We start from the raw sequence: 69,930 nt of genomic DNA on the forward strand, positions 1-69,930 counted from the left end.
AAAGTTCGTTACTGAACTTGGTGTGGTTCCCACGATTGTTGATCCTATAGACATCTATTGTGACAACAATGGAGCAATTGCTCAAGCCAGGGAACCACGGTCTCATCAGAAGTCCAGACACATACTAAGACGATTCCATCTCATCAAAGAGATAGTTGAGAGGAAAGACATGCAGATTAGTAAAGTGCATACTGACGACAATCTCGCAGATCCACTAACAAAGCCTCTATCGCAGCAGAAGCATGAAAGGCACTTGAGATAATTTGGTATTAAATACATGAATGATTGGTTATAGTGCAAGTGGGAGATTGTTAGAGTAGATGCCTTAGAGCCAATCAATTATTGTAGAATTGACTCTTTGTAATAATGTTCATTATTTTATTCTATATCGCGTAAATCATTATTATTGCAATATGTATTGATATATGTCCTTAGAATGGTAGAACAGTGACGAGGGTATCAAGTGTTTCAAATCTTTATAGTGAGAACCCTATGAGCACATATGGTGGCCATTCTAGAAACGTCCGTAGCCCAGTATTATTCTGAAGTAAGGGCACAGATAATACAGTAAGGCTATCATAGTGTTGAACGACCCTGTCGAAAGGCAGTGACTAATCTCACTTGTCGAGGTTGTTTGGTGACAACCTGGTGCAACACATGGGTGTTTGCTGTAGGCGAATACACCGCAGCAAGTTCACTGGATAGACCCACCAGAGGATTCCATATGGATGTTAACCCTAGTGTCTATGGAACAAATCCTCTAACGAATGGTGGTGCATGTGATCCTTAGACGTGAGATCACTGGAGCGCCTTGTGCACTGATTGGTGCAATTTGACACTAGCCTAACGCAGTTCTTTTCAGAGTTGTCAATACAGTGTTGATTGGCTGCATCGAGGAGTGTATCAAGACTATGGTGGATAGACAGAGGATTCAACACTCCCGGGTACGGGAGAAGTTATCTCACGGCGCAATTCAGTATATGGCAATGACACTAAAACTGTGGCCACAGTGGGATTGAGTTGTTGCTCTATCCAGTTTATAATACAGGTCATTGGTCCAGAAACTGAATATATAATATCGAGAGTAACCGAAGGTTGACACTATTTCTATGCCTTCGTCTCGTCGAGATAACGTATGATGAAAGGATCAAATTGTACGGTAACCATATCGTTGACAGGTAGCTACTTTGCTGAATCCGAATCTATCGGGTAGCTATGATGCCTTGCTACAGACCAATCTTGGTCTGTGTATTAGTGAGACGATTAATTGGTGTTAATCGCGATACTATATATTACCGGTATGATGAGGAGCCTATGGGTCACACACATAGAAGATAATTTAAGACTCAGGAAGTAAGAAGGGCATTTTCGTCTTTTTAGGTGAAAGGGTATTTTGGTAATTTTACACTGTAATTAAATTTGCTGAGGTCGTAGCCTTATTTTTATTTGTTAGAAAAATTAAATAAGTGAAATTACATTTAAATGTGTTAGCATATACCCGGAATGAACAAGCAACGGATGTGCGCCTACCAGGACTGATTGGCTGACAGTAATGCATGCATGTTGGATCTCATGCGCCGATTGTACATCGAGGCCTTTGCTGCTGATGGGTATTACTGCTTAATCGACAGAATATACGAATATAACAGAACGAGATACTTACTCTGCTCCTACGTATGGATATGGATCCGCGTATGGATCTCGAACACGAAGGTCTTAATCTGTATTGTTAAATGTTAATATATATATTAAATATATATTAATTGATTTTAATTGAAGATAATGATGAATTAAAATAAATATCTAGTTGGGAGTGTTTGGAAACATTTGGTGTTTGGGTTGGAGCCCAAGCCTGTTCCATATGGGAATAGGGCAATTAAAAACATCACTATAAAAGAAAAGTGTTAATTGAAAGTAAATAAGTCATTCATTATTTTCATTTCATTGAAAAGGAAAAAGTTATAGCCCCTAAACTCTCTCACGCCAGAATTGATTTTTGCCTAAAATCAAACACTCTTCATTTCTTCTTGATTCTTAAGGCTAAGGAGGATCTAGCAAATCTCTCCTTAGTTCTTTGTGATTGTCTTCGTGTGGACTACGTCGATTCGATCCTACACTTGGGTCGGTAGCAAAAACGTTCAAAGACAAATTTGGAGGAGCCTCCAAACATGTGTATATTTTTCTAAAGTCATGATTAATTTTTGCAGATTTCTACTTATACATAAACTGTAAAATTATACCTTTGATCTTGGCTCTTTGGAACGATCCTTGTATTATGATTTTTGTTTTTCGCTGCATATCTGGATCGTTTCCTAATAGGAACCACTGTGACAATATCCTTTGTATTGCATCAAAAAGGCAACTATTGGAAATTCTCTTTCTGTTAACAACTTCGAATTTATAGACTCGACTATGTTCGTGGTCATGACATCGAACCTTCTTCCAGGAAAGTAAGCTCTACTCTATCGCTCGAAACCAACATCATGCTCAAAATACTTAACAATTCTATCATCCTTGATTTGGATTTCCTAGAAGTGCTCCTCGAACTCATCAACTTGATAAGCTTTTGCTGTCATGTAGTATGTTTAAAAGAGGCCAGTACACTTAAACTTTTGTTTTATGTTCTCACCAAGGTGCCTCATACAGAATCTGTGATGTGTTTGAGGGTAAATAGTGGCAATCCCCTTTTTATAGAGTTGTGCCTATCGAATATTATGCACAACTTGTCACTATCAGGCATTATCATACGTAATTGCTGAAAAAACCAAGTCCACGACTTGTCGTTCTCAGAGTCAACCACACAGCATGCAACAGGATATGTGTGATTCTCGTTGTTCTATGCAGTAGCCACCAACAATGAACCTCCATACTTTCTCGTCAAAAAGCAACCATCAATAGCCAACACCTTCCTCATGTTTTTATAGTACCACCGTAAGTAACAAAAAAATATTTAAACCCCATATTCTTGTCCCACTTCAAAGTCGTCTTGCTATCTTGGTTTTTCAACTCAAGCATAACGGTACGCTTCTAATACTACGTACCCGTGCTCCGGTGTACCCCTCACAAAATCTTGTGCATCTTGTCTCCCTTTCCAGCATTTCCAGTAACTAACAACGCATCCCAACTCTGTGTGCACAAGTATCTGAATGTCCTTAGGAGATGGACATTTCCCTTTAACAAACTGACTTTTGACAAATTGTCCAATAACGTTAGCAGAGGCTTGTCGATGCTCACCTGAACTATGTCCCAAATAGGGCTGCAAACGAATCGAACAGTTCGCGAACGTTCGTTGTTCGTTCTATTACTGTTCGATAATGTTCACGAACAGTTCGATAATATGTTCGATTGAGTTCGAACAGGAGTTGTTCGTTCGATTATGCTTGCGAACACTATACGTTTGATTGATCCATCCGTTCGCGAACAATCGTTCGATTGTTCGTTCATTTATGTTCGAAAAACATGTTATGCATTATTATAATTAAAATTTTTTTTTTCATTTTTATATTATGTCTGATTTAGTTTGGACGAATTTTTTTTAATGGTAATCAATAATAAAATATTATGATACATTTGTTTTTCTTATATATATAATATGTTTGTATTAATGTCATTAATAATTAAGTATATAAGTATATGACATTTTAATTAAAAACTAATAAATTATTATGATACATAACATGACAAATTTAATAACATAATAGATTATATAATCAAGTGATATATAATATAGTAAATCCAATAACATAATAGTTTCATATTTTTCTAAATGTAATCAATAATTAAATATTATAAGATAGCATTTCAATTAATAAATAATAAATATAGTATGATAAATTGATAAACATAACATATTGTATAATCAAGTGATGTATAGCATAACAAATTTAATAATATAATAGCTTAATTAAACCTAAATTAATCACATATTTGTATTGATCATTTATTACAATAAACTCTCATACCACTATGAATTTATAGGTGTTGATACAAAATATACATGTAGACAATAATGATTATATATATATATATATAACAAATTAATCACACATATGTATTGATCATATATTACAATAGACTATCATTCCACTATAAATTTATGGGTGTTAATACAAAATATATATGTAAACATTTGCAATATTTATGATAATTTATGTAATGATAATAAATATATGATAACCTATAATTGGTTAATTCATAAATATTTAACATATTATATATATATATATATATATATATAAACAAATTAATCACACATATGTATGATCATATATTACAATAGACTATCATTCCACTATAAATTATGGGTGTTGATAAAATATATATGTAAACATTTACATATTTATGATAATTTATGTATGATAATAAATATATGAAACCCATATATATATATAACAAATTAATCACACATATGTATTGATCATATATTACAATGACTTTCATTCCACTATAAATTTATGGATGTTGATACAAAATATATATGTAAACATTTAAAATATTTATGATAATTTGTAATGATAATAATATATGATAACCTGTAATTTTGGTAATTTCATAACATATTAACCTGATTAATATTGTATGATAATAATTTTGTATATACACAATTACACATATATATAACAAATTAATCACACATATGTATTGATCATATATTTAATAGACCCTCATTTCACTATGAATTTATGGATGTTGATACAAAATATATATGTAAACATTTAAAATATTTATGATAATTTATGTAATGATAATAAATATATGATAACCTATAATTTTGGTAATTTCATAACATATTAAATATATTTAATTTATGATTAATATATGTATGATAATAATTTTGTACATACTATATAGTGGCATGTTCACTCCTTAGAATCCTTTTGGTTGTGCTATAATGTCTATGCAAAATGCAAATTCCTTTCGTTTGTGTCATGTTTGATATGGAACTAAATTTGTTTTGAACGATTTATTGTTCTGTTTAATTTATTTTGAAGTTTTATTATTTATGATGGTTATTTATTTTAATTTACTGAGTTTTTATTGATTTATTTAAAATATAAATATAGATAGAGAGTTGGTTTATTTTCAAATGTTGAATCAAATGGGTATGAATTATAAATTGTTGCATATTTGTTTTTTAGAGTATGAATTGGAAAGTTTGTGTATATTTTTTATTCGAACAGGTATTCGAACGAGTTATTCGAACAGGTATTTATGAGTTAGTCGAACGAACACGAACGAGCTTTTTGTTAATCGAACGAACATGAACACGAACACGAACACGAACACGAACAATCGAACACGAACAATCGAACATGCTTATCGAACGATTTTCGAACAGGCTTGTTCGTTCATGTTCGATTCGATTGCAGGCCTAGTCCCAAACCACATGTGTGCTCACGGGTATATGTGCTAATAATAAATTTTATAGACTCTGCCAACCTTCTACAATAAACCCTCCACTTTCACTTTTGGTCACGACATGCAATCGTCACCACCGATGAATTAGACTTTTTGGTGATGAACTCAAAATTACCTCACACGGCAACAAGTTTTAGCTTCCTCATCACTTCCTCTTTGTTGTCAAATAAATACCCTACGTGCAAGTCTGATCCATCAGTAAAAACATAAGCTGATTCACTACTACCTGTAATTGTCGCCTCTAAACCTACATAAAGGACCATATTGTTCTCTTTCTCACAAACTACACCTTCTACATAATTTGTATTTAAAGGAATCTTTACATCCGAGGGAACATGTACGGGGTCCTCCTCATCAACATTTTTATTCTGTCGCACATGATCAACCTCTTCTACAGTGTTCTCCTCACCACCCAAATCACCGCCTACTCTTGATTCTTCAACTAAGAAATCAATGCCCTCGTAGTTCAAATTAAAACCAGCATTCTCTCCACCAACTTCCTCGTTATCTCCTTACTTTGAACCAACATTCAATGGTTTATCTACAAAAGAAACCCTTAAAATTGGCCTCGAACCATTATCGCCCACATCAATCATATATAACTTCATACCTTCATCCGACTTTAATATAGCAGGAGGTACCTTATAATGTTCAGGAACTCTGCTAAAAACATACTTCACTACTATATCAGTACTTGAGCAACTCAAATCACCTCTTCTAATTATTTTATCAGTCAACTCATCAAAACTAACCTATATGCTTATAGCAATTAGTATAACTTCTTTGCTCTTCCCAATCCACTTCCAGCAACTTTCTTCTTCCACCCACTCACCAAAATATTCAACACCCAAAACAACTTGTCTCATGTCTAAAAATAGCCAAGTACCTATAATGCAAGAAAAAAAAATTATTAATTGATGTATTAAGAGTTGACAGATTTTTAAAAGCATATGCAGAGTCGCTTGAGCGATCTGGTATAAATAAGCCTGATCGCTTAAGTGATCTTCTGCCATTTACCTGATCGCTTAAGCAATTTGCTGCCATATACTAGACTTATAATAGACCGCTTAAGCAATCTCTTGCCATATACCTGATCGCTTAAGCAATCTATGATCTACTACGTTATACCAGACATATCAGAAAACTAGATCACTTAAGCGATCCATCATGTCTAGAACACATTTTCAGTCATCTCTACCTACAATCGGTGCTACCACCCCCAGCTACCCATAATGCAAGAAAATATTCAACAAAATTCACTCCTTTCAACTTGCATTACTTCAAACACAACCAAATAACCCAAACCCAATCCATCATTAAATCTTTGTAAATAGAAATATAAAATGCAAAGAGGAGACACACATACTTGGACAAAATGTCAAGAGGATGAGGAGGAGGCAGATCTATGGTGAAGAAGATGTTAATGGCGGAGGAAGAAGAAAGTGTTTATGGTAGAGGAAGAAAGAGATGTAGATGAAGAAGAAGAAGAAGATGTAGATGAAGCTTAGAAGAAACAACAACCAGGGGAGGGATGCATTAATGGCGAAAGGAAAAAGAATAAGGTGTTTGGGTTTGTTTGCAAGAATTTCAGCTCTTTGGGGACATATTATAATTTTTAAAAGATTACACAATACTTCATTAATCCTAATTAACCACTAATCATGTTTAATTAACCTTAATCAATAATAAGACTATTTATTTAACACTTTCAAACTACATGGCCTTTTAATTAAATTTGAACTTGATTTTACCTTTTCATAAAATGCTCCCAATGTAATGTTCTACTAAACATCATTTAACATTTTGTATAACATTATATAAATACAATGCGACATTATGCTATGCAATATCGCAAGCCAAACATACCGAGAATGATTGAAAAATCGATTTTAACAAGAATCTCAACAAAAGAAAATGATAAAATAATTCTTATTGATAGTTTTATAGAAAAAGTCCATGATATTGTAGTACTATCACATGGCAAGTGAATACATATATAACTTGTAGACTTGATGTTGCAAAATAGTGTTTAATTAGGATTTAATTTTGTTTCTCTTTCTTTATTTGATTAAGGTTTCATGCTAGGAGTTCAAGTAGTTTTCTATTTTAATTAGGAGTGTAGTTGATTTAGGAAGTTTTAATTTATGTAAATTTTACTTTCTTATTTTATAATTAGTCAATAATTAGAATTTTATTTCCTTATTTAATTGGGAGCCTTGTTAGGGTTGACAACCCTATATAAACTTATTATTCATTTCTTTTGAAGAGATAGAATATTAAATGAAATTTTCAGATTTAAAGCTTAAGTTTTTGTAATTGAGACTTGTTTATCAGTTGTAAAGGTATAGTTCGAGTACTAGCCTTGTTGTTACGCTAACTCGCTGTGTCAGTTGGTATCAGAGCAGGCAAAATTCGTCTGATCTAATGGTAGGTGATGAAGTTGTAGGCAGCGGCGGTTCTCATGGCGAAGATCAGGGAGCTGAGACCTTGCAAAGGCTAGCGTTGAGAGCTTCGGAGCAACAAATGGATCTCAGATTCCAACGTTTAGAACAACTCTTTGAAGAAATTGCAAATCAACTTGATGCTTTAAGCAAAGATGCCAACAAAAATCAGAATGATGAGAGGCAACATACTAGAGATGATATGGCTCATGGACAGCCTGTTGGAAGACTAGTTTTTGCAAACAGGCGTAGATAGCAAGTTTATGTGGAAGATTCGAACGAAAAAGATGATTATTTTGCAAATTTTGGGAGGGAAGTGATTATGGGGATAGAGATACCAACGAATTCAAATTAAAGGTAGATGTTCCTTGCTTTAATGGTAATTTAAATATTGAAGACTTTCTGGATTGGATTGCGGAAATAGATAGGTTTTTCGAATATACAGAGATTCCAGAAAGAAGAAGGGTGAGACTTGTTACGTGCAGATTGAAGGGTGGAGCTTTTGCATGGTGGGAAAGATTACAATCCATAAGATTTTGCGAGGGGAAAACACCAATTAAAACCTGGTACAGGATGAAACACTTGTTACAAAGGGATTTTCTTCCTCCTGATTATAAGCAAATCTTGTTCTAGTAGTATTAGAGATGCCATTAGGGTCAAAGATCTATCCGAAAATATATTGTTGAATATCGACGATTGTTACTCCACCTTGACTATAATGAACATCCATATATAGTAGCTTTAAGATTCTTTAATGGGTTGAATGTAAACATATGAGCTTAAATTGATTTACGACTTGACTATACATTGCTTGATGTTCTTCAGTTAGCCTTTGATGTAGAATCACAATTAAGAATTAAAAAAAAGAATTCTTCTTCAGACACTACATGCCTTACCAATTATGGAAGAAGACAAGAAGCATAAAGCACTTCTTAAAGAAATTCTTAAAGCCAACGAAAATTATGAGATGTTACAAATTGAGGATCACACAAAAAAGGAGATTGAGCATGAAATAGACGTTGAAGCTGAACGAGTTCTCCAAGAAGAGAAGATTGAACAAGAGCAAAAGCAAGTTGTCCTAAAGGAGAAGCTTGAGCAAAAGCAAGTTGTCCTAAAGGAGAAGCTAGAGCAAGAAGAAAACATTCAAGTTAAGGATCAAAAGGATGAAACATCGACGACGACATTCAATTTCGACCTAAAGACTATAGTGCATGACAACTCTCCTAGGAAGATGAATGACAAAGGATATTTATTTGCTCCAAAGGAGGACTTATTACTCTACTTCGAGTATCACCCAACAGATTGAAACTCGAGGACACGTTTATTTTTAAGAGAGGGAGTATGATGTTGCAAAATAGTGTTAAATTAGGCTTTAATTTTGTTTCTCTTTCTTTATTTGATTAGGGTTTCATATTAGCAATTCAAGTAGTTTTCTATTTTAATTAGGAGTTTAGTTGATTTAAGAAGTTTTAATTTAGTTAAATTTTAATTTCTTATTTTATAATTAGTCAATAATTAGAATTTTATTTCCTTATTTAATTGGGAGCCTTGTTAGGTTGGTCACCCTATATTAACTTATTATTCATTTCTTTTGAAAAGATATAATATCGAATGAATTTTTCAGATTTAAGGCTTAAGTTTCTGTGATTGAGACTTGTTTATCAGTTCTAAAGGTATAGTTGAGTGCTATTCTTGTTGTTACGCTAACTCGCTGCGTCAAGATTTTCAGTTAGGTAATCAACAATGATGTTGATTGTAAAGATAGAGAAGCAAACATTATAGATAGGGGTAAGCGGTTCCAGGTACCACTCATCAAAATTTCTAAAACCGAAACTGAAACTAGAACCGACTGGTTCCTAGCAAAAAGAACCGAAACGTGAAATGTAGGTTTTGGTTCCTTTCTTGGATATCCTATAAAATTATAATTACCCCCTATTAATTTTTAAATGACAAATGTACCCTAAAAAATTACAAATACACCTCTGGCAGTCACAAAATTCACACATATATGATAAGAGTTTGAAAATACACATTTACGTAGTGGTTTATGGGGATTATTTGTGAGAAATTAGGTTTAATTTTGTAAAGTTGCTTAATATTTTCATAATTGTCTTCTATGGGATCACAGGTGTGTTTGAGTGTTTTTTAGGTTATTAGTGCTAAATGTTATGCTCAGATGAAGAATCATATCGACAACAGAATGAGTGATGAGTAGAAACAAACAGATCAAGATTCGGTGTTGAATTGAAGAAGTTATGCTTTTAACAATATCTCAAGCTATAGACCTCGGATTAAGACAATTCTTCAACTGATGGAAAGCTTATTCAAAGGGCTACATTTCATATGTTTACCACTTCTTTAGATTTCATCGTTATCATGCTAAAAAATCACCATCTATGGAGTGTTGATGAATGATGCGAGATTTGAATTAAAGGAGAAGAAGTTATCACTATGCCGTAGCACACTTTGTCTAGAATCGACCGTGCCACAGCACAATGCTGGGGCACAGTCACGACAGTTAGGAATTTTTCTTCCGTTTTTTATTAGAAAAATAGGGTTAAGAGTCCTAAACTAAATAGAATTAAGGAAAATAAAACCCTAACCCTTGTGGGATATAAATAGAAGTCTTTTAGCATTATTTTAGGGATTCTTGGGAGAGAATAAGAGAAGAAAAATTTGTAGAGAAGAAAATGATAGAATTTATAGAGCTTTGATTCACGATATAGGGAAGTTCTTCTTGTTTTTTTTTCTTACAAACTCATGTTGATTATTTTAATAAAGATGATTGTTTCTTTCATGTTTATTATGAACTAATTTTATTTTCGAGGGCTAAGATTTAGCTTAATCTCTTGATTATGTGTTGATTTATGTATGTTGATTTTCATTAAGATTTCTTCCTAAGTTTTATTATTATGCCTAATGCTTTTGATTCTCAAGGGCCCAAGAATTGAATGAATTAATGGACTAAGTTGAGATTGAGAGATGATACTTAGTTGGTCTACGGCAGTAAAACCACAGGTTGAGCGAACACAGGAGATAGGTTACCGCAACTTATGAGGTTCTGGTAAACTCCATATAACGTAATGATCTCCAATTGCTTAAATCTGATTAGAGATAATTCGGGTTAGTAATTAGGAGTTAATTTGATAATTGTTCGAGAGAAATATATTGGAAATTTAGGTAGTTTGACCTTTAGGAAAAGCTTAATAAAATTAACATAAGTGATCAATACATATGAATAATAGTTGGTGTGAAATTTATGTCCTAGGTCTAGTCATCTTGCTTTAAACCCAAAGATTTATTTAGTTGTTTTCTTTTTAGTTTTCTTTTAATTTCAATTGTTAATTTAATTTAGATTTTCCTTGATAAAAAATGTGATTAATCAAATAGTAAATAGATAGTAAATTTTGGTAATTGATAGTAGTAATTCCCTTGGGTTCGACATCCGTATTCTTACACTTTATTACTTGCATGATTTTGTAAACTTGCGAAAATCTACATCAATATACCCCACAGTTCCTAAACCAGTTCCTAGCAGGGTACCTGAATGTAGGTTTCGGTTATAGTTCTCGGTTCCAACACTGCAGGAACTAGACCCGAGAATTCTCGGTTCTAATTTTCCAGAATCGGATCTGCTCGTTCCGGGCTACCCTTTACCTATGCTCACCCCTTCTTGTAGAGGTGGCATCTAGTGCTGGTGGATCTAGTAAATTATCGTTGAGGGGTCGAGTGTAATGTTGAACTAATAAGGGGATTAAACTAGAAGGAGTCTTTAGAAAATTGCAATTAAGAGGGTCAAACTGTAGTGTTCAACAAATAAAAGGGGTAAAGAAAACAATGAAGCTTAAGAGATGAAATTGATACATAAATTTTTTTTAAAAATAAAAAATTGTGGGAGGGGTAAGTCCATCACCAATAGCATAAATTCATTAGGATGTGATATGTAACACAATGATATTTTTTATTTTTTCACCTTTATAATATAAATCTTGTCTAGTTATAAGAAATCAAGTAAATAAGTTTACAAGGAATTATAGGGGATTAATGTCGACTTCCAAGCATGTGGTGATGAATAATTCTGTTAACCACATTAGCAGCGTGTTATTGTAGAATTAATTAATTGTTATCATAACATGTTAATAATACTGCCGATTTGATGAAAACCATTAAATAATTTTGTGTATTTATTGGTCTACGTCAATGGCATGAATCATGATCCTCATTAATCCCTGTGTGACCATTCATGTTCGATTTTTGTGCAAATTGCTTTGAACTTACCTGATTTCAAGCTCAGTCTACGCCATGCCCAAATCATTGCGGATTTCATGGCATCCACTATGGTTAACTGGGGACCCTCCACACACTGACTCAAAGAAAACAGCCCCTACCAAATTTCAATTTCCTTTCAAAAATGAACATAGTTCAATGATGTTGACCCTTTTATGTACCAAACTTGATTCAGGTAAGTACTGATTAATCATCTAATGCTCTAATTTGTCAAATTATATGTGATTATGATATATACCCCACAAATGGTCGAAGGAGTAAAGTGGAAGCCAACAGTCACCATGCCATGGTGGCTGAATTAGACTGTTTGGATTCATGTTTCTATTTTTTAATAGGGGTGTTCAAACGACTTGTATGTAACTTAACTAATCATCAGATTCATTGAACATCTCAAACATTGTGATAGTAGTCTCAAGGTTTGAACTAAAAAACTAAAAAAAGAGAACAAATCTCCTTAACCGTTAGATCAAAGTTTAAGGTTATTTGAATTCATGTTTCACACCACTGAAAATAAACATAACACTAATTTTGTTAAATGTCGAATAAAATGTTATTGTTTTGGGTCATTCAATTTGTGTTTGCCGAATCAGAGTAAGTGATATTGTTGGATCTGTACAATAAAAAATTTGTCGGGAATCTTTTCAACAAGTGCATTTGCTACTTGCTAGATTCATTCAAAGCCTCACCTCCACTTATATTGCTTTTCTCATCTCTTAAACGAGCCCAGCGTGAGTGAAGTAAATAAAACCCGCTTCTCTACCCACCTCTCTTTATTTTTCCTCTTATAAAAACCCCCATCAGACAACGCACCATTATCATTATCCTTCTCAAATGGCCAAAATGTGGCTTCTTCTTCATCTTTTTATCTCTACTCTCTTCTTCACTTCACCCTTTGTTCACTCCCGAACCACTCCACAGACCTACAAAACCTCCGTTCTTGATGTCTCAGCTTCCGTTCAAAACACTCTCAATGTTCTCTCCGTTCATCCCAAACCCACACAAGCCTTTTCAGCGCAAGAGCAGAGCTTAGGCTCGATAGACTCGGCTTCTTCCAAGCTTTCCATGCAGTTACAACCAAGAACTTCGGTTCAGGGAACTTCACACACTGACTACAAGTCACTCACTTTAGCCCGACTCAAGCGTGACTCGGCCCGAGTCAGATCTCTCTCAACTCGGTTAGATCTGGCCATTAAACGCATCTCCAGGTCGGATCTTAAACCATTAGACAATGGCTTGGAATTCCAAGCTGAGGATCTAGAAGGTCCCATTGTGTCGGGAACGAGTCAAGGAAGTGGGGAGTACTTTTCCCGAATTGGAATCGGTAACCCGCCGAGTCAGGTGTATATGGTGCTCGACACCGGAAGTGACGTCAACTGGTTACAGTGCGCACCCTGCTCCGACTGCTACCAGCAAGCCGACCCCGTTTTTGAGCCGGCTTCCTCGTCTTCCTACGCTCCTCTCACGTGTGACACCAAACAATGCAAGTCCCTCGACGAGTCCGAGTGTCGCAACGGCACGTGTCTTTATGAAGTATCTTACGGAGATGGTTCGTACACTGTCGGGGATTTAGTCACTGAAACTATCACGTTGGGCTCGGCTAAGGTTCATAATGTAGCCATTGGCTGCGGTCACAATAATGAGGGGCTATTTATCGGAGCCGCCGGCTTACTTGGACTGGGAGGCGGCTCGCTTTCTTTTCCTTCTCAGATTAACGCGACTTCTTTCTCTTATTGTCTCGTCGACCGCGATTCTGACTCAGCGTCAACTCTCGAGTTCGACGCGCCGTTACCTCATAACGCCGTTACTACACCTTTGCTCCGTAACCCCGAACTGGACACATTTTATTATCTCGGTGTAACGGGACTCAGTGTGGGCGGTGAGTTACTCTCGGTTCCCGAGTCTGCATTCAAAATAGACGAGACAGGTAACGGAGGGATAATTATCGACTCGGGAACGGCAATAACTCGGTTGCAAACGGACACGTATAACGCGTTACGGGATGCGTTTGTTAAAGGAACGCAGGATTTGGTGTCAACTAGTGGTGTGTCGTTATTCGACACGTGCTATGATATGTCGTCTAAGAGTAGCGTTGAGGTGCCTACGGTGTCGTTTCATTTTGCAGATGGGAAAGCGTTACCGTTACCACCGAAGAATTATTTAATACCGGTTGACTCAAGTGGAACGTTTTGTTTCGCGTTTGCTCCTACGACGTCGTCGTTATCAATCATTGGGAACGTGCAGCAGCAGGGGACACGTGTCAGTTTCGATCTTGTCAAGTCTCTAGCTGGGTTCTCACCAAATAAATGTTGAGAACAGTAGTTTACATTTTGTGACGGTTTTACCCTTGGTCAAGAGGGATATTAACCATTTTGGAGTAATGGTCAAATGTCAATGGATGGAGTGTAGGCCCACTTTGAATCAGTGTAAGGAGACGAGTGGGGACCACTCGAGTGCTTATGTTATTTTTGGAAGGTAGTGGCATGTAAAGTAAATTAATTATGTGTGTTGGGTTACTTATGACTGGAATGGATATAGCCGTTACGCCCTTAATATAATGTGAAAGGCAAAGATAATTGGAGTGAAGTAAATTACAATGCAAAAAAAGATGTATGTGAGTTTGCACTAATCCACGGCTTTATGTTTTTTTTTTTTTTTAATTTTTTTTATAAGAATGTTCAAGTTATGAGTTTGATAACATAGGTTCGGACTTCAGTGCTTTTGAGAAGGGTTGATTTGATTCAACCCATGTGATTTGATAACTTTATGTGTGGGGCAGATGTTTATGAGCAATTTAGTTTATAAGTTTTTATGGGTTGGTAGGAAGGAACAGTTCCACATGCACTTTTGATGCATTGTGCGTCCAAGGCATGTAATTTTGACCTTCTAATCGTATGATGAAGATTGATTTAGCGATTTTTTTAAGTAAGATTAAGAAAGCTATCGGTTCTTCTAGATAAAGTTGGGTGGATTAAAAGTGAGGCTTTGATTCTTTATCAACCCAAAAGATGTCTTTAATGGAGACATTGCCACCATTAAATAAACAAAAGATTACAAATAAAGCTATATGATGTCTATACTTTTTATCCAAAGATTGGCTTCCTTTGCGTTGGACGGACATTTCTTTTTTCTTTCCCAGTAATATAATATTGTCTTTGTTTAATATCATTTGGGCTCCCATTGTTGCAGCTGAAAGTGAAGACTGGGCTTTTGACTGCAAAACCCATCCCATTTATTTACTTCCTTTCAAGTTCAAAACCATGCTTTCCGTTATTGATTGTTGATGACCTCCCCTCCCCAACTTCATTGCATTTCCAAACACTTCTAAGTTCTAACTTTAGCTATGGCTGCCTCGCCAATTCTATCAGGGGGATTTCTTTAAACTTGAGATTAATTTGATAAAAGTTTTTGGGACGGAGAATGTCTACTGGTAGAGAATGTGAGATAAGTTTGAATCAACAAAGAGAAGATTTGGGATTGAAATAAACCTCACCAGACGCATCTTACAAGTTACAACACCATTCCCAATCGGTACTATGATAATAGAAAAGTGGGAAATACTTAAACATCAATTAATTGATTAATGTACAAATAAATGTACACGTAAAACTATCCATGAATTGGTGGTTTTAAGTGGGATTTTGAAAAGTTCAAATGGGTGTCACTTGAATAACTATTGGGTGCTTGTTTACTATTTTCTACCATATTTTCATAGTAAATGTTTGTTTTATTATTCACAAAACACAATCTTCAAAATTTGATTCTTAATCATGACAATTATTTGTCTTAATATGCTAACATTTTGTAATGCTTTCTCTTTTTCTTTCTTCACTTTTTTGTCTTTCTTCTTATTCTGTCTTCACTCTTCACCACGGTCACAAAGGATCTTCCTCTCAATTCCAAAATCTATTTCCAAACAATCTCACCTGAATTAGAAAACAAACCCAAGATCTTGTAGCTCTCCTTCCCAAGATCTCTCTCCAAAAGCGCCATATAAATTAAATATGTTTCATCCATGCACATTGTCTGTATTCCACCACCATCATCAGGAATCTCTCTTCCTCCTCCATGACTGTTGAACCTCTTGCAACGCCCACACACTTCGGCGTTGAACCACCACCATCGCACAATCTTCAAGATCCACCACCATCGTGGCCATCCTCCTCCAACCCCAGACCATCGGCTTCCACCACCACTCATCACTGTCATGCTATCTTCTAAACACACCACCGTTCAAGATCTGCCATTGCCCAGACGTTTCGGGCTTTAGGTCCACCATCGCACGATCTTGAACAGCCACCACCATCGTCGGCCACTACAATTTATTCAACTCTATATAATACTTAAATACTTATCAAACATCAAACATATTATCGTAGGCTGCGTTTGGTTGAAATTTGGGGGTTTTGGGAAAAGTTTTTTGAAAAAAGTTAAAAAAAGTGAATTTGGGCGGGTATTACGAGGAAAATTTATAAATTAATAATCTCCTTTATGTTTGTTTTTACAAATACCCCCTATAATAAAACATTAAAAGTTAACAAAATACCCCTAACCCACCCTCAAACACCCCCAGCCGGCGACCACCACCGGAGGTGGCCGGAGTCGCCGTATGGCGCATGACCGGTTGGATCTTGCGGTCATGCGTCGCTATGGCCTTTTCCGGCCAGATCCACGGTGGATCTGGCCGGAAAAGGCCAATCTACGGTCAGATCTGGCCGTCAACGGCCAGATTGGCCGTCAACGGCCAGATCTGGCGTATTTACTCTCAACGACGGCCAACAAACGGTCGCGTTGATGGTCAACGACGACCGTTGTGTGGCCGTCGTGACCGAGTGTTACGGCCAAGATCTGGGCCGTCAACGGCCAGATTTTGGCCTTAGATCTGGCTTTTCCGGCCAGATCCACGTGGATTGGCCGGAAAAGGCTAGATCGGCGCATCGCCGGCCAGATCAGCCGGTAGTGCGCCATTCACCACAATTCGGCCATTTTCCGGTGGTAGTGGCCAGAATCTGGTAATTTGGATTATTGGGGTGTTTTTGTAATTTTAAAAAAATATTTAGGGGTATTTAATTAAATTATCAAATTTAAAGGGTTTAAAAAAAGTTGAATAATTTTGGGAGGAATATTCTCAAAAATCTGAAATTTTGGGTAATTTACTGTTTAACTTTTTTGGGAATACTAAAAGTAGTATTCCCAAAAGTTTACCAACGCAGCCGTAATAATAACAAACTAAATACTCTACCAAACACATTTTTTTTTAAATCCTATTCTCAAATAATAACTCAATTTTACAATAATATTTAAAAACATTACTTAAAATAACTAAACAAAAGCACTCACATAATCTTAAACAAGTTATATTTAATTAAAATTTCTTAATAACTATTCGTCATGCCTAAATTTATTTATATCTAAAGTATGTTCTTTAATTCTACAAAGTGTTTGGGGCTGTTATGTTTTCAATAGTATATTTAATTTAGTTTAGATAGACTTTGCATAAATAATTTTTAATTAGAATGTAATTAATTTTATAGTGATAGAGTTATAATATAAATTTGTGAAAGTTTAATATATATTAGGATTATCTTAATATTTGTGGTTAATTTTAAAACCCCGCGCATTTCGTGGAGTGGGAAGAAGCCTCTGCTGCTTATAAAATACAACCTGACATTAAATAAGAAAAGAGCAAACTACATGTTCACACCCCAGTTTAAGCGAAATTCAAGGTTTTACCCTGGTTTCAAAATTATAGATTCCTACCTTAAATTATCACGATTGCGATTTTTTGGGTTCTGACAGTATAGATAGTGATATCAAATTGCCCTTAAAAATAAATTACAAAATAATTTTAACCCCTAGATTTTGGCCATCCGAAACTCTTTCTAGATTTTGGCCCCCACCGCCCTATTGGGTGCAAAGAAAGGCCGGTGGTAGGCAAATGGTGAGTGAGCGAAGCTGATGTGGGGGTGGGTTTTGAAGAGGAGAGAAGGGGGGTCGAATGGAGGTGTTTGGATGAATTTCCAATGAGTGAGGCGATCGGAAAATGGCTGCAAAAATGGAGGTTTGCGAAGTTGAAAATCACCGCTAAAAGTCTACAACAATCAAAAGGAGATGGAGGTTGGCTGGGCAATTCGTCGAGCACCTGGTGTGCACCAACGAAGATGAGTGAATGGTGGTGATAGGTGGATTTCCGACAAAAAACAAGCACCAAAGACTCCAATAGACAACCAAACAACAACCAAAACTTCAAGCATCAAAAACTGTTCAGTCAACATCCAATTCCGACAACACCACACAAACCCTAGGCGAAGTGGTGGATGGCAAACAGTGCGGTCGTGGTCGGGGGGAGTGAAACCGTGGTCGTGGTTGGGGTTTTCGCTGCTCAAAATGGTCGGAACCGCAAAAATGGTTGCACGACGTGGCTCTCGTGGCGCGATCGGTGAAAGAGAGGGGGTGGTGAGGGTGAGGATGAGAGGGGTTTTGTGAGGAAAGGTGGGAAGCTGGAAGTGGAGTGTGGTGATGAACGGCAACAGAATCAAGTCAAACTGGCGATTGTGAAGGTGGAGGTGAGTTGTGGAAGGTGATGAATTCGGCCAAAAACCGGGGTGGAAACATAATTTATTTGGAACATTTCATTTTGTATAGTAAAATGACTATTTTACCCATTAACAGTTATATTAAACAATTTTTGTTAATTTAAGGCATTCAAAGCCTTGTATCACTGCATTGGTCGGTGGCCTGGTAGAGAAACGATGAAAGAAGAGAAAACAGGGAAAATGAAAAAAAATTGTTTTTACAGTTTACATAAAAACGAAAAAGTTGAAGACGTCCGTGTTAAGGAAACGGAGATATCAATTAATATCTTAACATCATTAACTTCACCAAAAAGATAACGGATTTATTGCAGCGGGGGGTAAGGTGAATTTTCAGAACCAATAGGGCTTAATTAGTTCGTGAAATGTATGGGGAACCCATATCTTTTTTATATTTATAATTACATCACATTTATTTAAATAAAAGTTGAGGATCCTAAAAATATCCGATTATTAAAACAAAACTGGACCCACCACAAGCTTAGTCCTTGTGAATGTTGAGTGGTTCCACCAAACATAAAAATATCACATATCTCTTTATTTTATTTTTTAAAAACTTCATTTGTTATAGTCAAAGGAAATTAGGTAATAAAACAATTGTAATAAGGTAAAAGTCAGATTGTAGTATTTATAAATAAATAATATATTCACGTGTAACTTACCACATAGCATATAAATCTACGGTTCAAAATTATGTATTAATGTAATGTTACATTTGTGGATAAGTGATACCTCGTATGCAGTAATAGTGATAGGGAATTAGAAAATGTTAACATCGGACTAGATTTTAATGATTTTGGTAAGCATTAATGGGGCCAACGACACTAAAAATAGTCGGCAGGGAAAAGCAAAAGGCTCCGTCGCATAGCAAACTAATCAAAATTCTGACAGCAATCAAGAAAACATTTAATGTTGTTAATGTCGGTTGCGTCATGCGTGAAATGTAACCCAAGTTTGTAAAGTTATAACTTTATACTAACTGTCCCTATCCTGTAATAAAAATAACAAGAAACCGAATATCTCCCAGTCATATCTGGATTGGATAAAATAAACTCACTCACTTAATCAAATTGGATGCAGAATCATTTAATTAAATGCCTAATCCCCATCACTAGTCCAATTATCAAATTACTCTCACTCTTTCTGAGTTTTACACACGCGCCAAGCATCAAAACACAGAGTGTAAAGACACAACTACTTTAATTGAGATGATGGCAAAACATATATAATGATGGTGAACAAGAACAAATGAGGATTATGATTGTGCACCAGGTGAACATTACAGTTGTTGTTTATTTTGTGTATAACATGGAGATTAATATTTTAACATAAAAGATAAACTAAAGGCTTTTGCTATATAATTAATATAATTTACTCCTTTATTTTATATTAAAGAATATTATTTCTCTTACTATTTATCTTGATTGTATTGTAGGCCAACAACTCTAGTACAAGTGGTAGCTATATAATATTTCTTCTTCTTCTTTTTTTCATGAAATTTATGGTTTAAATTTTTTTAAAAGTTCCATCAATATTTAATTAGAAAGCGCCATTCACTATGCTTAATAGACGTAAAGCAGATTGCTTCTTCAAACTTTTCATTAGCTGAAGAAATAGTGGTTAACATTAATTCTAGAAAACATAAAAATTAGTTTAGTAGATAAGTGTAGTTAACAGATAAGACCGTAGAAAGCCAGTGATAATTTCAGAGTACTTAACCATCTCGGGGTGGCTTATGGTAAAAAAAACAAAAAAAGAGGTTTATGAATTACTGAATTCGAATTTCTTAAATACTAAAGATAACCAAAAAAAAAAAAATAATAATAATAATAAATCAGACCATAAAATAAAGTTACGAAATTTAGACATCAAAGACTGTTAAAAGGAGCGAGTGGCAGCACCACTCTAAAAACTTTCCCTTTAAAACAGTACCCACCGAAACACAGCTCTTACCCTTTCTCTCTTTTAGCCGTTGAGTTTCAGTTCTTTCCCCCCTCCAAATGTCATTTTTATAATAAAAAATATTTAACTTACAGCTTCATTTCATTGACCTTTCTCTCTCTCTCTCTCTCTCTCTCTCCTCTATTTACCCAACCTTATTCTTCACGTTTTCTTTCTTCGTTCTTATGTTTCTCTGTTCACCGTTGACGAAAATTTTCAATTTATACACACTTCGATCCTCTCCGAAACAATGCTCTGATCATTTTCGTCTTTACAATGAACGATTCTCAGTCCTTCTCCTCCACTTCTGATTCCGCTTCAATAGCCACCGTCGATCAGGTAATCAGTTCACTCTCACTCTTCTTTATTCATAACCTGAAGACGGAACCACTTGTTATGATTGCCAGAGCAATGACTTCATTTTACTGTTAATAGTTGTTTTTTTTTTTTTTTTTTTTTTTGATATACTTCAACTTATTGACGTAATATTATTTTTTTAGCTGTTAATGATACTGTGTTTACTTCAATTAACTGTGGAAAGGCCAAAGCTCTTATTGTAGGTTTCATAATTTTGGGTAAATTTTTTTGATCTAATCACTGTACTCCTTACAGGGGTTATGTTATGTCATCTAGTAAGATGCATTCCACATCCATTTTTTAAGTATACCCTCTGTTAATTTTAAAAATCAGAATTTTTTTCACATAATCTCGTAATTCCAAAACAAATTTAAGATTAATGCTTATTTAACTAGGAAAAATTGTTCTAAGTTTGGTGAGAATAGTTTAATTTCAAAATTTTAATAATACTTGTACTTAGAAAAGAAAAGCTATAGATATTATCCTTTGTTGATGCATGTAGCTTCACCTATGAAAATTTAATGTTTTTGAGGACTTTCAAGGGATGCCTATGACAATTTTCGAAGCTTCATTGCCTTATGACAATTTTCGAAACTTCATTGAGGATTCTGTTTATTTTTTAAACCAAATGGATTGAATAATTATACCAAACCTTAGAGGTTGCAACAATATTTTTCAGATAACTTTAACCATTTAGATTTAATTTATCTGTCAGAGACTGTTTTGATGAATTCGTGTTTTAGTTAGATGTTATTCAGTCAAGTTATGAAAAACCTTTGAATTTGAAATTGATTATTTTCTTTTTTGATTTGTTTATTTTAATTTTAGACTGTTGGGAGGAGTCGAAGAAGTACTGATGGTAGTCAAACGATTGCAATTGAATCACGGCATTGGCGGGATGTTTTTTGGTTAGGAATATTTATTATTCATTTGGTTGGTCTAGGGTTTGTTCTTGCAGTTCTTGGGATCAATAGATTTAAGAAATCAGATAGGCTTAATATTGATAGATACACCGAACGGTTGTGGGAGAATAAACCAGGATTGACAGAAACTTATTGGCCGATGTATGCGGTTGCTGGTGGTGTTGGGACTGTCCTTGGATGGACTTGGTTGTTGTTGCTTGGTTCTCATGCAAACCAAATGATGAAGGTTTCGGTGCATATTTTGACTACTTATCTTGCTGTCATCAGTGTCCTATGTTTTTGGTGCGATCAGGTTTTCTGGGGCGTTGCATTTGCAATTGCTGCTGCAATACAGTTCTTGTATGTTATATCGGTTATAGACAGGTATGTGTTTGAGAAATTTCATATTTTTCAGTTTCAATTCATCTTATGGTTGGGCTTTCGTAAAAGAAATTTTTTTTTTTTTTTTTTTTTTGGTGGGATGTATTGTCATGGGATATGTCTTATCTTAGGCATTACAGTTTCATTTGTTACATATTAAATTTGTTTGTCAGTTTATGATTCCATGATTCATATATTATAGGAATTTTTGGAGAGTATGGCAGTGCAGTAAATTTATCATCCAAATCCTGATCTTTGAATCATTGCAATATTTTAAGAAATTGAGAAGATGACTGAAAACTCTAGCAATTCATTATTTAATAAAGTGAAGCATAACGAATCTATTTTGTCTACATTAATAATAGATATTTTATTACCTATTAGTAAAATTATTTTGAGTTATCTCCAATTGCGATGAAAACTTGCTATGAAGACATGTTCCATTCTAGAGTTGTTATGCTGGTAAAATTAGTGTGCATGCATAATCGGTACAGTGATGCACACGGTCTAATATACATTCTTAATACAGTTAGAAGTGGGTATATCAGAATTGGAATTACCAGATCCTTTGAAGTCTTCTCTGATTACTATTATTCTTCCATAGACTTCCATTTACCATGTTGGTGCTGCAAAAAGCAGTGAAGATGGTGTGGGGTCTTCCTGAAGTTATGAGAGTAGCATATGCATTCATGGGAGTGATGCTTTTATGGATGGCAATATGGTCGTTTGGGGCAGCTGGCGTTGTGGCTTCAAGCATGGGTGACAGTGGACGCTGGTGGCTTCTTGTGGTGAGCTGGCAAGTTTTGCTATTTATTTTATCTGTTGTTACTGCAATGACAACTGCAGTAAAGTTGTGTTAGAACATAGCTTATACTGAGTACTTATCATGCTGTCACTTATATTGCAGGTTCTCTCTGTAAGCTTATTTTGGACAGGTGCAGTCCTCTGTAATACAGTGCATGTGATAGTGTCTGGGATGGTTTTTCTTGTTCTTATTCATGATGGTCGAGAATCAGGATCAATGCCTCACAACCCGTTGATGAAATCTCTACGATATGCTGTGACGACATCTTTGGGCAGCATTTGCTATGGTTCACTCTTCACGGCTGCAATTCGGACATTAAGGTGGGAGGTATGAGCTCCAACCTATGCTTTTCTCTGAATGGCTCATATCTTAATTTCTTATTGATTGTTTTCTTCAATATTTTTCATTGTATAATTTTAATTTCGAATGTACATCTTAGATCAGAGGAGTTCGCTCCAAGATTGGAAACAATGAGTGTTTGCTTTGCTGTGTTGACTTTCTGTTCCATTTAGTGGAGACTCTTGTCCGATTCTTCAACAAGTATGCTTATGTCCAGGTACTTTTCCTTTTATTTTTTTATAAAAAATTTATTATATTTTAATTCTCTGTCTGTCAGTAATCTGTCTAATATTTAATTATAGTACCACAAGTATAGCATGTTACTTTTGTATATGTATTAGAACATTCATTGTACGACAAAACANTCGAATGTACATCTTAGATCAGAGGAGTTCGCTCCAAGATTGGAAACAATGAGTGTTTGCTTTGCTGTGTTGACTTTCTGTTCCATTTAGTGGAGACTCTTGTCCGATTCTTCAACAAGTATGCTTATGTCCAGGTACTTTTCCTTTTATTTTTTTATAAAAAATTTATTATATTTTAATTCTCTGTCTGTCAGTAATCTGTCTAATATTTAATTATAGTACCACAAGTATAGCATGTTACTTTTGTATATGTATTAGAACATTCATTGTACGACAAAACAAAAAGTCATGTTAATTGCAAAGCATCACTTTAGATCAAAATCTTATCAGCTCATGAACAGTGGGCAAAATTTGATGTATTTGGCAGACATGAAAACAACTGTATCCTGATCTAAGGTTAGATTCTTTTAGCTTTAGGGAAAGGAGAAACAATCAGTTGTTAGGTTAAGCTAGCTCAAGCTTATGTGCTCTTTTCTGCAGCGGTAATTCAGTCCACAGACTTTTAGATTTAGACTAATATCTGTCATAGTTAGATGGGGTGAGCTTTTCGAAAAGAATTTTTTTTGAGGGTTTTCTGGCAATTACATCATATGCAGCCTAGAATATGATTTAATTGGGATTAGACAGAAATAAAATATTAATATATTCATTTGTTTTTTTGGGATGTAATCAAGTTTTGGTTTCTCTTTGGATATCTTTGTCACTGAAATTGTGAGATCGGCATTTTCTTCTTGTCCAATATAACTGGTAGGCGGCAGTGAATTGATATAAATCCTGTCTCCTTGAGTGTTGCTGCATCAAATTTTTATTAATTGTATTCGTTCTTCTCTTATGCTCTAGTATATCTTTGTTTGACACTTTCATCTCAACTTGAGTTCATCACTTTTAATATTTCTTTTTTTAGAACATGTGTTTTGTCAGATGTTTCCTTTTTATCCCGGTGTTTTATGAAAGACATTCTCCAGCTATTCTGCTAGGATGGAAGACCATACATCTTTCAACAAAGAAGAAAATGCTTTTTGAAGTTTATGATTGTTTATTTCATGCTTCTTAAGTTTGTTGAGAGTAGTTTATTTAGCAACTGCTGTTGTAAATTATCTGGCTGATTTTGGAACTAAATTATTAGTTTGCAAATACTAACCTCTATCCCTTTCAGATTGCTGTTTATGGTAAAGGTTTTAATCGGTCAGCAAGGGATGCCTGGGAGTTATTCCAATCAACTGGAGTTGAAGCACTTATCGCCTATGATTGTTCTGGTGCTGTACTACTGATGTGCACTCTTTTGGGTGGACTTATCACTGGAACTTGCTCAGGGGTTTGGGCGTATACTAAATCGAAAGACAGAGTGATTATGGTGGGGTCAACTGCAATGTTGATGGGAATGGTCTTAGTACGTTTTCTCGGTAGAACAATATTTTGTTGTTGTTTTACTAATTGCTTACTAAATAATCTAACTTTTTGGGTTGGTTTGGTTTAGGTGGGGCTGGCAATGGTTGTGGTTGAAAGTGCAGTTACATCCATATATATATGTTACGCAGAAGACCCCTTGTTGATTCACAGATGGGATGCTGAATTCTTTAACCAGATGTCTGAAACACTACACCAGCGTCTCCAATATAGGAGTGCAAGAGCCAGGGAAGTATTGACCCACAATAACCTCAATGGCCATGCCCATACCCAAGAAACACTTTCTGTCTAATTTCCTGCGAAAATAATTTCCATTGTGCTTTAATTATTCATCTAATTTCCAAATGTATGAGTTCTTTTTTGTTTTGTGAGGGTGTTTTCTTTTGTTTTCCCTTTTTTTACATAGAAGTGAAAAGTTATAGGAAACAATTTATGGCCTATTTCCGTATTATTACTTGAAGCTGCGTATCCAAAACAACACAGGATAACTGCCTATGTAAATGGTGTGTAGCGGTTTAAAATTTTTGCCCTTGATTATTGTGGATCTGGATTTATTGTTGGGCTCATGGGCTGTATGTATTACACTTGTTTAAATACCCAACTGTCTCATTATTGTATCTCGTATTATCGCTCATGTCCGTTTGATTATTGTTATTATTTTATTTAGTAGGAAAAGTTTCCAAGTCTATGGTCTATTATGTTGGATTGAAAAGTGTTTATGGATTATCCCAAATCTGAAATGGAAACTTTTAGTCGAATTAGAGTATGTTGGAGGCAGAAGTTCATAATAAAAAATTCCCAATGGGTTAGCCAATGATTAGGTTAGTGGTTGTCTTTCATGAGGTCTGGGTTTGAGTTTCTTCATGAATGATTTTCTAGAGCCTTGGCTTTTAATTAGAGACAGATTTTGTGTTTTCCATGGTTTTATGCATGTCTATATGTTGCTTGCAAAGTGATGCTATAAACTTAAAGTTCACTGAAATACAAGTGAAAGTGAAGTAAATTAGTATAACTTTCACTACCCTTATTTCATTCACCACTCACTAAATTATGCATCGTATTATTCTTTTTTAACTTTGATAGCCTGCAGAATTTTTCATTGAATCTAAGACAATCAATTATTTTATCTGTACAAACAGTGGCTATAATATTATTAATCTTCATGATTTCTTAAGTATAACATAAAAAAAAAAAAAGCTTTCGATTGGTTAAGTATTTAATAATAATTTTAAAACCAGAATTAATTATTTGTATTTATAACAGAGAGAGAGATAGGTAGGTGATAAAGGAAACAGAAGCAGGGAGTGGAAAACAAAAGTGGTGTAACTGAGAAGGAGAAGGAAGGTGAAATGGAAGAAACAAACAAAATAACGATCTAACATAAACACCAGAGAAAACCACAACCTGCCACCTCATCATCTTCTCCACCCTTTGCCGTATAAGATTAGTCATGTCATAATAATATTTCGCTACCCTAGTAAGTAGTACCCTTCTCTCTCTGCCATACATAAATATACCCCTTTACACATTACAATACACGTCTTTCTTTTTCCCTACTATCATCAGGGATAAAATGGGTATCTAGCTTTCATATTTAATTCAAAATGGTGGAATGGAAGAATGGGAGGTTAAATGAGATTTGCCCAATACATGAACTCTGCATTGCTTTGGCTTCTTTCTTTCTCTGATACTGGTACTGATACTGCTACACTCTGGTCTATGTACCTAAGGAAGCAAGTGGTTTCTTTGAAGCAATGCCTTATTTTAAGTAGGTCATTAATTAAGGTGGCTTTGAATTTTTATTTGTTTGTCGGGGTTGGGTTGGGTTTGGCTGAAGCTCTAGTTTTTATTACGACATCACGTCACCATCAGTTCATCTTTTGCCGCAGACACCCTTCCCCATGCACATTTGCAGAACACTCTTTCTTTGAGAGGGAAAGCCAGAAAGGTATCAATGCCTAAAATTGCTAGGTCTCATAATTCTACTCCATTTTTAAGTTTTAACTCTTCTCTCTTCACAAACAAACAAATTAACAATCAAACTGATCCAAGGCTGAAGCACACGGCGCCAAAGAATCGACACACATAAGATAAATAAAAAAATACGACACCTCATCCATGCATAACTGTTATCCTTTTCCATGCAGGCCAAAGTAATCCAATGGTCATTAATATTAAGTAACATAAAAAAAAAATCTCTAGTGGACCGTATTATTTTCTTTATATTTTGATTGGATTGGATTGGCACCAACTTTTTCTAGTACACACTGAACTGATAGAAACAAAATATTCTTTCCATTGGGTACACGTAAATTTATAATTATTGGTTGTATAAAATAAAAGTATCAAGTGAGTTGTTCCTTTTCTGTGTCAAAGGGTTAATGGATAACTTTAGTGTTTTAGAAGTTAAAAATAGTTGCAATTTGTTTTGTCTTTTGTATTTCAAAAATATATCTATCTTCTTGAAGTTGAAGATAGTGGATAACTGAAGATGATATGACACCAACTCATTAGTTAATGGAAGTTGATTGCTGTCAAAAGCTACATACTAAAATCCACATTTTATTAATTGCAATAACTCTATTAAATGGACTGTTTATTAACAATTTGTAATACCAAAAATCTTCAGAAAATACAAAAATATGAACAGTGATATTAACCATCTAAGGTTCATAATAATAATTAATAAAACTTAATTACATCATTTAAAAGCAAAATAATAATAAAGGAATAAAAGAGAAGAGGTGAAAAGAACGCTCTGTAGCAAGAGATTGAAAGAGGATATAGAAATGTGTGGGAGTATTGGGAAACTAAAATCCAAAGTCAGAAGGCAATAATAAAAAAGGCTGATGTTTTTATATCATCAAATAAACAAAAAGACCCGTACTGATATGCTATGTTCTTCAAGAAAGATACTTGAAGATTTTCTCTACTTCTGGCCGGTTTCCTTCTTCTCCAATATCATTTTCTTTCTTTCTTTTTGACTCTCTCGCGAATTCAACAAAACAATCCCTTAACCTTTTCCTTCCTTTTTAACTATGCAAAGCTTCAAACCAGCTCCTACTACTAACCCTGAAATATATTGCCACTCTTCCTTCTTTCTCAGGTATTTCTTTTCTTTTTCGTTTAAGTTAAGGTTTTGTTTGGTTTAGCTATGTTCTTTTTTTTTTTTTTTTTTGGGGGGGGGGGGGAGAGAAACAAGCTTTTGCATGGCTTTGAGTGTAAGGCAGAGATAAGTTGATCTGTTTAAGTCAAGCTTCTTTCTTGAGTTTGATTTTTTTTATCGAGTTAAAAAAAAAAAACAGGGGAGTAGATGAAAGCAGCCGAAACCAGACGCGTTTTGCGGATCTTGGAGAGCTTGAACAACCTTTTCAGAACGATGCTGTTGATTTAAGCCCAAGTATTCGCCCTCTCTCTTTAAATATTTACATATAATATGAGGGTTGCTCATATAATATATATAACTGTATTGTGTTATTTATCTCTCTTGAACGTTCAGTTTCCTTTACTAATCTATTTTCTTTTTTGGCTTTGACATCCCTTGTAGGCTCCATGTTCAGTTTAAAAGCCAACAATGTTGCTGTTGTTTCCAATAACTTCCACTACAACACCTTGACCACGGTACTCAACTTTGCCCAGCTAACTTTTGGTTATATGATTAAGTTTCACTGCCATGTTTATTCATTTATCATTTATGTTTTGCTTGATTGATTAATAATGATGTTTTTGTGTTGTGTGTTTTTTCGCAAAGAGCATTGGGTTTGCTACAGATATAGTAGCTTCAACTGGGACTGGAGGGTGTTTGGATACAGGTCAGTTTATATACCAGAAGGGGACAACGGTTGGTTCCTCGTTGGGAAACGGGCATATTGAGAATTGGGGCGAGTCAGGTTCAGGCATGGCTGATAACAGCCAACAGACTGACACTTCTACAGATGTTGACACTGATGAAAAAAACCAGGTTGCTTGTCTCTTTCTCGGTTTTTTTCTTTGTATGTGTTTTGTTTTCTACAAATTTTCTGTTTCTTTTATATGTATGTACTGTTAAATTGGAATCTTTCGGCATAGTGGTGGGTCATCCTGGTGATGAAGAATCTACTGTGAATTTGAGTTGCATTAGCATCATATTTTTGTTTTCAACCTTTTGTAGATGTTTTAGAATAATCTGGTTCTTGTTGGGTGATGCTGGTGGAACTTTTGTCAGTGATCAATATGGGGCCTATATTGGATATGGAGTATCAATACTTAAGAATACTTGCAGCTAACGTTTGCTAATAGTATCACCATAATCCATATCATTTGGTTTGCTAAAGGTGAATTTCAAACTTTTAGTTGATAGGACTGTTGAAAGTTGTTATTGCCTCCAAATAATGGGTACTTGGCACAAATGGAATGTGGCAAGGGATACTAGTCATCATTTGTATCTGTGCTATCACATTAATATCACTTTTCTATCAGCTACTTTTCATGTTATCTAGAGTAATTATGTTGGCTCTTGATGGTGCCATAGGTTCATGGAGTTCAGCGTGGAGCACTTGTGGTCGTAAATTCAATGGATCAATCCAAGGCTAAAACTGGTGACCAAAAGGTTGTTAAAATTATATTTCTTAGCTCGTTTGGTAAAAAAAATAAAAAAATAAAAAAATAAGACATTGTTATTTTTTATGGTTGATTCTAAGGGGATGCTTTCTATTTCCAGGTGCTGCGTAGGTTGGCTCAGAATCGGGAAGCTGCAAAAAAGAGTCGACTGAGGAAGAAGGTAATGTTGTCTATGCTTGTTAAATTCTCTGCTCATATGGATGAATGATACTATTTTACTTTGTTTTCTTGATTTTCCAATTTATACATTTTTCTGACATCTTATGTACAAGTTTGCCATAGTGTGTTCATACCATTGTAAGTTTGAATTCTGCATGCTTATCAAGGACTTCTGTTGCTCAGACTTTGTTTTGGGTTTTTGCTGGTAACTTCTAATTTTCTGGGCTATGGCAAGTTTACAAGTTTGAATTCACAAAAACAATTTAGAAATTTAGAAAGGTAGTATCAAAAAGAATGAAAAAGAATGAACTGCTACAATTATGATCGTTTAAAGCATTTTCAGTGTGTGTATCACTCATAAGAGAGAATGCTAATAATTGTGGCATCAGTATGTGGAGCTTGTAGAATATATATGCTTTTACCAGCTTTGTGATTGTCCTTGGGATGGATTGTGTTTGTCATGACCTTTTATCCTGCCATTGGGCAAGTCAGAAGCAAAATTTTAATTACTGAAGTAAACATTAAATTGATTTGTTCTTGAAAAACTATCTTTTTGCCACTTTACTATGGGGATTTTTCATGTATTTGAACCTACCTTTGGCCAATCCTTTAATAGTCTCTGATCACTGGCTAAACATGTTTGTGCGGCATCATTGTCAGAATTTTGGGTTTATTTGTAGCTGGTGGTTAATTGGTTTTCATCTGAATTAACATCATTATTACCTCGTCTGTTTGGGTTGTGATGTCTTAATTTTATGAGCGAAAGCATACTTGGGATCATTTATAGGTTTTGGTTTTCAATAGGCATATGTCCAGCAGCTAGAGAGTAGTCGTCTCAGGCTTACACAACTAGAGCAGGAGCTTCAAAGAGCTCGCCAGCAGGTTTGTGAATTTTATTCTTATCGTTGTTCCGCTGTTGTTGTCATACTAACTATTCTCAATTGAAAGGTGAGATTCGCGTGACAGCTTCTTTTAGTTTCTTTTTGTCCCTCCTTTTTTCTTTTAGTAAATGCAGTGGATTTAAAAGTGGGGACGTTTCTTTATGGGCAATTAAATTCTTCTTAGTACAGATTTCATATTTTGATGCAGGGTATTTTTATTGCAACCGGAGTTTCAGGAGAGCAAGGCCATTCCGGGACTGGAAGTGGTAAGGGGTGATTTGATGTAGTGTGCTCAGTTGCTTGTGTCAAATTGTTGAAAGGGTATTCATTCATACAATATTGTAGCTAACCCTGAAAATTTTGACTTGCAGTACCAGTGATTGGACAAAATTTTTTAATTGTCTTGCTGTATCTAATATAAGCGCACACTAGTTATTGCAATATTGATTTATCGAAGTCCAAAATACTATTGTATTTATTATCTTATGGTCCCAGAATTTTTGAAAAGTATTATACTGAGCTATGAAATCACACATGAAAGAATATACAAATACACAGCATAAGGTGGAAGTGAGATGACAGTGAGTAAAGAGAATGGCTAGTGAAGTAGATTGTGATTTGCAGTGTGCAATTTATTGGATCACCGTGCACAAAGAATAGCTTGCATCCTGCTGTATGCCAATGGATACCAATTTTAGGCTATATCAGTGATGTGATCTAGTATCATAATAGTCTTTGCTTATTGACTTGTCTATACAGCAGGATTAAGGCTTCTATTATTTGTGTCTAATCTCTGCTGTAGAATGATGCCTAGAGCATATATCGTAGATTATTGAATTTAAGAATTTTAGAGAATATTCTTTCTAAATGAAAATGTAATTGGTCATACTTCATCAGGGGCTTTGGCATTTGACCTGGACTATGCACGCTGGCTTGATGAACATCAGAGGCTGAACAATGACCTAAGATCAGCTGTAAACTCTCATATGGGTGATAATGAATTATGCCACCATGTCGATGGTGTTATGGCACATTATGATGAAGTATTCCAACTAAAGAGCATCGGTGCAAAGGCTGATGTATTTCACATTCTATCTGGCATGTGGAAAACACCTGCTGAGAGGTGTTTCATGTGGTTGGGTGGATTTCGTTCATCTGAACTTCTCAAGGTGATTTGCTGTTAGATATTTTGGCTTTGCCACAAGGGATATACATATTTTGGTTGATTCACTCCATTTCTTGTTTCATTTTTGGAATGCTAGATACTTGGCAACCATCTAGAACCCTTAACAGATCAACAGTTGATGGACATTTGCAATCTACAGCAGTCCTCCCAACAGGCTGAAGATGCCTTATCCCAAGGAATGGAAGCTTTGCAACAGTCTCTTGTAGACACACTTTCCACTGCATCTCTTGGCCCTGCTGCTACTGGAAATGTTGTTGATTACATGGGCCAAATGGCAATTGCAATGGGCAAGCTTGCCACACTAGAGAATTTCCTCCACCAGGTAAAAATCAATCGCAAATTTCATGTGTAATTATCACTATTATTTTGATTATAAACAGGTTTTCTATTTTAGGCTGATCTTCTAAGGCAGCAAACACTTCAACAAATGCATCGAATTTTGACAACTCGACAAGCGGCACGGGCCCTTCTAGTTATAAACGATTACACTTCACGCCTTCGGGCTCTTAGCTCTCTATGGTTAGCTCGTCCTAGGGACTGATGTTATCCGTGTCCTCACAACTCTTCCTCGGGACATTATTGAGCATTTAACAGAGTAGTTAAGCTATTTCACCTTATATTAGAACCCATTGAAAGTGTTGGGACCAATGAGTTGGTGATACCTCAAGTTAATTGCTCAAAGATAGCCCCAATTTTGTTGTTGTTACTGTATTTATCAATTGTCCTAGGGGTAAAATACTACCTCACGGTTCACAGGATGCCATTGTTCAGAAGAACCCTGTTGCTGGTGTAATCACAGGTTATGATGCCGTTGTCTAACCTTATAAGATAGTGCTGATGCATGATAGAATTTAACAATATCAAAACTGTACTTAATTATTGGTTGTATAAAAAAAAGTATCAAGTGAGTTGTTCCTTTTCTGTGTCAAAGGGTTAATGGATAACTTTAGTGTTTTAGAAGTTAAAAATAGTTGCAATTTGTTTTGCTTTTGTATTTCAAAAATATCTATCTTCTTGAAGTTGAAGATAGTGGATAACTGAAGATGATATGACACCAACTCATTAGTTAATGGAAGTTGATTGCTGTCAAAAGCTACATACTAAAATCCACATTTTATTAATTGCAATAACTCTATTAAAGGACTGTTTATAACAATTTGTAATACCAAAAATCTTCAGAAAATACAAAAATATGAACAGTGATATTAACCATCTAAGGTCATAATAATAATAAAAAACTTAAACATCATTTAAAAGCAAAATAATAATAAAGGAATAAAGAGAAGAGGTGAAAAGAACGCTCTGTAGCAAGAGATTGAAGAGGATATATAGTATAGAACTGTGTGGAGTATTGGGAAACAAAACCAAAGTCAGAAGGCAATAATAAAAAGGCTGATGTTTTTATATCATCAAATAAACAAAAAGACCCGTACTGATATGTTAGTTCTTCATAAAGATACTTGAAGATTTCTCTACTTCTGGCCGGTTTCTTCTTCTCCAATATCATTTCTTTCTTTCTTTTTGACTCTCTCGCGAATTCAACAAAAAAAATCCCTTAACCTTTCCTTCCTTTTAACTATGCAAAGCTCAAACAGCTCCTACTACTAACCCTGAAATATATTGCCTCTTCCTCTTTCTCAGGTATTCTTTTCTTTTTCGTTTAAGTTAAGGTTTTTGTTGGTTAGCTATGTTCTTTTTTTTTTTTTTGGGGGGGGGGGGGAGAGAAACAAGCTTTTGCATGGTTTGGTGTAAGGCAGAGATAAGTGATCTGTTTAAGTCAAGCTTCTTTCTTGAGTTTGATTTTTTTTATCGAGTTAAAAAAAAAAAACAGGGGAGTAGATGAAAGCAGCCGAAACACGACGCGTTTTGCGGATCTTGGAGAGCTTGAACAACCTTTTCAGAACGATGCTGTGATTTAAGCCCAAGTATTCGCCCTCTCTCTTAAATATTTACATATAATATGGGGTTGCTCATATAAATATATAACTGTATGTGTTATTTATCTCTCTTGAACGTTCAGTTTCCTTTACTAATCTATTTTCTTTTTGTTTGACATCCGTTGTAGGCTCCATGTTCAGTTTAAAAGCCAACAATGTTGCTGTTGTTTCCAATAACTTCCACTACAACACCTTGACCACGGTACTCAACTTGCCCAGCTAACTTTTGGTTATATGATTAAGTTTCACTGCATGTTTATTCATTTATCATTATGTTTTTGCTTGATTGTTAATAATGATGTTTTGTTGTTGTGTGTTTTTTCGCAAAGAGCATTGGGGTGCTACAGAATAGTAGTTCAATGGGACTGGAGGGTGTTTGGATACAGGTCAGTTTATATACCAGAAGGGGACAACGGTTGGTTCCTCGTTGGGAAACGGGCATATTGAGAATTGGGGCGAGTCAGGTTCAGGCAGGCTGATAACAGCAACAAGACTGACACTTTACAGATGTTGACACTGATGAAAAAAACCAGGTTGCTTGTCTCTTTCTCGGTTTTTTTCTTTGTATGTGTTTTGTTTTCTACAAATTTTCTGTTTTTTTATATGTATGTACTGTTAAATTGGAATCTTTCGGCATAGTGGTGGGTCATCTGGTGATGAAGAATCTACTGTGAATTTGAGTTGCATTAGCATCATATTTTTGTTTTCAACCTTTTGTAGATGTTTTAGAATAATCTGGTTCTTGTTGGGTGATGCTGGTGGAACTTGTCAGTGATCAATATGGGGCCTATATTGGATATGGAATATCAATCTAGATACTTGCAGCTAACGTTTGCTAATAGTATCACCAAATCCATCATTTGGTTTGCTAAAGGTGAATTCAAACTTTTAGTTGATAGGACTGTTGAAAGTTGTTATTGCCTCCAATAATGGGTACTTGGCACAAATGGAATGTGGCAAGGGTATATAGTCATCATTTGTATCTGTGCTATCACATTAATATCTTTTCTATCAGCTACTTTTCATGTTATCTAGAGAATTATGTTGGTCTTGATGGTGCCATAGGTTCATGGAGTTCAGCGTGGAGCACTTGTGGTCGTAAATTCAATGGATCAATCCAAGGCTAAAACTGGTGACCAAAAGGTTGTTAAAATTATATTTCTTAGCTGTTTGGTAAAAAAAATAAAAAAATAAGACATTGTATTTTTTATGGTTGATCTAAGGGGATGCTTTCTATTTCCAGGTGCTGCGTAGGTTGGCTCAGAATCGGGAAGCTGCAAAAAAGAGTCGACTGAGGAAGAAGGTAATGTTGTTCTGCTTGTTAAATTTGCTCATATGGTGAATGATACTATTTTACTTTGTTTTTTTTTGATTTTCCAATTTATACATTTTTCTGACATCTTATGTCCAAGTTTGCCATAGTGTGTTCATACCATTGTAAGTTTGAATTCTGCATGCTTATCAAGGACTTCTGTTGCTCAGACTTTGTTGGGTTTTTGCTGGTAACTTCTAATTTTCTGGGCTATGGCAAGTTTACAAGTTTGAATTCACAAAAACAATTTAGAAATTTAGAAAGGTAGTATCAAAAAGAATGAAAAAGAATGAACTGCTACAATTATGATCGTTTAAAGCATTTTCAGTGTGTGATCACTCATAAGAGAGAATGCTAATAATGTGGGCATCAGTATGTGGAGCTTGTAGAATATATAGCTTTTACCAGCTTTGTGATTGTCCAGTTGAAGCACTTATCGCCTATGATTGTTCAGGTGCTGTACTACTGATGTGCACTCTTTTGGGTGGACTTATCACTGGAACTTGCTCAGGGGTTTGGGCGTATACTAAATCGAAAGACAGAGTGATTATGGTGGGGTCAACTGCAATGTTGATGGGAATGGTCTTAGTACGTTTTCTCGGTAGAACAATATTTTGTTGTTGTTTTACTAATTGCTTACTAAATAATCTAACTTTTTGGGTTGGTTTGGTTTAGGTGGGGCTGGCAATGGTTGTGGTTGAAAGTGCAGTTACATCCATATATATATGTTACGCAGAAGACCCCTTGTTGATTCACAGATGGGATGCTGAATTCTTTAACCAGATGTCTGAAACACTACACCAGCGTCTCCAATATAGGAGTGCAAGAGCCAGGGAAGTATTGACCCACAATAACCTCAATGGCCATGCCCATACCCAAGAAACACTTTCTGTCTAATTTCCTGCGAAAATAATTTCCATTGTGCTTTAATTATTCATCTAATTTCCAAATGTATGAGTTCTTTTTTGTTTTGTGAGGGTGTTTTCTTTTGTTTTCCCTTTTTTTACATAGAAGTGAAAAGTTATAGGAAACAATTTATGGCCTATTTCCGTATTATTACTTGAAGCTGCGTATCCAAAACAACACAGGATAACTGCCTATGTAAATGGTGTGTAGCGGTTTAAAATTTTTGCCCTTGATTATTGTGGATCTGGATTTATTGTTGGGCTCATGGGCTGTATGTATTACACTTGTTTAAATACCCAACTGTCTCATTATTGTATCTCGTATTATCGCTCATGTCCGTTTGATTATTGTTATTATTTTATTTAGTAGGAAAAGTTTCCAAGTCTATGGTCTATTATGTTGGATTGAAAAGTGTTTATGGATTATCCCAAATCTGAAATGGAAACTTTTAGTCGAATTAGAGTATGTTGGAGGCAGAAGTTCATAATAAAAAATTCCCAATGGGTTAGCCAATGATTAGGTTAGTGGTTGTCTTTCATGAGGTCTGGGTTTGAGTTTCTTCATGAATGATTTTCTAGAGCCTTGGCTTTTAATTAGAGACAGATTTTGTGTTTTCCATGGTTTTATGCATGTCTATATGTTGCTTGCAAAGTGATGCTATAAACTTAAAGTTCACTGAAATACAAGTGAAAGTGAAGTAAATTAGTATAACTTTCACTACCCTTATTTCATTCACCACTCACTAAATTATGCATCGTATTATTCTTTTTTAACTTTGATAGCCTGCAGAATTTTTCATTGAATCTAAGACAATCAATTATTTTATCTGTACAAACAGTGGCTATAATATTATTAATCTTCATGATTTCTTAAGTATAACATAAAAAAAAAAAAAGCTTTCGATTGGTTAAGTATTTAATAATAATTTTAAAACCAGAATTAATTATTTGTATTTATAACAGAGAGAGAGATAGGTAGGTGATAAAGGAAACAGAAGCAGGGAGTGGAAAACAAAAGTGGTGTAACTGAGAAGGAGAAGGAAGGTGAAATGGAAGAAACAAACAAAATAACGATCTAACATAAACACCAGAGAAAACCACAACCTGCCACCTCATCATCTTCTCCACCCTTTGCCGTATAAGATTAGTCATGTCATAATAATATTTCGCTACCCTAGTAAGTAGTACCCTTCTCTCTCTGCCATACATAAATATACCCCTTTACACATTACAATACACGTCTTTCTTTTTCCCTACTATCATCAGGGATAAAATGGGTATCTAGCTTTCATATTTAATTCAAAATGGTGGAATGGAAGAATGGGAGGTTAAATGAGATTTGCCCAATACATGAACTCTGCATTGCTTTGGCTTCTTTCTTTCTCTGATACTGGTACTGATACTGCTACACTCTGGTCTATGTACCTAAGGAAGCAAGTGGTTTCTTTGAAGCAATGCCTTATTTTAAGTAGGTCATTAATTAAGGTGGCTTTGAATTTTTATTTGTTTGTCGGGGTTGGGTTGGGTTTGGCTGAAGCTCTAGTTTTTATTACGACATCACGTCACCATCAGTTCATCTTTTGCCGCAGACACCCTTCCCCATGCACATTTGCAGAACACTCTTTCTTTGAGAGGGAAAGCCAGAAAGGTATCAATGCCTAAAATTGCTAGGTCTCATAATTCTACTCCATTTTTAAGTTTTAACTCTTCTCTCTTCACAAACAAACAAATTAACAATCAAACTGATCCAAGGCTGAAGCACACGGCGCCAAAGAATCGACACACATAAGATAAATAAAAAAATACGACACCTCATCCATGCATAACTGTTATCCTTTTCCATGCAGGCCAAAGTAATCCAATGGTCATTAATATTAAGTAACATAAAAAAAAAATCTCTAGTGGACCGTATTATTTTCTTTATATTTTGATTGGATTGGATTGGCACCAACTTTTTCTAGTACACACTGAACTGATAGAAACAAAATATTCTTTCCATTGGGTACACGTAAATTTATAATTATTGGTTGCATAAAAGTATCAAGTGAGTTGTTCCTTTTCTGTGTCAAAGGGTTAATGGATCACTTTAGTGTTTTAGAAGTTAAAAATAGTTGCAATTTGTTTTGTCTTTTGTATTTCAAAAATATATCTATCTTCTTGAAGTTGAAGATAGTGGATAACTGAAGATGATATGACACCAACTCATTAGTTAATGGAAGCTGATTGCTGTCAAAAGTTACATACTAAAATCCACATTTTATTAATTGCAATAACTCTATTAAATGGACTGTTTGTTAACAATTTGTAATACCAAAAATCTTCAGAGTTTTCAGAAAATACAAAAATATGAACAGTGATATTAACCATCTGAGGTTCATAATAATAATTAATAAAACTTAATTACATCATTTAAAAGCAAAATAATAATAAAGGAATAAAAGAGAAGAGGTGAAAAGAACGCTCTGTAGCAAGAGATTGAAAGAGGATATAGAAATGTGTGGGAGTATTGGGAAACTAAAATCCAAAGTCAGAAGGCAATAATAAAAAAGGCTGATGTTTTTATATCATCAAATAAACAAAAAGACCCGTACTGATATGCTATGTTCTTCAAGAAAGATACTTGAAGATTTTCTCTACTTCTGGCCGGTTTCCTTCTTCTCCAATATCATTTTCTTTCTTTCTTTTTGACTCTCTCGCGAATTCAACAAAACAATCCCTTAACCTTTTCCTTCCTTTTTAACTATGCAAAGCTTCAAACCAGCTCCTACTACTAACCCTGAAATATATTGCCACTCTTCCTTCTTTCTCAGGTATTTCTTTTCTTTTTCGTTTAAGTTAAGGTTTTGTTTGGTTTAGCTATGTTCTTTTTTTTTTTTTTTTTTGGGGGGGGGGGGGAGAGAAACAAGCTTTTGCATGGCTTTGAGTGTAAGGCAGAGATAAGTTGATCTGTTTAAGTCAAGCTTCTTTCTTGAGTTTGATTTTTTTTTATCGAGTTAAAAAAAAAAAACAGGGGAGTAGATGAAAGCAGCCGAAACCAGACGCGTTTTGCGGATCTTGGAGAGCTTGAACAACCTTTTCAGAACGATGCTGTTGATTTAAGCCCAAGTATTCGCCCTCTCTCTTTAAATATTTACATATAATATGAGGGTTGCTCATATAATATATATAACTGTATTGTGTTATTTATCTCTCTTGAACGTTCAGTTTCCTTTACTAATCTATTTTCTTTTTTGGCTTTGACATCCCTTGTAGGCTCCATGTTCAGTTTAAAAGCCAACAATGTTGCTGTTGTTTCCAATAACTTCCACTACAACACCTTGACCACGGTACTCAACTTTGCCCAGCTAACTTTTGGTTATATGATTAAGTTTCACTGCCATGTTTATTCATTTATCATTTATGTTTTGCTTGATTGATTAATAATGATGTTTTTGTGTTGTGTGTTTTTTCGCAAAGAGCATTGGGTTTGCTACAGATATAGTAGCTTCAACTGGGACTGGAGGGTGTTTGGATACAGGTCAGTTTATATACCAGAAGGGGACAACGGTTGGTTCCTCGTTGGGAAACGGGCATATTGAGAATTGGGGCGAGTCAGGTTCAGGCATGGCTGATAACAGCCAACAGACTGACACTTCTACAGATGTTGACACTGATGAAAAAAACCAGGTTGCTTGTCTCTTTCTCGGTTTTTTTCTTTGTATGTGTTTTGTTTTCTACAAATTTTCTGTTTCTTTTATATGTATGTACTGTTAAATTGGAATCTTTCGGCATAGTGGTGGGTCATCCTGGTGATGAAGAATCTACTGTGAATTTGAGTTGCATTAGCATCATATTTTTGTTTTCAACCTTTTGTAGATGTTTTAGAATAATCTGGTTCTTGTTGGGTGATGCTGGTGGAACTTTTGTCAGTGATCAATATGGGGCCTATATTGGATATGGAGTATCAATACTTAAGAATACTTGCAGCTAACGTTTGCTAATAGTATCACCATAATCCATATCATTTGGTTTGCTAAAGGTGAATTTCAAACTTTTAGTTGATAGGACTGTTGAAAGTTGTTATTGCCTCCAAATAATGGGTACTTGGCACAAATGGAATGTGGCAAGGGATACTAGTCATCATTTGTATCTGTGCTATCACATTAATATCACTTTTCTATCAGCTACTTTTCATGTTATCTAGAGTAATTATGTTGGCTCTTGATGGTGCCATAGGTTCATGGAGTTCAGCGTGGAGCACTTGTGGTCGTAAATTCAATGGATCAATCCAAGGCTAAAACTGGTGACCAAAAGGTTGTTAAAATTATATTTCTTAGCTCGTTTGGTAAAAAAAATAAAAAAATAAAAAAATAAGACATTGTTATTTTTTATGGTTGATTCTAAGGGGATGCTTTCTATTTCCAGGTGCTGCGTAGGTTGGCTCAGAATCGGGAAGCTGCAAAAAAGAGTCGACTGAGGAAGAAGGTAATGTTGTCTATGCTTGTTAAATTCTCTGCTCATATGGATGAATGATACTATTTTACTTTGTTTTCTTGATTTTCCAATTTATACATTTTTCTGACATCTTATGTACAAGTTTGCCATAGTGTGTTCATACCATTGTAAGTTTGAATTCTGCATGCTTATCAAGGACTTCTGTTGCTCAGACTTTGTTTTGGGTTTTTGCTGGTAACTTCTAATTTTCTGGGCTATGGCAAGTTTACAAGTTTGAATTCACAAAAACAATTTAGAAATTTAGAAAGGTAGTATCAAAAAGAATGAAAAAGAATGAACTGCTACAATTATGATCGTTTAAAGCATTTTCAGTGTGTGTATCACTCATAAGAGAGAATGCTAATAATTGTGGCATCAGTATGTGGAGCTTGTAGAATATATATGCTTTTACCAGCTTTGTGATTGTCCTTGGGATGGATTGTGTTTGTCATGACCTTTTATCCTGCCATTGGGCAAGTCAGAAGCAAAATTTTAATTACTGAAGTAAACATTAAATTGATTTGTTCTTGAAAAACTATCTTTTTGCCACTTTACTATGGGGATTTTTCATGTATTTGAACCTACCTTTGGCCAATCCTTTAATAGTCTCTGATCACTGGCTAAACATGTTTGTGCGGCATCATTGTCAGAATTTTGGGTTTATTTGTAGCTGGTGGTTAATTGGTTTTCATCTGAATTAACATCATTATTACCTCGTCTGTTTGGGTTGTGATGTCTTAATTTTATGAGCGAAAGCATACTTGGGATCATTTATAGGTTTTGGTTTTCAATAGGCATATGTCCAGCAGCTAGAGAGTAGTCGTCTCAGGCTTACACAACTAGAGCAGGAGCTTCAAAGAGCTCGCCAGCAGGTTTGTGAATTTTATTCTTATCGTTGTTCCGCTGTTGTTGTCATACTAACTATTCTCAATTGAAAGGTGAGATTCGCGTGACAGCTTCTTTTAGTTTCTTTTTGTCCCTCCTTTTTTCTTTTAGTAAATGCAGTGGATTTAAAAGTGGGGACGTTTCTTTATGGGCAATTAAATTCTTCTTAGTACAGATTTCATATTTTGATGCAGGGTATTTTTATTGCAACCGGAGTTTCAGGAGAGCAAGGCCATTCCGGGACTGGAAGTGGTAAGGGGTGATTTGATGTAGTGTGCTCAGTTGCTTGTGTCAAATTGTTGAAAGGGTATTCATTCATACAATATTGTAGCTAACCCTGAAAGTTTTGACTTGCAGTACCAGTGATTGGACAAAATTTTTTAATTGTCTTGCTGTATCTAATATAAGCGCACACTAGTTATTGCCAATATTGATTTATTGAAGTCCAAAATAGTTGTTCGAGTATTGTATTTATTATCTTATGGTCCCAGAATTTTTGAAAAGTATTATACTGAGCTATGAAATCACACATGAAAGAATATACAAATACACAGCATAAGGTGGAAGTGAGATGACAGTGAGTAAAGAGAATGGCTAGTGAAGTAGATTGTGACTTGCAGTGTGCAATTTATTGGATCACCGTGCACAAAGAATAGCTTGCATCCTGCTGTATGCCAATGGATACCAATTTCAGGCTATATCAGTGATGTGATCTAGGATCATAATAGTCTTTGCTTATTGACTTGTCTATACAGCAGGATTAAGGCTTCTATTATTTGTGTCTAATCTCTGCTGTAGAATGATGCCTAGAGCATATATCGTAGATTATTGAATTTAAGAATTTTAGAGAATATTCTTTCTAAATGAAAATGTAATTGGTCATACTTCATCAGGGGCTTTGGCATTTGACCTGGACTATGCACGCTGGCTTGATGAACATCAGAGGCTGAACAATGACCTAAGATCAGCTGTAAACTCTCATATGGGTGATAATGAATTATGCCACCATGTCGATGGTGTTATGGCACATTATGATGAAGTATTCCAACTAAAGAGCATCGGTGCAAAGGCTGATGTATTTCACATTCTATCTGGCATGTGGAAAACACCTGCTGAGAGGTGTTTCATGTGGTTGGGTGGATTTCGTTCATCTGAACTTCTCAAGGTGATTTGCTGTTAGATATTTTGGCTTTGCCACAAGGGATATACATATTTTGGTTGATTCACTCCATTTCTTGTTTCATTTTTGGAATGCTAGATACTTGGCAACCATCTAGAACCCTTAACAGATCAACAGTTGATGGACATTTGCAATCTACAGCAGTCCTCCCAACAGGCTGAAGATGCCTTATCCCAAGGAATGGAAGCTTTGCAACAGTCTCTTGTAGACACACTTTCCACTGCATCTCTTGGCCCTGCTGCTACTGGAAATGTTGTTGATTACATGGGCCAAATGGCAATTGCAATGGGCAAGCTTGCCACACTAGAGAATTTCCTCCACCAGGTAAAAATCAATCGCAAATTTCATGTGTAATTATCACTATTATTTTGATTATAAACAGGTTTTCTATTTTAGGCTGATCTTCTAAGGCAGCAAACACTTCAACAAATGCATAGAATTTTGACAACTCGACAAGCGGCACGGGCCCTTCTAGTTATAAACGATTACACTTCACGCCTTCGGGCTCTTAGCTCTCTATGGTTAGCTCGTCCTAGGGACTGATGTTATCCGTGTCCTCACAACTCTTCCTCGGGACATTATTGAGCATTTAACAGAGTAGTTAAGCTATTTCACCTTATATTAGAACCCATTGAAAGTGTTGGGACCAATGAGTTGGTGATACCTCAAGTTAATTGCTCAAAGAGAGCCCCAATTTTGTTGTTGTTCCTGTATTTATCAATTGTCCTAGGGGTAAAATACTACCTCACGGTTCACAGGATGCCATTGTTCAGAAGAACCCTGTTGCTGGTGTAATCACAGGTTATGATACCGTTGTCTAGCCTTATAAGATAGTGCTGATGCATGATAGAATTTAACAATATCAAAACTGTACTAACAGCTACTGAGGTACAATGTATTCGGGGTTATAATATTGAAATATATTTCTGTCAGTCGGAATATTAGTTGTTGCTGGAGTACATCCTTTTGTTAATGGGTTACAGTAAATTTTTGCAGTTACAAGTTTCTGTATATGATACAATAATTACTAGATGTTTAATAGAGCTATATTCACCGTGCATTCCATCCAATCTTTTTGCCAAGCTGTGAAATTGCATGTACTGTGAGTTATAGTTTCTGTATCTTTTCAGGTTCCAACACATTGTAAAAAAGATCAACCGCTTTCATGTCTAGTTCTTTACTTGCCTGGATATTCGCCTTTCATTTCTTGTTCTTCCTGCAAACCATCAAAGAAGAGTTAAGCACGAGAATAATAAATACCCCAATGAAAAAATAAAAGCATTTCCCTAACAACTAATGAGTACTTACCTGTCTTATATCTTCTTGATTTCACAATATGGGGGATGAACACTCCAGTTCCACTACCATTACCATTACCATTGCCATTGCTATTTCTCCATAGATTCACCAGCCAAGTTGGCACTGAATTACTCTTCTCAAATTCCCACCAATTGAAATAGCTTCCGGCAGGTTGCAATGCAGAGTAGATACTTGTCAAGTTATTGGAGCGTCGTTTGCTAGCTTTACTGCAGTTTCTGTGTTTCTTGTCAAGAAAATCTACATCTTCATCTTCATCTGCTGTTAAAAGTAGAATCTGCCTTCTAAGCTCGGCATAAAAGACATCATCATCTTCATAATCAGGATTCATGTTGTGTTCAAGGCTGTAATGGAACTTTATTGTGAGATTTAAACTGAAGAGTTTGATGGGTAATGCATGAAACAGATATGGGATTAATATAAGAGAATCATAGGACATAAAGTTCTTTGATTGGAGTCAAAATTTTCTGGTCTGAAGAAAATGGTCAGGTTAAATGTCTCCAATTGGATCCAAGTGCAGGAAGGGAATGTCTCTGTTTTTGTTGGTTAGTTCATGTTTCTTTCTTAATTGCATAATTAAATGTATAATCACTTGGACTGCTTTATTCGAACCAAGTGGATGTAAATTGACTTTGGCAATTAATATATTTTATTAAAGTGAATGGCTCCGATATGAATGTTACAACTTCAGTTAGGTACCGTCCTGCCCACCATTCTTAAAAAGAAGGCAACTTCTTTAAGGATAGATATACCTACACCCCTGCAATTTTTGTTGCCATTATAACACCTCATTTAGTGTTTCACTACATTTTACACGCCAGCTGCTAAGGATATTTATATATGTTATGTGGTAAATTCGGGAAGCATGAATCTGCCCACGCACGTGTTCCATGACTAAGCAACTGAAGCATGGACTCTCATCACGTGTCCTGTGACTATGCATCTGTCTAGGTCGCGTGTCACGCCTAGAAGAGATTACTTCATTTGTAAGGTTGCCATTGTCTGCTTCAACAGTAAGATTTACGATGACTTCTTTTGTATGATTGCTTCAATAGTAAGACTCATAGGCTAAATCGCCATATAGGTCGCATGACACCTTATAAGAGGACTTCTTCTTTATTAAGTCTCCAATCAGAGTGGTTTGTTAGGACACATGTCATACGACAAGAGGGTCACTTCTTAAACAAAACCATCCATGCATAAATATGAGTCTCCTGCCCCAAACCAAGCATCCAATTTTTCTCTTCTAAATAGNAAGATCAACCGCTTTCATGTCTAGTTCTTTACTTGCCTGGATATTCGCCTTTCATTTCTTGTTCTTCCTGCAAACCATCAAAGAAGAGTTAAGCACGAGAATAATAAATCCCCCAATGAAAAAATAAAAGCATTTCCCTAACAACTAATGAGTACTTACCTGTCTTATATCTTCTTGATTTCACAATATGGGGGATGAACACTCCAGTTCCACTACCATTACCATTACCATTGCCATTGCTATTTCTCCATAGATTCACCAGCCAAGTTGGCACTGAATTACTCTTCTCAAATTCCCACCAATTGAAATAGCTTCCGGCAGGTTGCAATGCAGAGTAGATACTTGTCAAGTTATTGGAGCGTCGTTTGCTAGCTTTACTGCAGTTTCTGTGTTTCTTGTCAAGAAAATCTACATCTTCATCTTCATCTGCTGTTAAAAGTAGAATCTGCCTTCTAAGCTCGGCATAAAAGGCATCATCATCTTCATAATCAGTATTCATGTTGTGTTTAAGGCTGTAATGGAACTTTATTGTGAGATTTAAACTGAAGAGTTTGATGGGTAATGCATGAAACGGATATGGGATTAATATAAGAGAATCATAGGACATAAAGTTCTTTGATTGGAGTCAAAATTTTCTGGTCTGAAGAAAATGGTCAGGTTAAATGTCTCCAATTGGATCCAAGTGCAGGGAGGGAATGTCTCTGTTTTTGTTGGTTAGTTCATGTTTCTTTCTTAATTGCATAATTAAATGTATAATCACTTGGACTGCTTTATTCGAACCAAGTGGATGTAAATTGACTTTGGCAATTAATATATTTTATTAAAGTGAATGGCTCCGATACGAATGTTACAACTTCAGTTAGGTACTTTCCTGCCCACCATTCTTAAAAGGCAGGCAACTTCTTTAAGGATAGATATACCTACACCCCTGCAATTTTTGTTGCCATCATAACACCTCATTTAGTGTTTCACTACATTTTACACGCCAGCTGCTAAGGATATTTATATATGTTATGTGGTAACTTTGGGAAGCATGAATCTGCCCACGCACGTGTTCCATGACTAAGCAACTGAAGCACATGGACTCTCATCACGTGTCCTGTGACCGTGCATCTGTCTAGGTCGCGTGTCACGCCTAGAAGAGATTACTTCATTTGTAAGGTTGCCATTGGCTGCTTCAACAGTAAGATTCACGATGACTTCCTTTGTACGATTGCTTCAATAGTAAGACTCATAGGCTAAATCGCCATATAGATCGCATGACACCTTATAAGAGGACTGCCTCATTATTAAGTCTCCAATCAGAGTGGTTTGTTAGGACACGTGTCATACGACAGGGAGGTCACGTCTTAAACAAGAATAGCCATGCAAAACTATAAATATGAGTCTTCCACCCTAAACCAAGCATCCAATTTTTCTCTTCTAAATAGCAATAGAGCAGTTATCTCTCGTAAGCACATCAATAAGATAACAATGGATGTATGATTTACGTCTTGCATCCGAACTACTTTAAAAACTGCTTGTGTCTATTCTTTTGTTTACTTTTCACGCATTATTTTTAATATCTTTTACGGGTTTAACATCATATTTCATGGTCTTATGCAAATCGTTTGCACGAACTCCCCTAAAAGGCTTGCATACTTCCCATTAATGTGAAATATCGCAGCAACTATATATATATATTAGATTTCTAGGGTTTACTTAAACCTAAATCAGCGGTGAAACATTTCTCTATTTAACAATCAGACATATGACAAATGAAGATAAAGAATAAAGCAAGCATAAACAAGACACATAAATTATAGTGGTTCGGCTTTGCAGCCTACATCCACTCTCCAAGGCTCACAATAGGGGATTTCATTATCAATTAGTATAGTACAGAGAGAATGATTGAATCAGAACATGAAAGATTACAGACAAGGAAAAAACACACCAAATCCGTAAAACCCTAGATTTCTCGATCTGAAATCTGCTCATTCCTTTAGCATGAGCATGTGTTAAATACACATGCTCCACTCCTAGATCGTCATCCACCTGTCTCTCATTCCCCATAATCACAAGATCAAAATCAATTCTGGAACTTTCTTTAGGGTTAAGAGCTGTCGAACCAAAACAAAAAAGAGAGAGATGAAGTCTGTGTAAAAGTGTGATAGCCTAATCAGATAACATGTTAGGTTTGGCCAAAACGACGTCACAGCAGGTATTTGACCACTAACAAAAACAAATTGACTTCCACTGTGGCAAATGAAAAGCCATATTATCACAATTCTCCACCTTGACTTCTTGATTTGTCACCCCATGTGGCCTTGGAAATTCATCAGTTCACTCTTGAACTTGAAGCAGGCTCATACAGAGCCTGTGCTTTTCAAATGGAACAGGTTTTGTGAACATATCAGTAGGATTATGAGAGCCATCAAATTTTTCAATCTCTATTTCTCCTCTTTCGATCATTTCCCTAATGAAATGATGATGAATATCTATGTGTTTGGTTCTTTCATGGTAAACTTGGTTTTTGCAGAGGTGAATTGCACTCTGGCTATCACTGTTAATCTTCACTGTTTGTTGCTTAATACTCAGCTCATTTATCAATCTTTTCAACCAGGTAGCTTCCTTTGCTGCCTCAGTTAATGCAACATATTCTAACTCAGTTGAAGACAGGGTAACCATATGTTGCAGCTTACATTTCCAACTGACAGTATTTCCCCATAGAGTGAAAACAAATCCAGATATAAACTTCCTTCTGTCTATATCTCCTGCATAATCTGCATCACAAAAACCCTCAACACAATCATCACAACTTTGTTTTTTCTTAAAAACAATTCCTGCATATCTGGTTCCTTGTAAATATCTCATAATCCATTTAAGGGCCATCTAGTGAGTCTTTACTGGATTGCTCATAAATCTGCTTACTAGACTTACAGCAAAGCCTAAGTCTAGTCTTGAACACACTATCAAGTACATTAAACTTCCTAATGCACTCGCATAAGGAATTTCTGCCATTTCCAGCTTCTCTGTTTCAGTCTGTGGGCTCTGCTCATGCGAAAGTTTCAGGTGAGCACCGAGAGGAGTCTAAACAGATTTAGCATCTTGCATATTGAATTTCTTCAAGATTTTCTTAGTATAGTCCTGCTGTACTAGCTTCAGACATTCAAAGGCTCTATTTCTGATAATAGAAACACCAAGAATTTTCTGAGCCTGACCTAGCTCTTTCATTTCAAACTTGGTGTTCAGTAACCTCTTCAATCGACACAGCTCAGATTTATCATGGCATGCCACAAGCATATCATCCACATACAACAGTAAGAAAATATGAGTCAGTTCATAGATTCTTTTAAAATAAAAACAGCTGTCAAAATTACATCTATTAAACCCTATTTCTATCATAAAAGAATCAAATTTCTTATACCACTATCGTGGTGACTGTTTCAAATCATATAATGATTTTTTTAATAAGCAAACTTTACCTATAGCACTGTTGTATCCTTCAGGTTGCTCCATTAGAATGCTTTCTTCCAAATCCCCATGCAAGAAAGCTGTCTTTACATCTAGTTGTTAATTCTAGGTCGAATTGAACTACAAGAGAGATCAGGACCCTGATGGATGTATGTTTGACCACTGGAGAAAAGATTTCATTATAGTCAACCCCCTCCACTTGTGTGAATCCCTTTGCGACTAACCTAGCCTTGTATCTAGGTGTATCCTCAGCTGTTAAACCTAGTTTTCTTTTGAAAATCCATTTGCATTTTACCACCCTACAATCTTCTGGTTTATCAACCAAGATCCATGTATTGTTCTTCATAAGAGAATCAAATTCCTTTTCAATGGCTTTCTTCTATTCCAACTTTTCAGATCCTGAAACTGCTTCTTGGAATGTCTAAGGTTCATCATTCATCTCTCTCTCCACCTAAAGTGCATATGCAACCAGGTCTGCATATCCTAGTCTGTTGGGAGGTCTGATTGTTCTCCTAATTCTATCTCTTGATAATTGATAATCTGTCAAGTTTGAAGTATCTACCCCTGGAGTATTCTGGCCTACTTCATGATCAGTAATTGGTTCTTCCTCATGAGTATTTAATTCCTCAACTCCACCTTGATTCAAAGTTGAACTGAAACTGGAGTCCTTCACTTCTAGTTCTAACTGTCCTACTCCTGAATGGAAATTCTCAGATTCATCAGGTTTGCTTCCTAAGCCAGGTAGGGTATTTTCTCTGAAGATGACATCTCTACTCACAATACATTTCTTAGATTCTAAATTCCAGAACTTATAGCCTTTAACCCCATCTAGATATCCTAAGAAAATGCATTTAATGGCTCTAGGTTTTAATTTTTCATCCTTTGTATGAACATAAGCTAGGCACCCAAACACTCTAAGGTTTTCCAGGTTTACAGGGTGACCAGTCCATCTTTCGAGAGGAACTCTAAAACCTATAGCTAAAGAAGGTGTTCTATTTATCAAGTAGACCATAGTATGGGCTGCTTTTGCCCAGAACCTAACAGGAAGTTTAGAGCATGACAAAATGTTTCTTACCTTTTCTAGAATAGTTATATTCATCCTTTCACAAAGACTATTCTGTTGGGTAGTGTGTCTCACTGTCTTATGTCTAACTACACCATTGACTCTACAATAGTTATTGAACTCCTCATTAACGAATTCCAAACTATTATCAGTTCTCAATTTTTTCAGTTTCTTTCCACTTTATTTTTCAACCATGGTTTTCCATTCCCTAAATCTAGGAAAGGCTTCATCCTTAGCTTTAAGGAAATAAATCCAAACATGCCTAGAGTAGTCATCTACAAGACTCATAAAGTATCTACACCCTCCAAGTGAATAATGCCTAGATGGTCCCCATATATCAGAGTGCACATACTCAAGTGGTGAGCTTGAGTAGTGCTGTCCAATCCCAAATTTTACCTTGCTCATTTTTTCAAATACAGTGTTCACAAAAATTTAGGTTCCTTGTTTTATCCCCATACAATAGGTTTTGTTTACTAAGTTCTCCTAAACCTTTTTCACTGACATGGGCAAGTCTTTGATGCCACAAGGTAGTCTTATCTAGTTCCTCAGTTGACGCAATATTAGCCACTCCATTATCAGTCCTACCTTTCAACACATACAGCCCATTCCTTTTTTCAGCCTTCATAACAACCAAAAAACCTTTCAAAACACTAAGACTCCCATTAGCAGCCCTATAACTCATACCTATAGAGTCTAAAGTTCCAAGAAAGATGAGGTTTCGTTTGAGGTCAGGTATATACCTAACATCAGTAAGTGTCTTAGTTAATCCACTGTGGAGATTCAGCTTAACAAATCATATTCCCTTAATATGACATACAACATTGTTTCCCATCATCACTTTCCCACCATCTAAAGGTTCAAACGAGCTAAACCACTCCCTATTAGGTGTCATATGATAGGTGCAACCAGTGTCTAAAATCCACTCATTACTAGTATTGCTATCTGAAATAACTAGGACCTCTGAACTTTCATAACCCTCTGATACTACCCCTGCACTGCCTTCATCATCCTCTTTCTCATATTTCTTCTTCTTTCTCTTAGGAAAGTCTCTCCTAAGGTGACCCTCCTTATGACAGAAGAAACACTTCCATTTCCCAGGTTTGGATTTGGACATATATATATTCTACCCTCCCCTTTTCCAGTTCTTCTTCTCAGATCTTCCCCTGACTATAAGACCCTCACCATCACTCACATTTCTATTCCTAATCCTATTTTCAGTATCCTTAGCTGAGATAGCTTCTACTACTTCTTCTAATTTCAGAGTCTGTTTACCATATTTCAAAGTCTCTACAAAGTTCGAATAGGTTTTGGGTAAAGAATTCAACAGGATCACAGCTTGATCCTCATCACCAATTTCAATAGAAATACTCTCTAAATCTTGTATAATCTTAAGAAAATCATTCTTATTATCTTTTAGTGATTTTTGTTCATCCATCTTAAACCCAAATAAACTTTGTTTTATAAATAACCGATTAGGGACAGTCTTTGACTAATAAGGTGAGTCTAACCTGCTCCATATCTCTGCAGCAGACTTTTCTTTCTTGACTTCTCAAAGCACTTTGTCACCCAAGCCAAGAATCAGTGAGCTCTTGGCCTTATTCAGCATGTCTTGTTTTTCTGTGGTGGTTAATATATTAGGTAACTCCTCTTCTCTCTTTAGAGCTAATGCCAAGCCCTCTTTAACCAATACTGCCTCCATCTTCATTTTCCATAAATTGAAATCGTTTTCACCTGTAAACTTTTCAAGCTCAAATTTAGTCGACATATCTTTCCCACATATCAGAAACACATTCAGCAATAGAAAAGAAATCAGTTTAAGGAAACATAAAACTGTATTTAGACACGATTAAAACTGGTGAAAAACCCTAACTGGACCTTCAATCAAACTCTAATACCAATTTGTTAGATTTCTAAGGTTTACTTAAACCTAAATCAGCGGTGAAACATTTCTCTATTTAACAATCAGACATATGACAAATGAAGATAAAGAATAAAGCAAGCATAAACAAGACACATAAATTATAGTGGTTTGGCTTTGCAGCCTACATCCACTCTCCAAGGCTCACAAAAGGGGATTTCATTATCAATGAGTATAGTACAGAGAGAATGATTGAATCAGAACATGAAAGATTATAGACAAGGAAAGAACACACCAAATCAGTAAAACCCTAGATTTCTCGATCTGAAATCTGCTCATTCCTTCAGCATCAGCATGTGTTAAATACACATGCTCCACTCCTAGATCGTCATCTACCTGTCTCTAATTCCCCCTAATTGCAAGATCAAAATCAATTCTGGAACTTTCTTTAGGGTTAAAAGCTGTCGAACCAAAACAGAAAAGAGAGAGATGAAGTCTGCGTAAAAGTGTGGTAGCCTACTCAGATAACACATTAGGTTTGGCCAAAACAACGTCGCAGCAGGTGTTTGACCACTAACAAAAACAAATTGACTTCCACCATGGCAAATGATAAGCCACATCATCACAATATATATATAATTTGGGTAAACTTTTAAAATAGTAACAACAATTTTTCATTTATAAACTCTTTATACAAACCATTTCATTCAAAATGGTGTGGTTTGAAATGATTAAATGACTTTAAATTAAAGATAAGTAAAGAAAATTACTTTCTAAACACACACGCTTGTCATATCATTTTATAGGATAGTTTATGTCTTAAAGTTTTATAGAAATAAGTAACACTTTGGTTGAAACTAATAGGATATCAGCGATAGAATGTGTAATTAATGTTAAAAGAGAGAATTCTGTCCAATATCATTTGGATAAAAATTTTGATTTTTTTTTTTCACAAATCATTGACACACATATAGTGTGGTTTATGAATATTGATATGTGATTTTGACACCAACGATGTTGCACATGTAAAATGTTAAGAGAATCTTAGAAATTATACATGAAATGATTATGAGAGTTAATTATGGAGTTGAGATGATATATGTTTGAAGAAACATAAATAAAAGTTTGACAAGAGATATTTTTATAGTGGTTCAGATGTTTAAAACGAATCCTACGTCCATTGTTATTTTATTATTTTCTGATTATTTTTTTGATATTGTATGTAAGGCATACAAAAATGGTGTAATGTTTTGTTTATAGAGAAAAATAATGAAGCTCAAATGTATGTCCGACTTTCATATATCCAACCTCCTCATTTCATGAAAAGAGTTGCTAATTTATACACATTTGAGCTAAACGTAATGAATGCTTTTGCAAATTGCCTTGACACATGGAGACCTCTCGTTGATCTTGATTCTTTATTTTGATAAAGGTGAGACAAATGTTATATAATATCTCTTTGAGGCGGTTTATATTTTGACAGTTAATACCACTTTGCTTTTAAATGTTTGTTGAGCTCCGATTAGTGATATTGACATCAGTGTGTATTTTTTGCATAACAATGAATAAACAATTTTCTTATTCAAATAAAAAATTATAGCACGTTAGTTTGTGATAATAAATCTAGAAAATTTATAAAATTCTAGGGGCTAAGGGTTTTAAAAAGTTTAGGAGGACTGGTGGTATTTTTCTGAAGGTTAAAGGTGATGTTTTACCAATAATTATGTCAAAAGAACTTTTTAGTGAATAAAAAAAAATAAAAAAAATCGAATTATATGAAATACAATAAATTCATTAACACCAACTGAGAGTATCAATATGCTGTCAGACTTATCCCTTAACGGCCGAAGGATTTGACCTTAACCAAAAAATGAATGGTCAAAATTTACAAACCTTCCATCAACACTTGTGGATATTCGGTTACACGAGAGTTCAACAAGTATTCTTCTGCCTAAAATATTTTGGAAATGTCAAAGACAGATTAACCATCCACTGACACGTGGAGACTTCCTCTTACTACAATTTCTATAATCACTCAACTTGAATTTGATTACAACAGACAAACCAAGTTTTCTCTAATTTATTTGAAATAAAAAACGAATACAACAAATATTTTTACTAAAACAACGGTCATATCATCAACATTCAACAACAACATTAACGATAACAATCTCAAGTGTGGTGCATGGATATGGTAGCAGCAACGGCGGCAGACGCTAACGATTCATGCCCTTTTCAACAGATGGGGGTTTAAGTCCCTCAAGATTCCACTTCTCAACATTCGCTTTCCAACCTTCAAATTAACATCCATTCATTGTTAATGTTGCATGCAAAAATATGATCAAATGATCAAACAATTTTATAACTGAGGAAAAATTACCAATGGAGGGATTGACTCCACGATTTTTAAGTTCTCTGTACTCTTGAGTTAGGGCACAAACGCAGCAGAAGCAATGAAGCAGCCAGTCAAAACAGGGAGCTTCTGGAAGTGAGAACTGTCCACGCAATTTTGACCGATACGTGCCACCGTATAGCCATCCGCAACCAATGCGACCCATTGCATAATACACCAGCCCCTGAATTTTACATGCTGCTCATTTTTGCCATGCAAATTAAATATCAATTACCAACTTAATATTTTATAACTAACTGCAAATAATGAATAGATAAGTCAGATGAAATTACATAAACTCCCTCTATCGATAATCTCAGCTATCTGACCGAAGGTGATGCATGGACAGAAGCAGGTGAGCAAACCTTCAAAAAGATTCGGTAATTCTTCATATTAGTTATCATCAATTATTGACAATAAGAAAATTAAATACTGTATTATACAAACTTCATGCTGTTATATCAGTAAGCTTACAGTGGGAAGGATCGTCGCAACAGTCATATAGGCCAGTGGACCACTGCCCTTCAGGAAGCTCCTTTTCAGATGGAGGAGCTAATGCTTCAGGATATTTTGGATCCATTGCCAAAACTTAAACAATGGCGTAGAGATATTAATCGATAACGTGAGATTAATTTCGTTGAATATCTGTGTCTTAATTTATGGATTTGGCCAGGCTCCTCTATATAGAGCATTAGCTGAGTTTTCACGGAAGCTTCATTCTTCAATTTTTATTGATTCCGATTTGATTGACCAAGCTAGGAATCTGTATTTAATTTTTTAAATTATCCCCCTTCAATTTTTCAAAAGGTTGAATTGCCAATTTATTATTGTCATTTTTTTTTTCCTGCCATGGAGCTGACCATTTCAGAAGCTTGTTATTCTACGTGATAAGGGCATTTTCTTGGAGGATTCATGGCTGATTAATGTTTGGATATATCCAATGAGATTTCTGTGTATTGTATAAGAAAGAAAATGGAAATGACTTGGAAATTGTGTCCTAGTCAAAACCGTGATTTGAGTGGGAAGCGTATAAGCATTCTCAAACATTGTTACAGAGACTTGAATATTAGATTTAAATAATAATATGTTAACTTTGACAAAAAAATAAATACAAAGTCAATACCTTTTTACTAATATAAAGATCGTTTTCTCCTTAAAAAAAAATAAAAAAATAAAATTGAAGAGAGTTGTTGAACAAACCAACCTTTCAAGTACATAATAATCACATCCGGTGTAAAGAATAAAGATTATGATTGTTTATGCAACGAATAAGAAAAATAAATTAGATCAAGTTTTGAAGTTAAATGAAGAACGATAATAAATAGTATTAAAAGGCTTTTAAATTTCAACCGAATCTATTTATTTCCAAGTTTTATATTTAAATTCATTTAAATCAAGCAATATTATACTACAACAATGAATATGGACTTGTACCAAAACTATAATAAAGAAGAGTAGTTATTAATTATAACTGTCAATTGTTTATAGAATTACTAGAGAATTAATTAGCGTTTGTATTATACATGACTCCAGATGGGATTATTCGAATAAAATATAATAATATTAAACTCATCGTCGGCCTCTTTTCAGAGGACAAGATTAGTAATCATCGCCGATTAATATTACATAAATTATATAAGTTGACCCTTGATTTAACTTATTCCATACTTATTATAAGTTACTTTCATCATAAGACATAATCATATTATTTTCAATATTATAATTAATTGCAGGGTCATTACTCATTAGCATTAAAATTTGATACAAACAAAAAGGTTGGTTAATTACTAATTAGAAATAAAGGAAAAAAAAAAAGGGACTTACGAGATTGGAGAAAGAGTATTATTTGAAATAAGTTACGATATTATTTTGTAAATTAATTTTATTTTGTTAACGAAATATTATCCGGAGATCTCTGAAGAGAGATTTACTACAAATACACAAATAACATAAGCTGTTATCATGAACAACGACAACAAACTGTACTTCACAAATTGACATAGATATGCTGTGCAAATCCTAATAAACATTTTCAAGAGTAATGAAATACACAAAGGAGATCAAAAGACCAACATAGAAGAGTAGGCAATGGCAGGAATACAAAAATAAATATTTCAATTTCGACACATGTCTGGTGCAACGATTGGGGGCTTAAGTCCTTCACGATTCCACTTTTCAACATTAGCTTTCCAACCTTCAAAAATCAAAACCCACCAAAATATGGTAAAGAGTGTGTACTGTGTAACAATTGGGATAAATTATCATAAATTTAATTGAATGGCTTAATATTTGATTAACAAGAGCATAAAATCAACAAACTGGAAATAAAATATATCATATTTTAATATTACAGTTAAGTTGACTACATATTATAAGTTCAATTCAGTCAGAAATGGATTTAATATAATTAATTTATCCAAGTTCTATTCCATACTCAGTCCCTTTGTTGCTGGAGTCAAGAATTGAGTTTGACAGTTTAATTACCAATGGAGGGATCGGCTCCACGATTCTTGAGTTCTCTATACTCTTGGGTGAGGGAGCAAATGCAGCAGAAACAGTGAACCACCCAGTCCCTGCAAGGGGCTTCTGGTAATGAAAAAGGCCTTCTTAATTTAGAACGGTATGCACCACCATACAGCCAACCGCAACCTATAGCCGCCATAGCATAGTACACCAAGCCCTGCAGTTTGCAGGCTGTTCATGCAACCAACAGGACAATAAAATCATTTTCTGATTCTAAGTTCCACCTCATATATAGAAAGAATAAATTAAAATAAATGTTTACCTGTATTCCCTCTATCAATAATCTCAACTACTTGGCCGAAGGTTATGCATGGACAACAACAGGTGATTAAACCTGCAAATAAATAAATAAAATAAAATTGCAACTTCGTATTATTAGTCATTATGATTCATGAACACAAAGCATTAGCGAAGAGAATTTACTATAAATTTTAAATATTATAAAAATGTATCAGCATACAGTTAGAAGGATCATGGCAACAATCATACAAGCCGGTGGACCACTGCCCTTCAGTTAGCGGCTGCTTCGAAGATGTTGGATATGAAGACGGAGATGGTGTAGCAGATTTAATCTCGGGCTCGATGCTGCTGGGATTCATGCTGCTTGCTCAGAACAATGGTGTAGATCAATGAAAAAATCGTGAGATATTCGTGTATCTTTGATTCCTCGAGAAATTAATTTCAGGAATTGAGATTATATTAATATCCTGTCAAGAGTGACAGGCTCTGAGCTGAGTTTGCACGGAAGCTTCAATTTTATTTATTCGGATAAATGTAATTGACCAAATGCGGATTTCCTTTTCTTGAAAATATATTTTATCGTCTCTGTTTTCAGAAGGGTTGAATTTCTCAGAATTTTTTTTTTTTTTTTTTTTTTTGCCATGGACTTGACCAAGTTACCATTTGCAAAAGAAAGACTGCATTGATTTTCAGTTTCTGAGGAATGTGGAAATTAATTGGAAAAATTGTGAGTTCAAAACTTCGATTCGACTCAAAATTTACACTAGGAGACGGAAATAGCAGGAAATTAACTCTAAAGTCTGAAGCCTTTGTTTTATATTTAACTGGTCATTTGACTGACGGAAATAGCTTGCATTATATTATATGTTATGAACAAATTGTGATACTGAGGAGTTAAGATTTAAGAATGCTCCTATTGACATCGTAACATCGAGATCATGTATTATACAAACCAGAGGGCCCTGATATGTTAGCTAAAATAATTATTAATACAATGTTTTATATTACTAATATAATACTGTCTATAATCACTTTTTCTGCAGTATGTTTGTCAAATAAAAGATTAATCGAAAATATAAAAAACTGATTTATCCAACTACGTATTGCTATATATATATATTCGCTACAACTAGAAATCTGAATTGTTGATGCGTGTTTTTTGCACCAACGAAACGCACGTGTGAAATGCTGTGCGGACCCAAAAGACACACGCGAATGTAACGAATAAAGAGATAGTAAATGCAATGGGGACAGTTTTTAAAGTGGTTCGGATGCTAAGATAGCAAGTCCTACATCCACTGATGCTTATATAGATGATAGAGGTCAGGTCGCTTTTAGCTGACTGACTTTACAATAATGTTACAAGGTATCTAATGCTCAGAATTATAGGGAAAGAGAGAATAATTAATCAAGCGTAAAATATGCCAATCCCCTTAATGAGAGAGGAACTCCCATTTTATAGTGGGATGCCTTGAGGTTAGGGGTGTTCAAAAGCGGTTAACCGAACCGGTTAACCGCTTTTCTAAACCGAACCGGATTTTCGGTTAACCGAAAAACCGGTTAACAGTTTTAAAAAAAGCGGTTAACCGGTTTTGAACCGGTTTTCCCTTTTTTTTTTATAAAACTTTTTTTTTTTTTAATTTTGTCCTAAATTAAATTGTAAATATAGACAATACATTGGAAACTAAGAAAAAAAATTTGGGTTGGGATTTTAGATTGAGTGAATTAGGGATTTATTTTAGTTTAGGTTATTATTTATTTATTTAATATATATATATATATTTGAAAAACCGGTTTAGAAAACCGGTTTTCGGTTAACCGTTTCTAATTTTGCCGAACCGGTAACCGAACCGAAAATTCAGTTTTTTGAATTTTTCGACCCGTAACCGAACCGTTTTTTCGGTTAACCGGTTTTTCGGTTCGGTTAGCGGTTCGATTCGGTTTTTGCATTTTTTTGAACACCCCTACTTGAGGTAATGATCACTAAATCTGTAAGTTGATGGGATTATCCGTGCAAATCCTTCTTTATGTCACATTGTCCACCTTCTAGAGTGATTTGCGCGATTTAGAGCAGAGATTGGACACGTGGGAGCATCACAGCTCTTGACTAGCCTAATGCGCACCCACTATCCTGACGGACGCAGGCGGTGGTTGTTCCAATGATCTGACTTTTGTGGGCTAAATGGACCTGACGTCAGTCCTCGTATTTTTTAGACATAACAGAAGTCCCCTAGTTTTTAAGGTTTGAGGATTGAACCTTAGAAACTACAGGTCATGCCGCAGCGGGATGATTTCTAGAAATTTTAGTCTGTTTGAAAGTAGGTTGGAGTGGCATTTTTATGAGCGCGACCTCGCATGCTCAAGGACGAGCGACCTGATTTCGTCTGACGTCACTTGTTTGTTCTGGTGATAGGAAGGCATTTAATGAAGCAATCCCTACGCTGACAGGTGTGTCCCTTGCGTGGTAAATGCCAGCCAATCACATTTAATGTCTTGCATTCTGAAACAATGTGCTTTACCAGGACATTAAATGCATTATACGTTGAACGGCGCTCCTTATCAGAGCATTAAATGAAGATTTGAGACGCAATTAATGCTCTGAGAGAGGTATGGCCGTCGTTCGAGCTTTTCAACTGGAAAGATGAAAGTTTGACTTTATCTAGTCGTTTCGTTCACCCTTCCTCGCTGATGAGTGACACGTGGCTAAGATCAACGGTAAGAAGCCTTTACCGCCCAAACGTCGTTTCGATTCCGGGAAATCCAAACGCCGATTCACGCGCTATAAAAACCTCAAATCGTTCTCAGGCAATGTCACCAGAGCCTTTTTCACAGAGAACAAAAGACTTTCATAGGCTAGGAACCTTTGTCTTCCAAACCTGCATTTTTCTGGCATTTGAAGCAGAAACAGTCGTCATACTCCGAGAGGTAAGAGTTTTCCTGCCATTATTTCATTTCTTCCATGAGTTAATGGCGTCGGTCTTCCGGTAAACAATCGGAGACTAGACTTTTGCGCCGGGTTCGAGCCACGAATGGCGGCTCAAATCATGCTGCTAGGGTTTTCTTTAGGATTTAGGGAGTTTATTTCCTCCCACTCATCGTACGAAATAGCGTACGGAGGCCAAATAACCCTTCTGCTTGTCGCTTTTGCAGACTGGCAAAATGGACCCCTCAGCCACCAGATCCGAGCAGGGAACCAGCTCGTCCCCACAGGGTGCTCCAAGCATCCCTCTCGAGGTTTTCTCAGTACTCACCGAGGAAGAACACGATAGGGTAATAGGCCAATACGGCATCGAGGTGGACGTTTTCCATGACCTGACACATTCGTCGCGATAAAGTGGCCTAGTTGCGATCTCCGAGGAGATTATCAAGGGTGGAGGACTTATCCCCCTACACCCTTTCATCAGGCTATTTTTGGACCACTTCGGGGTCGCGCCGATGCAGCTGACCCCAAATGCGTACGTCATTGTTGTTGCAATGTACATCGCGTGCTAGGAAAACGGGCTAGGCGAGCTAACCGCCTTGGAGCTCGACTGCTCATATTTTCTGAAAAAGAGCAAGGACAAGGATTCGTATTACTTGTCCAGGTGACCTGCTATTGCCGACGGGATACATAGTTATCCCAGCAACACGGGGGCCTACGAAACGAAGTTTTTCTTCTTTCGTCATGATGGCCATTGCCACTTCCAAGAACCGAGTAGGCCTCTTTCTCTGTGTTTGTATTTCTGCTTTGCTTTGGCGAACTCATTGCGTTCGAAGCGTGTTCGCTCTAATGACCTCGTCTTTTCTTTTTGATAGTTAACAAGACGACCGAAGTAGGGCTGCTCCACGATAGGGGAAGAATCGTGCACTTTGGCTCCCTACCTGAGGACAAGAGCGACGCGAAGAAACTTGTGACGACCGCGAATTTGCGAAAATACGGTTTCTTTAACGCAAGCGCGTCGTTAGAGCCTCCACCAACTAAGTTCTGCTAACTGATTATTTTCCTGGTCGTGGAATAGAATGCCTTCACTAACCTTGTCTTGCATGCAGCAACCATGCCACCGAAGGAGCCAAAGCAGCCTCGATGAAGGCCTCTCAATTTTCCTCGGTCGAGGAAAGCTAAGGCGGCCAAAGCTGCTTAAACAATCCCTCTGGCTGAGGGTGCGATCCCGGGACAACTGGCGCGACCTTCCGGAATCTCTCAGCCGCAGCCGGTAGAAGATGCACCAATGCAAACCACAAAGGTCTCCCAACCGTCGCCTGCTCACCCAAGGATGAAAACGATGGCTCAGCGAAAAAAGAGAAGGCAGATTCAGGTCGAGGAATTAGAGACCGAATCTGAAGGCGAGCAGCTAAGGAGGCCGCAGAAGGACGTCGGGAAAAGGTCAGGAAAGGAACCGATGGTTGACACGACCACTACTGAAGGTGCGAAGATGGATACCCCAGTATTGGACTGGCTGGGGAACCTGCCGGAGTATCTACAGCCGGTGGTCTACACTTTACTAGAATGCGGACTCTCGGAATCATTCGAGCAGTTCGCAAATTTCAGCGACGTCGACCTGATGTCCACGTCGATCCAACACATAAGCAAGGCGAGCAAACTGTCCCCAGCGAGGACTACCCTTAGCTTCTTTTGATTGGCTAACTCTATCTTTCTTTATTCGCAGGCCCTTCTTTCTATGCGAATGTCTTTGCAAAATGCTCAACTGGGGGCCGCAAAGGGGGAGGTCGCACTGAAGGGAGAGAACGCTACGCTCAAGCGAAGCCTGGAGGCCGTCGAAACGGAGAGAAACTTATCTTTCGAATTGGCGAACCAGTTCCAGAACGAAAAGGACGCGACTCTTCGCACAATTGACTTCCAGAAGACGCAGCTCGAGAAGCATGGGGAAGAGATAAAGGAACTGCAAAGGACCATAGCCAGACTCTCCAAGCAGGCCGGGGAGAAGGACCAGGAACTGAAAGCTACTTCCCTATAGGTCGCACGAGTAGAGCAGGAGAGAGAGGCTTTTGAGAAGCTAAGGCAAGCTCTTGAAGTTGAACTTCAGGAAAGTCAAGGGAAAGTTGCTTCCTTGACAGAGGAGATACAGAAGCAGGCTGCGGAGGTGGAGGAGAGGGCTGCCGAATGGGCGATCGAGTCTATCCATGCCCTGCGACCGAGGAATCCGCAACTCGACATGTCCGACCTCCCGGAGGACTGGCGCGAAACACTGATGACAATGGTGCGGGAAGATGACGATGTAGCGACCTCCCAAGCAGGTGATTTCGAACATGCTTCGGACAAACCTTCAACCGACTAGCCTTAGGACGTCAAGGCCGCCTTTTTAGGAGTCAATTTAGGGTTCTCAGCCATATCTTTTTGCCTGCTGTACTCCTTATTAATAAAATTCACATTTTTTACTTATGCAATTTCTATTCGTTTCATTATACATGAGTACTTTCTGATTGCTTACATTCATTGAGTCAAAGATAACATAACTCATTCGTACGAAAAGGATCACACACAAAGATTGTTACAAACGCCCAAGATAAAATTTTACAAAGAAATGACTTACAAAAATCAGAAATTAATTTACAAGGAAAGCTGAGTTCGGAATTACTAATAGTATGGCCAAAGGTGCTCAGCATTCCAGGCTCGGGGTACCTTGGAACCGTTTAGCCTTTTGAGATGATAAGTCCCCGATCTGATTACTTTATCAATGCGGTATGGACCTTCCCAGTTCAGCCCTAAAACTCCCGCACTTGGTTCCCTGGTTCCGAGAAGAACTTCCTTTAACACCAGGTCGCCGACCTGGAAGTCCCTTCGCCTGACCTTTGAATCGAAGAACTTCTTCGTGCGTTGCTAATAGACTGATATCCTTAGCGAAGCCTTGCTGCGATGTTCTTCAACAAGGTATAGGCTCGCCCTTATGAGTGCTTCGTTGTCGGCCTCATTGTACAAGTATCTCCGAAGTGAACCAGTTCCTACCTCAACGGGAATCATTGCTTCCACCCGTATGCCAGCGAAAAGGGGGTTTCCGAGGTGGAGATTCTTGGAGTTGTTCTGTACGCCCATAGGACGTCGGGAAGGTCGTCAGCCCAATTTCCTTTGGCTGCGCCAAGTGTGGCCTTCAAAGTGTTCTTGATGGTTTTGTTGACAGCTTCAACTTGGCCATTTGCTTGCGGTCTTGCGACAGAGGCGAATTTCTTATGGATGCCCAACTCATCGCAAAACTGCTTGAATTCCTTGTTATCAAATTGTTTTCCATTATCTGAAATGAGGGTGTGAGGAATTCCAAAGCAGCACACAATATTCCTAAAAACGAAGTCTTTGAGTTTTCTGGTCGTGATCGCGGGTAACGGTTCGGCTTCTACCCATTTGGTGAAGTAATCTACCACGACCACGGCATATTTGACTCCCTCTTTCCCTACTGGCATGGGACCGATGAGATCGATCCCCCACATGGAAAAAGGCTAGGGGCTAGTCATGGTTATCAGTTCGTGGGAGGGAGCTCGCGGTATGCTCGCGAACTGCTGACACTTATCGCACCTCTTGACAAAGTTGTATGCGTCATCTTGAACTCGGGGCTAATAGTACCCTTGACGAACAACCTTGTTTGCAAGAGATCATGTGGAGGTGTGATTACCGCAGATCCCTTCATGAATTTCCCTCATGATGTAGTCTGCTTCTTCGCTGGTTACACATCGAAGGAGAGGGGCACTAAATCCTCTCCTATACAGCTGGTCCCCAGTAAGGGTGTAGCGAGCAGATCTTGTTCGCAGGACCCTTGCCTCGACCTTGTCGTCTGGCAAGATCCTATCCCTGAGGTACTGGAAAATGGAAGTCATCCAGGAATCAGAATGCGTCACATTCACGGCCTGTTCGATCGGGCTGATACTTGGGGCTTCGACGAGCCGAACAGGAATGCTATCCACTGCCTCTGAGTCCAACGATGAGGCTATCCTTGCCAGGGTATCTGCCACAGAGTTGCTGTCTCTGGGAATCTGAGTGACTTCAAAATGTTTGAACGGCTCGAGTGCGGCCTTAGCTTCTTTCAGATAGTGGACTATGTTTTCTTCCTTGGCTAGATATTCCCCCAAAATTTGGTTGACGACCAGCATGGAGTCGCTGTAGACACTGATCGCGGTTGCACCCATTTCTCTGGCCAACCGCAACCCGGCGGGCAGAGCTTCATACTCAGCCTCATTGTTGGTTGCTTTAAATCCGAACCGAAGAATACCATGAACGCGAGCCCCTTCAGGACTCACAAGAAGAAGACCTACACCGGCCCTTTTCCTGTTCGATGACCCATCGACGTAGAGGCTCCAGGTCGACAGGTTCTGAATATTTTCCTGAATGGCTTCACCAAGCTGTTGCTCACTTGGAAGATAAGAAAATTCTGAGATGAAGTCAGCAACTGTCTGCCCCTTGATAGTCGATCTTGGCTTGTACTTAAGATCGAACTGACTTAATTCCATGGCCCATTTAAGTAATTTACCCGATGCTTCTAGCTTCTGAAGGACTTGCCTAAGTGGGTAATTAATCATCACATGGATAGTATGGGCGTGGAAGTAAGGTCGCAGCTTTTTAGAGGCGATCAGTAGGGCATAGGCTAATCGCTCCATCTCTGGATACCGCATTTCGGCATCCGTCAAACGCTTGCTCGCATAGTACACTGGCTATTGCGCCTTTTCCTCTTCTCAAATCAGAGCTGCACTGACCGCGAACTGAGAGACGGATAGGTACAGAAGCAGGATTTCTTGTGGAAAAGGCTTGGACAGGAGAGGTGGTTTCCCGAGGTGTTCTTTTATGCTTTGGAACACCTGTTCGCATTCGGGTGTCCACTCGAACTTCTTGTTGGCCTTTAGGACATTGAAGAACGGTAAGCAGTGATCTGTTAACCTCGATATGAAGCGACTAAGTGCTGTTATTCGCCCATTAAAACACATGACCTGTTTTTTGCTGGTCGGGCTCTCCATATCGAGTAGAGCTTGAATCTTCTCGGGGTTTATTTCTATCTCTTGCTGGTTAACCATATACCTCAAGAATTTTCCTGACGATACTCCGAACGAACACTTGAGAGGATTCAGTTTCACTCTATATAGCCAGAGGATGTCAAACATCTCAGTGAGATGCGCAATGTGCTTTGAGGCGATGTGGGATTTGACCAGCATGTCATCCATATAGACCTCCATTGTTTTTCCGATCTGGTCGGAGAACATTCGGTTAACCAACTGTTGGTAGGTCGTGCAAACGTTCTTGAGGCCGAAAAGCATAACTTTGTAACAATACAACCCCCGGTCTATAATGAAGAATGTATGCTCCTCGTCTGGCCCATACATCGGAATTTGACTATATCTCAAGTATGCATCCATGAAACTTAGCAGCTCGTGCCCCGAGGTGGCATCTACGAGCTGGTCAATTCTCGACAGAGGGAAGCTGTCTTTAGGGCAAGACTTGTTGAGGTTGCTGAAGTTGACGCAGGTTCGCCACTTGCCATTTGGCTTCTTTACCAGAACCAAGTTAGCAACCCAGGTCGGGTAGAGTGCCTCTCGGATGGACCTATTTCGGAGAAGGTTGTCCATTTCTAATTTCAAGGCGGCATACCGCTCCGGATCTATTGCTCTTCTTTTCTGGCAAATTGGCTTGGCTTCGCTGTCGATGTTTAACGCATGGCAAATAATGTCCGGGCTGATCCAGACCATATCTGTGTGTGACCAGGCAAACACATTGATGTTTTCTATCAGGAAGCTTATCGGTTCGGACGCGAGCTGGGGGTTGAGACTGCTCCCAATCCTTAACACTTGGCTCGGCTCTTTCGGGTGACCGATACCTCAGACAAATCCCCAATCGGGCCGCTGGGAGGGGTTTCCTGAATTCGAGGATCTATATTATCCTCTGCTGGGCTAGGCTGTGACTCGATCCGGCAGATCGTCATAGCCTATCGGGGCGCACATCGCGAAATGCCCTTTCCTTCACACGCCATCTGCACCGCTTTTATGTAGCAATCGCGAGATGCGCTTTGCGATCCGTTCACTTCCCCTATCCCTGTTGGGGTGGGGAACTTCATCTTGAGATGGTATATGGAAGCAACCGCCTTGAAGCTTCTCAATAGAGCTCGCCCCAGGATTCCATTAAAGGCCGATGGGCAATCCACAACTAAGAATTCGGTAACCTTAGTCACCTCGTCGTAGTCACCCAGCGTGATTGGGAGCTGGATCGTTCCTTTGGGGATCAGGTGATCCCCTGTAAAGCCGTAAAGAGGGATCGAGGCAGGCTTCAGGTCGGCCTCGTCCAAGTTCATTCTTTCGAAAGTGGTCTGGAATAGAATGTTCACAGCGTTTTCATTATCCACGACCATTCTGCGGACGTTATAGTGCCCTATGAGGGGCGTGATAACAAGGGCGTCATCGTGAGGATGATGCAAACGAACTGCCTCCTTCTCGTAGAAGGCGATCGACTCTTCCTTTCAAGCCTTTTATGGTCACTGTGATGTGTTCATCCACCTGATCGGGTCGTGATGACTTTGCGAGCGTAACTTTCCTGCGCACGCCGCGTGTTTCCCTGAGGTGCGGTCCTCCAAAGATTATGTTAACGCTACTATACCGTCTACGATCACGACGCTTTCTCCTTGGCTCTTCTCTTTTGCGGGAGTAGAGTCATCAATATACTCCTTGAAGTGCCCTTTCTTGATGAGCTCTTCGATTGCTTGTTTTAGAGCTCGGCACTCATCGGTATGATGCCCATTGTCCCGATGGAAGCGACAGTATTTTTTGTTATTTCTGGCTGTCGCAGGAGTTTTCATGGGTTCTGGCTCACCAAGCAGATTGGTCTCCTCGGATTTATCAAGAATGGCCGATACAAACACATTTAGTGGAGTATATTGAATTCTGTCGCGGTCGCGACAAGGAACAGGAGCATAGGATTTTTTGTTCTCGTAGTAGGGTTTCTTCCCTTTTCGCTGATCATCAGCATCCCCTCTACGATTAGCTCTCCTACTTTCCCTCGACTAGACACACTGCTCGATGCACCGGGGTCGCAACGGTAGAGTGCCGCCAACGAATTTTCTATTCGGAGGTATTTCTCCGCAAGGTTGTAGAATCCTATGAGGGAGACATCGTCCTTAGCTTGTAATTCTTTCCACAGGTCGATTTGTGGGCAAACCCCGGCTATGATGAGAGTCCAAACAGACTCTTCGGGAGTATGAGCCACCTTGTTGAGTTCTCTATGGAAACGGTCAATGTAAGACTGGAGGGATTCATCCATTTCTTGCCTTATATTGCTAAGGTAGCTCAAAGGCATCGAAAACTTCCGATTCGCTTGAAAATGCCTTAGGAACGTCGCGCTCATCTGAGGCCACGAACTTATCGACCCCGCTGGGAGCGACCTGAACCATCATTTGGCATGGGAGGTCAGCGTCACTGCCAAACAGTGGCATTTTACCAAATCTGAGACCTGGTGAAGCTCAATCAGGTCGTTAAATTCATATAGATGATCTTACGGATCAGAATTTCCATCAAACGCCCTCATGTCGGGTATCCTGAATCCTGACGGGAGTGGAGCGGCTAACACTTCGGGAGAGAAGGGGGACCCAGATGCGACCTGCCCCTGCTCATTTTACTGAGCTCTTAGTCTATCAAGAGCTCGCTATAGCTCCTCAATCTGCGGCAATGGAGCCGCTTAGGGGTTACTTTCACCCATGCGAGTTTGATTCTCGCGGTTACAATTGAGGAATGTCTGGAGGTCGGGTTCCTCTTTGCCTCGGCCGGCAGTTCCAGCCACTCTTGACACACGCTGACTAGAGGCGTGTGATGGCGATGAAAGGTACGGGGTATTTTCACAACCTTCACGGTGGTAAGAACCGCCTCGCGAAGTGTGGGACCCTTTCGCACGATGATGATCAGGATTGCTTTGCTGGCGGTGATAAGAATCGCCCCGTCCAGCACTTTTATGGGTATGCACCTACAACATGGCATGGGACAGCTCGGGCTGCGTCTTTTCACCGAGTCTCAAAAAGACTGGTATTCTGCTTGGGACGCGGTCGGTGTTGGCTGGCCCTTTGCAGCCCGTGGGCTTGCTTTTTGCCACTTGCTTACCCTTTCGTCTACGCGCTGCAGTACTCGCGGCACGGGCTATCTCCCTTTGCCGCGCTTTCGCGTGACCTACAGGCATTTTTGGCGATTGCACTGTCGCAGCTAACTTAGATGGCGCGTCTTGGTCCAAGCGGTCCAACCTTTGGTTGACCGTCTAGAGAGTATTGTCAAACCTCTCCAAGTAGCTTCTTATAGCGGGGTCAAGCTGTGAACTTGACGGGATATCTCCCACTGCATTTTGTGGGGCTGAAGGTATTTTGGAAGAAGCATCCCCTTGAACTTTGGGGGGGGGGGGGGGGGGGGGGGCAGTGCCCTGGTTGGTTTGCTCATGCTCTGGTTTGGGGCCATTCATTGCTGTAGGATTGGTAGTTGGAGATTCTCCTGTGAAGTGAACACTAAATCAGGCCCTCCTTCTAGCGCAAACTGTTGATGCGCCAAACTGTTGATGCTCTGGTTGGCGGGATTCATTGCTGTAGGACTGGTAAGTTGGAGATTCTCCTGATGAAGGATGAACACTAAATTAGGCCTCCTTCTATGCCAAACTGTTGATGCGCGTTTTTTGCACCAACGAAACGCACGTGTGAAATGCTGTGCGGACCCAGAAGACACACATGAACGTAACGGATAAAGAGATAGTAAATGCAATGGGGATAGTTTTTAAAGTGGTTCGGATGCTAAGATAGCAAGTCCTACGTCCACTGATGCTTATATAGATGATAGAGGTCAGGTCGCTTTTAGCTGACTGACTTTACAATAATGTTACAAGGTATCTAATGCTGAGAATTCTAGGAAAAGAGAGAATAATTAATCAAGCGTAAAATATGCCAATCCCCTTAATGAGAGAGGAGCTCCCATTTTATAGTGGGATGCCTTGAGGTAATGATCACTAAATCTGTAAGTTGGTGGGATTATCCGTGCAAATCCTTCTTTATGTCACATTGCCCACCTTCCAGAGTGATTTGCGCGATTTAGAGCAGGGATTGGACACATGGGAGCATCACAGCTCTTGACTAGTCTGACGCGCACCCACTATCCCGACGAACGCAGGCGGTGGTTGTTTCAATAATCTGACTTTTGTGGGCTAAATGGACATGACGTCAGCCCTCGTATTTTTTAGGCATAACATGAATAATACATATTTATTTGGAGATCTAACGTGGTAAGAAAGGCAACGATGTATGCACACATTCAAACATTAATAAAGTTCTAATTAAGTAGCTATCATTAAACTATGACTTGTTTACCAAACTAATTAACAAATGAAAATATAATAAAAAGTCCACTCGCATCAGCTCATACATACATTCCTCATCAATATTACAGGGAGGATTGATGCATAGAGGCCACATTTTTATCCCTAAAACATATATATATTGATGACCAGGAGTGTCCGAATCAACTTACGCGTACCTCAACTAATCTCTCAGGACTCTGAAACTATCCGCTGAGTAAGAGCTCTAATGGTTATCTCTATTAGCAACTGAAGAGGGACTCCAACTCATAACCTTTTGAGTAATACATCGAAGAGTCTCAATATGATAACTAATATTGTTAGGATCACCATGTAATGATCCATTCGATCAATGTTAACGATACATCCATCGTCGATGTTGATCACAAAAATAGTTTGAAACCTTATTGCTAATTTTTAAAGTATCCAAATTAAAAAAAAAAAAAAAAAAAAAAAGGTTTAACTTACATTTATTATAAATAGACATTCGTTAATAAAAAATGATTTATAGTCATACACTTTATTGTATTTTAATCTTCCCATATTAGTGTGATGATATAAATAAATATAAATATTGTTTTACAATTTGTTGTTTGGATGACATGGAATGGAATGAAGTTAAATATATAATTTTGAAAATTCAATTAGTCCAATTTCAGATGTTATAATTTCAAGTTCCTTTATGACTTTATTCGAAATAATAAACTTTTAAAAAATATTGTTTTTTTTTTATATATATATATAAATTTTACTTTTAAAATAGATATATGCAGTGGTTAATTTGTTTCCATTGTGACAA

The 69,930-nt window shown here is 37.1% G+C and overlaps 7 protein-coding genes and 1 long non-coding RNA gene across 12 annotated transcripts; 6 read left to right on the top strand and 2 right to left on the bottom strand.

Moving 5' to 3' along the window:
* The first annotated feature begins 12,861 nt into the window (after positions 1-12,861).
* On the top strand, positions 12,862-14,503 carry LOC116107433 (protein ASPARTIC PROTEASE IN GUARD CELL 1-like). The gene has a single exon (XM_031393709.1). It carries the CDS (start codon positions 12,978-12,980, stop codon positions 14,454-14,456), a length of 1,479 nt encoding a protein of 492 aa, XP_031249569.1. The 5' UTR covers positions 12,862-12,977; the 3' UTR covers positions 14,457-14,503.
* Positions 14,504-20,813: 6,310 nt separating this feature from the next.
* Positions 20,814-25,850, top strand: LOC116107506 (CTL-like protein DDB_G0274487). The gene is made up of 7 exons (XM_031393778.1): positions 20,814-21,016; positions 21,863-22,320; positions 22,922-23,105; positions 23,225-23,449; positions 23,562-23,678; positions 24,983-25,216; positions 25,304-25,850. Exons 1-7 carry the CDS (start codon positions 20,954-20,956, stop codon positions 25,523-25,525), a joined length of 1,503 nt encoding a protein of 500 aa, XP_031249638.1. The 5' UTR covers positions 20,814-20,953; the 3' UTR covers positions 25,526-25,850.
* On the top strand, positions 24,998-36,529 carry LOC116107505. The gene is made up of 3 exons (XM_031393777.1): positions 24,998-25,082; positions 35,762-35,895; positions 35,983-36,529. The coding sequence occupies exons 2-3, from the start codon at positions 35,776-35,778 to the stop codon at positions 36,202-36,204; spliced, it is 342 nt and encodes a 113-aa protein (XP_031249637.1). The 5' UTR covers positions 24,998-25,082; positions 35,762-35,775; the 3' UTR covers positions 36,205-36,529.
* LOC116107503 (transcription factor PERIANTHIA-like) lies at positions 28,048-32,917 on the top strand. Of its 3 annotated transcripts, none has more exons than XM_031393770.1 (11): positions 28,048-28,339; positions 28,539-28,633; positions 28,781-28,854; positions 28,985-29,194; positions 29,744-29,821; positions 29,933-29,992; positions 30,796-30,873; positions 31,081-31,138; positions 31,770-32,041; positions 32,135-32,380; positions 32,453-32,917. In XM_031393770.1, exons 1-11 carry the CDS (start codon positions 28,272-28,274, stop codon positions 32,597-32,599), a joined length of 1,386 nt encoding a protein of 461 aa, XP_031249630.1. In that variant the 5' UTR covers positions 28,048-28,271; the 3' UTR covers positions 32,600-32,917. The 3 variants fall into 3 exon arrangements, with proteins under 3 accessions (XP_031249630.1, XP_031249631.1, XP_031249632.1); XM_031393771.1 differs by having other exon boundaries at positions 28,050-28,339; positions 28,522-28,633; XM_031393772.1 differs by lacking the exons at positions 28,048-28,339; positions 28,539-28,633 and having other exon boundaries at positions 28,791-28,854; positions 28,987-29,194.
* On the top strand, positions 34,499-35,305 carry LOC116107507. The gene is made up of 3 exons (XR_004124471.1): positions 34,499-34,528; positions 35,061-35,138; positions 35,239-35,305. It is a non-coding gene; the product is annotated as an uncharacterized LOC116107507 (long non-coding RNA).
* A 2,195-nt stretch (positions 36,530-38,724) lies between the features above and the next one.
* On the top strand, positions 38,725-43,428 carry LOC116107504 (transcription factor PERIANTHIA-like). 3 transcript variants are annotated; one of them, XM_031393774.1, is made up of 11 exons: positions 38,725-39,022; positions 39,223-39,317; positions 39,465-39,538; positions 39,669-39,878; positions 40,428-40,505; positions 40,617-40,676; positions 41,480-41,557; positions 41,765-41,822; positions 42,464-42,735; positions 42,829-43,074; positions 43,147-43,428. In XM_031393774.1, exons 1-11 carry the CDS (start codon positions 38,955-38,957, stop codon positions 43,291-43,293), a joined length of 1,386 nt encoding a protein of 461 aa, XP_031249634.1. In that variant the 5' UTR covers positions 38,725-38,954; the 3' UTR covers positions 43,294-43,428. The 3 variants fall into 3 exon arrangements, with proteins under 3 accessions (XP_031249634.1, XP_031249635.1, XP_031249636.1); XM_031393775.1 differs by having other exon boundaries at positions 38,727-39,022; positions 39,206-39,317; XM_031393776.1 differs by lacking the exons at positions 38,725-39,022; positions 39,223-39,317 and having other exon boundaries at positions 39,466-39,538; positions 39,671-39,878.
* A 10,087-nt stretch (positions 43,429-53,515) lies between these two features.
* On the bottom strand, positions 53,516-54,744 carry LOC116107533 (protein PLANT CADMIUM RESISTANCE 9-like). Its single transcript, XM_031393806.1, has 4 exons — positions 54,563-54,744; positions 54,382-54,453; positions 54,077-54,286; positions 53,516-53,989 (listed from the first exon to the last, which is right to left on the bottom strand). The coding sequence occupies exons 1-4, from the start codon at positions 54,666-54,668 to the stop codon at positions 53,913-53,915; spliced, it is 465 nt and encodes a 154-aa protein (XP_031249666.1). The 5' UTR covers positions 54,669-54,744; the 3' UTR covers positions 53,516-53,912.
* Positions 54,745-55,987: 1,243 nt separating this feature from the next.
* Positions 55,988-57,267, bottom strand: LOC116107543 (protein PLANT CADMIUM RESISTANCE 9-like). Its single transcript, XM_031393817.1, has 4 exons — positions 57,072-57,267; positions 56,874-56,945; positions 56,573-56,782; positions 55,988-56,282 (listed from the first exon to the last, which is right to left on the bottom strand). Exons 1-4 carry the CDS (start codon positions 57,208-57,210, stop codon positions 56,203-56,205), a joined length of 501 nt encoding a protein of 166 aa, XP_031249677.1. The 5' UTR covers positions 57,211-57,267; the 3' UTR covers positions 55,988-56,202.
* Between the last annotated feature and the right edge of the window lie 12,663 nt (positions 57,268-69,930).

This window comes from Pistacia vera, unplaced genomic scaffold (genome assembly GCF_008641045.1).
Source record: "Pistacia vera cultivar Batoury unplaced genomic scaffold, PisVer_v2 Contig539, whole genome shotgun sequence".
In the NCBI taxonomy this organism is placed as follows: Eukaryota; Viridiplantae; Streptophyta; class Magnoliopsida; order Sapindales; family Anacardiaceae; genus Pistacia; species Pistacia vera.

Excerpts from the sequence above, each read along its gene's own strand:
- LOC116107433 (XM_031393709.1), top strand. The coding sequence starts at position 12,978 with ATGGCCAAAATGTGGCTTCTTCTTCATCTTTTTATCTCTACTCTCTTC.
- LOC116107506 (XM_031393778.1), top strand. The coding sequence starts at position 20,954 with ATGAACGATTCTCAGTCCTTCTCCTCCACTTCTGATTCCGCTTCAATA. Across the intron at positions 22,321-22,921 it reads GTTATATCGGTTATAGACAG|ACTTCCATTTACCATGTTGG; the intron begins GTATGTGTTTGA and ends ATTCTTCCATAG. Across the intron at positions 25,217-25,303 it reads TGTTGATGGGAATGGTCTTA|GTGGGGCTGGCAATGGTTGT; the intron begins GTACGTTTTCTC and ends GGTTTGGTTTAG.
- LOC116107503 (XM_031393770.1), top strand. The coding sequence starts at position 28,272 with ATGCAAAGCTTCAAACCAGCTCCTACTACTAACCCTGAAATATATTGC. Across the intron at positions 28,855-28,984 it reads ACTACAACACCTTGACCACG|AGCATTGGGTTTGCTACAGA; the intron begins GTACTCAACTTT and ends TTTTTCGCAAAG. Across the intron at positions 29,993-30,795 it reads AGAGTCGACTGAGGAAGAAG|GCATATGTCCAGCAGCTAGA; the intron begins GTAATGTTGTCT and ends GGTTTTCAATAG.
- LOC116107505 (XM_031393777.1), top strand. The coding sequence starts at position 35,776 with ATGTGCACTCTTTTGGGTGGACTTATCACTGGAACTTGCTCAGGGGTT. Across the intron at positions 35,896-35,982 it reads TGTTGATGGGAATGGTCTTA|GTGGGGCTGGCAATGGTTGT; the intron begins GTACGTTTTCTC and ends GGTTTGGTTTAG.
- LOC116107504 (XM_031393774.1), top strand. The coding sequence starts at position 38,955 with ATGCAAAGCTTCAAACCAGCTCCTACTACTAACCCTGAAATATATTGC. Across the intron at positions 41,823-42,463 it reads CCATTCCGGGACTGGAAGTG|GGGCTTTGGCATTTGACCTG; the intron begins GTAAGGGGTGAT and ends ATACTTCATCAG. Across the intron at positions 42,736-42,828 it reads GTTCATCTGAACTTCTCAAG|ATACTTGGCAACCATCTAGA; the intron begins GTGATTTGCTGT and ends TTGGAATGCTAG.
- LOC116107533 (XM_031393806.1), bottom strand. The coding sequence starts at position 54,668 with ATGGATCCAAAATATCCTGAAGCATTAGCTCCTCCATCTGAAAAGGAG. Across the intron at positions 54,287-54,381 it reads TATCGATAGAGGGAGTTTAT|CATGTAAAATTCAGGGGCTG; the intron begins GTAATTTCATCT and ends AAAAATGAGCAG. Across the intron at positions 53,990-54,076 it reads TGGAGTCAATCCCTCCATTG|GTTGGAAAGCGAATGTTGAG; the intron begins GTAATTTTTCCT and ends GTTAATTTGAAG.
- LOC116107543 (XM_031393817.1), bottom strand. The coding sequence starts at position 57,210 with ATGAATCCCAGCAGCATCGAGCCCGAGATTAAATCTGCTACACCATCT. Across the intron at positions 56,783-56,873 it reads TATTGATAGAGGGAATACAG|CCTGCAAACTGCAGGGCTTG; the intron begins GTAAACATTTAT and ends TTGCATGAACAG. Across the intron at positions 56,283-56,572 it reads TGGAGCCGATCCCTCCATTG|GTTGGAAAGCTAATGTTGAA; the intron begins GTAATTAAACTG and ends TGATTTTTGAAG.